Source organism: Spinacia oleracea, chromosome 3 (genome assembly GCF_020520425.1).
Source record: "Spinacia oleracea cultivar Varoflay chromosome 3, BTI_SOV_V1, whole genome shotgun sequence".
Classification (NCBI taxonomy): Eukaryota; Viridiplantae; Streptophyta; class Magnoliopsida; order Caryophyllales; family Amaranthaceae; genus Spinacia; species Spinacia oleracea.
In genome coordinates this window covers 139,444,793-139,516,881 of record NC_079489.1, presented here as the reverse complement: position 1 = coordinate 139,516,881, position 72,089 = coordinate 139,444,793, and the positions used below count along the sequence as shown (strand labels likewise).

The following is a 72,089-nucleotide window of genomic DNA, read 5'->3' as shown; positions in this document are numbered from 1 at the left end:
CTTAAATTCCTTAATTTTAGCAAACTGGATTATAGCAATGATACGGTTTTCACTTTCATGATTCTTATATTTTGACATCTGCTCAGCAAACTCCCCAAACAATGCGCAATTCAATTTGTTATTGCTATCATTGACAAAACAATTAAATTGAATTAAACATGTGAATAAAATAGTAATCCGAAGGTGTAATTTAAAAAATTTATATCTTTAGTAATGGATTGAAATATTGTACTGCAAGTCTTTAATTTCCAGCGATAACATCCAATTTGTCTTAGCATCTTGCTTTGCTATATTTTCTTTGTCCCCCATCGCGACAACCTCTCCGATGACATCTGCATTCAAATATAATAGTTATTGCAACATGTTTAAATTTCAAGATGCTATTAGTGATAGATAATAAAAATAATAAAAAAAAAAAATTAAACCATACCCATTAAGAACATGTCGTTCAACTCCTTCAATATTTTTTCAAAAGGGACAATTTGGAACCCATGCAAAGGGAGTTTATCATCATCACATACTTTAATGGTAGTTTTGTAGAAGAAATTTATTTTGTAAGTATGGGTTGCTGCTCTATGTTTAAATTTATTTTCGACGACTCCAAAATTAGCAATGACACGAGTAGAACCTTCTTTCAACTCTTTTTTAAATTTGTCAATGAGTGTGCTCCTAATACAAGTTTGAATCTTCGATCCCTGTAATCAAAATAAATTCATTTCAAAAGATAATATCAACAAAAATACCAATAAAATAAAGTACTTGAAGGTAATTAAATATACCTTTTCGTCTACCAACACGATTTCAAGGGAACCAATTTTTTCTGGCTTGTAATAATCTGGTGCGTCCCATACTCTTAATATACGCACTTTAACTTCCAATTTTCCTTTCCATGTGTGAGATCATTGAGCATGGTTATTGGAAGAGGCATGGAGAATAGAGAGATATGTTGCAAGTTGCACGACTTTAGGTTTATGTTTGTGTATTGTGTATCCGTGTTTTATAAGTTTAATTGAAGAGAGCACGTCATTGTATTGGAAAGGTGGGTAATGGGTATAATATATATGGTCTCTGCACAGATTTTCTTGTCGCTACCAGGCTTAAACTTGGTTAATTTGTTAAAATATGGTAAATAGGTATAAATTTAATAGTTTAGGTGCGGCGTGATTGTATAGTGAATATTGCATTCCTTTCTTTGGATAATTGTATGGGCAGCTCTGGTAGTTTCTACAACAAACTTATAAAATATTGACTAATTCTTTCGAATCAGTTGCATTTCGGTAAAGTATACTGCACGGGTACTATATTTAATTGAAAATCTCAATAAAATATTTAACTATTCCACTTTTAATAAGTTGAATATGGTAAGTAGATATAAATTTAATATTTTGTAATGGTCAATAGTCTGGGTGAATATTTCGTTTCTTTTTTGTATTATTTATTTTTCTCTGGATGTTTCTATAATAAATGAAATTAGTCGTAATTTTTTCAATGTCAAAGATGTAGTTATTTTTCCAATATGTGAATACGGCTGTCATTTTGTCAACATAAGAATCCAAGAGTATATCTTGTAATTTAATTTTTCTAATTAAATTAAAATAAAAAGGGTACAATAATTGTGGTAGCGACATTGGACATACGAGGAGAGAGAAACTTCTGTTTTAGTATAGGTACTAGTTTAGTACCCGTGCAACGCCCGGTTATTACTACTCCGTAAATATTTTTATGTAATACTTTTAATAATCATTTACAGAAAGTTAATAAAATATAAAATATTTCGTAAACGAGTTTATCAACACCAATTGATTTAATTTTCCCTAAATAAATAAATTTTAATAAAGTTAAGTTTTTTTCAGACATTTTAACCCACAAATAAGTTTATTTAAGTCAAAATAAGTTTTTTTTAGATAAAATAAGTTCAAATAATATAAGTCCAGACAAAATAAGTATAATAAAACAGACCCTTAAGTTAGATAAATTTATCTAAACTTTTATTCCTTATAATAGGTGAACTCATATTTACTTTCAGTTCTTTATAAAAGTTTCTCATAATTACTCTATTCGCAACTTTTTCTTTTCCCTTTTTCACCCCTATTCCAGCTTATTTCTTTACTTAAATTATTAATTTCATTATGTAATTTTTTTGAAGATACTGCACATTCATTTTCCGTGAAACAAACGGATTTTAAGTCCTTATTAAATTAATATAATACAAAGAAGTTTAAAATGTTGTTAATGAGTTTTGAAAATTATTTCTTATTTAAATTAATCGATATGGAGTACTTTCTTTCCAAATAATAATTTATATGATGTATATGACATATATTGATACAATTAACTTTCTACAATAAGAATTGATAGCTACGACAAATTATTTTTTTCTATTTTAGTAAGTTTTATTAATATGCATTTTTTAAGTTAACAAATATAAAAAAACCTAAAGACTCGATCATCAGGAGATGACACGTGTCATTTCTGGTGTGTCTTTAAGTATATAGATATTGATAAGGATGATTTTTTTGCATGAATCACTGCTATTAAAAAAAACTACTACGTAGTATTAATAAGGACATGAAAGTAAAGATATAAGTCATCCATCACATAAGATAAAACATCTTACATATTAGGATGATAAAAAGAGAACAAATTATGTTAAAGATATGATTTAAATCCATTTCTAATTAGGCATTTTCATCCTACATAATATATTATCAAGATTACAAGAGAACAAATTATGCTAAGGATATGATTTAAATCCATTTCTAATTAGGCTTTTTATTTTAGTTTGTTGGAACTAAAATATACTCTAATTAATACCTACTAATAATCGATACGAAGACCATTTACAATACAAAAATGCAAGATTAGCAGTTAGAAGGAGGTTATTACTTAAACGCACTGCAAACCATGATGATCCTATTTTCAAGCAACGCTGTTTGTTACTGGAGAGAGAAGCTCGAGAATTAAGACTATCAATGTTACGACTGCGTCGATCTAGATAACAACGTCATGTTTCTCAGATACTTGAGGCTGAACAACTTCCCAACGACGACAATGTGAATGGTGAACAAGTTCCTAACGAGAACAACGTGAATGGTACCTATAACAAACCATAAATTCTTAAAATTATAAAATTTTATCTTATATTACAAATTGAAAATTTCTAATTAAATTACAGAAAATTTGAGGCGAGGAAAGCTTTCCGAAGGAATACAAATTGATGGCATGAAAATTGAACAAAATGGCATTGAAAATGACGTTGGATTAGGTAACCTTCAATGCAACCTAATTACCCATGTTTATTGAATTAACATGGATGTTTTAGTAACTCATTCAATGAACCCTTTGCAGAAAGGAATATTCCCACTCGGCAACCTAAAGTTGATAGACGTTGGGAGTTTGGACGCAGAACGTCTGTTTGCCCGCATTGTAAGGCCCTCATGTGGGTAGAAGAAAGGGTAAAAGGTAGTAATAAGGCACACCCAAGTTTTAGTCACTGTTGTCAGAGTTGCCAAGTTAAATTTCCACTTTTACCTCCAACCCCACCGTATTTGAAGTCGGTCCTGTCAAACCAGCATTTTAGACCCAAATTAAGGATGTGTAATTCGTTGTTGGCTTTCACTTCTATGGGACGTGTTAATGATGGAAGAGGATCATATGTCTTTCGCATTAGTGGTAGTAATTACCATAGAATTGGATCCTTACTCCCAGAGCCAGGAACTGGACCAAAGTTTGCACAACTATACATATATGACACCAACAATGAAACATCCAATCGTTTGCATGTAATGGGGGATCTGAAGCAATCTTGCAAGGACTACAAGAGATTCGATGCTCAATGATATAAATCCGTATGTTGAGGTGTTTAGAAATGCTGGTAACATGTTGCGTGATCAAGGTCAATACCAAGATTTGCGAATAAAGATTATCCGTGCATTGCAAGAGAAGGTAGACAATATCTCCAACCAACAGCAAGTGAAATAGCAGCATTGATGGTAGGAGATGGAACTGAAGACCTTGGTAATCGAGACATCGTATTGCAGACATTGGATGTGAGGTTACCAAGGATTGACGAAACTCATCCAAGTTATATGCCTTTGCAATACCCACTACTCTTCCCATATGGTACCGATGGATGGACTACTGGGATACCTAAGGTGGCAAGCACAGGCAATGATCGGAATTTTCAATTTTGTGTCAATGAGACAATTTATTGCCTTTTAGGATAAATGATAGGGAACAATTGTAAGAAGGTGACACTCTGATAGATGCCAGACATTGTAGCACGCTTCTTTAAGATCAAACTCAAAGAAATGTTCCGTGATTTAAAAGATAGACAAAAGTTTGGAAAAGTCATTGCCGATAAGTTTTATGTTTTTAATGTAGTTATAATTACGTCAAATTTCATAATCACTACCGTTGTTAGTTACACAGCTTTGTAACTAATGTTGGTTGTATAATAATGACGTGTGCTATGTTCAATTTGCAGACTTACATGTCATTGAGTTTCAAAAACGAGGACTCCCACATGCTCATATCCTAGTAGCATTGTCCCCCGAATATAAACCCACATGTCCACATGATATTCATGAAATTATTTGTGCTGAAATCCCTGATAAGAATGAAGATCCTTTGGCATTTAAAATTGTCACTAAGAACATGATCCATGGACCATGTGGGCCATGTTTAGTAGATGGAAAATGTTCTAAAAAATTACCCAAAGAAATTTTCTGATGAAACCACTTTTCATGATAATGGCTTCTACATATCCGTGTTTTTGTTTAATGTTTATTTGTTGTTCTAATCAATATCCGTATTTTTTATTTGCAACATTCTATGTATCCCGTGCTTTTGCACGGGCATATTCTAGTTAGTCAAATGGACAAGTACAACGAGACGAAGGGGGAATGTGATATTCACTTCTCACATTTATGCACCCGTACACTAATATATATTACCTCCGTTTCTGAAAGTTCTTTAAGCTTTGAAAAATGTGTCCAAAGTATGAAAACTTTAACCGTAACTTTAACCGTAAAATCTCACTATTATACACATCAAAACGTTACATGTAAGATCTTGTTAGATAGGTCTCGGTATGAATTTTCAGAATATCAACTTTTTATAATTTTTTCACATACGAAATTAGATAAATTAGTAGTTAAATATTAAATTGGAATCCGTGTAAATAGTACCTGTAAAAAACTTTATGAAACGGACGTATAATTTAGTAAAAAGACAAAACTATCAACGCATTTATTTCTTATTTCACTTTCACACTTAATAAAGTGAAAAATAGAGTTTGAAGCAATCTATTGGGAATGGGGAGAGTAATCAATTTGTAATGAAAAAACCCAAAGTCTTGTATGAGACCGTCCACACCATAATTTGATGGTGCATGTGACGTGTTCACACTATATGGACTAATTTCTCATTATATCTTCAATTTAAATCCGGCAAAGCTCATTCATGCGAAGGCAAAGGCTTCATGCTCGTTTATTGAATATTATTCCAATGCCTTCCTTTGTGCTTTTTCACTTTGCCCACCTCTGTACCCCACCTCAATTTAAGTTAATAAGTTCTTTAAAAAATAAATTAGGAACCTTTAAATGTAGTGGTAGGTAACTTCTCCCACGGAATCATATGTTTATTGAATATTATATGTTGGGTAATCCGAAAAATATCATGAAAGATCTGCTATGATCTTCAAGAATTCTAGTGAGGAGTAACACTTAGGGGTCGGTTGGTACAACAAAGGGAAAGAGATATACTTTAAAAAAAGAAAGAAGTAGACATGTCACTTTTTTTATACGGAGTAGTTTTAAGGGAGGTACCTTTTTAGTTTAGGTATGTTACTTCTATAGTTTAGACATGTTACTTTTTTTATACGGAGTAGTTTTAAGGGAGGTACCTTTTTAGTTTAGGTATGTTACTTCTATAGTTTAGACAAGTTACTTTTTTATATAATTTTAGAGGAGGTACTTTTTTAGTTTAGGTATGTTACTTCTATAGTTTAGATCTGTTACTTTTTTTTATAGTAATATTAGTAGTAATTACTTTAATAGCTTTAGAAAATATTAGTAGAGTTACTAAGTGATTACTTCTTTTTATAATTTCAGTTACTTCTTTTTATAATCCGTCCATCAGACGTTCCATCCCCAAGAAATTAAAAACAGAACAAGATCGTCGTCATTCAGATGATCAAGTGTTGGAATTATTGCGTCAACACATCAACACCAATAATATGGAGTTTAAAGATGTGAGTGAAGCCAAGTTAATCCTGGAGAAGAAGCTTACACCTGCTGATATGAAATTAGCAAATCTTCAATGTGAATGTGTCACACCATCAAGTTGATGGTGTGACCGGTCACACAAGAGACGGTTGATGAAAAAAAGGGTTATTTGTAGGTGCAAAACGAGTGTATGACTTGATGAGTAATGGGTTATGGAACCGTTCCTTTCTTACGCATTCCACTCCAAACTGTTCGGCCGAAGCCCATATACGAGACCCAAAAGCGAAATCATAGAAGAAAACACACTACTGTTTATGACAAACCAACGATACATTGTGATTTGTGAACCTCTAAGTAAAAACTGTTTCATATCCTCACCCATCAAGGGTAAGATCAATGGACTAGCAAAATCCACATTACAAACCAAGATTTACAATGTTGTTTTTTTCTTCAAAAGATCGAAATTCACAAACTTTTTTTATACAATATAATAAGTGTCAAAGTGTCTAATTTACTAAGCAATAAGTGACAAATTTTAGTGACAAACTTAGTCGTCAAAAAAAAGAAAAAAATGACAAAATTTTCGCTTTTCATAGAAAAGAACTCTAATAATTGGATCTAATACTAAGAGTGTAGTATGTACTCCATAGTTTGTAAGACCGCCATGTGTTACATAAACCTTCAACACGTCAACCACATATAAGAGAATAAATAATACCAGCTATGCTCTTGCCAAAAAATAGAGGCCGGAGAAAAAAAATTAACGTGGACGCATTAAGCTATCTGGGATCACTACACATTAATACATTATAAGCATTAAAAGAAGTAGTATTAGACACATTAAAAGTACCACTTTTATATTCAATGGTGTCATTGCAAATTTGTAATGATGTCAAATTTGCTAATTAGGACCACAAATGCCAGCACCACTGGTAAATTTGAAGTACCATTGTAAGCATAAAAAATATCACTAGACATATCAAAAATATATTACTCTGTGTAATGATATTTAAAATAATAGCACCAAAATGCTAATGTGCCCTGTTATTTTGCACAAAAGACGAAAATACCCTTATTCTTACGTGCGAAAAAACGAAAAATGCTCTCGCCATGTTTTTGGCAAGGCATAGCGGCTATGGTTGTCGTGTTACTCGAAACTTTTCTCCAACTTCATACGATTGTATATTTTTTTAATTGGTAAGAAGAAAGGTCTTACAAAATCAATATATGTTACAGATTAGTCCGTCCATACACAACAAGTAAATAATGAGCACGAACTTATGACCTTAAAGTTACAAAGTGAGTTCTCATCTCAATTACGCATGTTTCCTTCTTCGCCTAAAGTAGTCTCCAAGATTTGTGTCAACGCACCCCCTAGATAAAGTAGTATTCATGCTCTACAATTTCCTTTCAAAAACTCTTCCACATCTGATATTGTGATCTAGGGTCGAGCATCTGAAATATAAGATGACGAAATCTTACAAAGAGTTACACCTGGTGACTGGTGTAGGATATAAAATTATAAATTGTAGAGGGAGACAAACGGATAAGTAACGGCAAAATGCGTACAAGATTAAAGGCGGAGTCAAAAGTTTAAAATCTTATTCCCTGCCTTCCCCTTTATTCTGCATGCTAGGAATTTTTTCAATCGTTGACAATCGTTGACAATACTCCAATACTCCGTATTACTTTTTGTTAGATGGTGACTGGATTAATCGAATAAAGGTTTATAAGTTTAATTTAAAATAGACATATTTTATGATTTAATTATTTATTTTTTTACGCAAATGAGCCACTAGCGCAATATAAATTATAGGGGATCGAATCTAAGACCTATTGTACACATGACCTCAGTCTTAACCACTAGGCTAATACCTCATTGACATAATCTGCTAAACGTTTTTACAAACATCTTTTAATATATAGTATTTAATATATAGTATAGATGCTTTATGATAAAAGGTTGATGGGATTCTATTATGATAGGCCATTGGCCTTATAAAGAATGGTTTCCTTTATAATCGAGCAAGGAGAAGCCTAAGTTGGCTTAGACATGAGCAGACTCAAATGGGAAGTCAATAGTTGCTGGAATTTATTAAAAAATGAATAATAATTGATTTATTATTTATTTTAGGAGGAAGCTTTGAACATTTTTGGTGATATTCCGTATGTACTAAAGATAAGGGTGTCAATGCGGACGAACGGATCGGTTAGGTCGAGTTCATCAATTCAGGTTGAAAAAAGTTCATTTTGATAACGGGTTGGATTGGGTCGGGTTCGAAAATTAACGGGTCAGATCAATTCAGATTGATTAAAGATGAGTTCATATCAGGTTGAGTTTATATCTGATCGAATTATAATAGGGTCAGATTGTAAACGACTTTAGTCGGGTTATAAACAGGTCTAGTCGGATTGTAACACTTTCATATCATACCGGGTAGGTTTCACCGGATAACAATCCGAAATGGCTTAGGTTGAACAAGTTAATTTAGTCGGGTTACATCGGGTTTAGGTTCATATCAGTTCGAGTTCTTATCATCTCGGTTCTTGTAGGTTTGGGTTCATATAGTATGGATAAATCAATAGCGGGATGAAATGGGTAGCGGGTTGTACTTTGGCCATGTCAACTTAGCTCCAAATTATAAAATCCCAATTCAGGTTATTACTCAAATCAAAATTTTCAATACTTTTATAAATTATAATATTGAGGCTTTAATTAGGGGATAAGAGCGATAATTAACTCTTAATATTGTTAAAGAATTTAAGATGATTATTGGGAATAAGACGGTTACCGGTTGTAATTAAACAGGTCACAGATTGAACAGTTCGGGTTGTAAACGATTCACATTAAATGGATTTTCCTCGGGTTGAAACGGTTCGGATTGAAATGCTTCTGTAGACGCCTACATTTGTCCCTAGGCCCGATACGGTGTGTTCGATGATGAAACCAAACACCGCTTGACTAAGCTTTCCTAAATATGCAACGAACGATCCATGACTGACTGATAATCCCGTAAACCATATTTTCATTTTTAGAAACTGCTATTTATAGTAACTTCTATTCCCGAATACTGTCCAACATGGTAACCATATAGGATAAAACATCCGAGTTTTTAAATCGCATTACGATTTATCATTGGATAAAGGATAAGAGTTGCATCCCAACCCGTATTCTAGAAGATAAAACTCTGAGTGAGATTCGGGTAAAACCGGATAAAGCTAGAAAAGTGAAGTTAAACACCAGCGCTAGAAAATGCTAGCGCTGGCACGTACGCGCCACAATAATTTCAGTGCACAAATCAAAGCGCCATTATCTTCTGGCGCTGCAATTTGGTTCTCATCCAATCACGCAAAATAAAGTTCTAATCCACCTGTAAAATAAACACATCTGGCGCTGACATGTGAAGCGCTAGAAAATAACAACGCTTCTGATCCAAGCGCTGGAAATTTCTAGCGCTGCACTCATCTCAAAAGAAAAGTCTCATTTTCTCAATTCTATCTCATTCTGTCCTGTTTTACTATAAATAGGGCCTCTAAATTCCGAAAAATAACACACATTCCTAACCTAAAATCCTAAGCTTGAGTATTGTCCGAAGCTTCTCTCTGTCCTGCATTCGTGTTCTCTGTCGCATTAACACTCTGTTAAGCAGACCCTGCCTGCACGTCCACTTGAATTATTCTGAATACTGTCGAAGTGCTGCTGAAGTCTTAACCCAATCCTTGAGCCTAAACATATAAAAACTCTGGAAGAATCCTGTCCCGCAGCCAGTCAGTCATCGAAAAGTTCGAAGGCCAAACGGAAAGCTAGCAAAGTCAAGTGGTTGGTGTTCCTGAGAACCGCAGTATCGCCTACGCTATATTGTAACCTGAATCTATATTTTTACAGCTTTCATCACCATATAAATTTGTTCACTTTAATCTGCTATATTACTCACGCCTAAATCAGATAATTCTTGGACAAACCGGTTTATTGCTAAGCACCTTGAATTAACCTAAATCATTATTTTAACATCTGTTTAGTAAATATCTGTGCATTAAAATCAATTCAGAGTAGTAATGTAGCATAATGCATGTCCCGTCGTCTTAACATTGAACTAGTAAGGACCGCCGCGTGGGCTAATGCTGGGCACTCCCCATATAAGTAAACGTCCCCCGAATTCTCAATCTCTGCTCCGCTGGATGTACGTTGAGGGATCTCCACATCAGGGATCACAAGGGAACCTATGGACATGATTACCCCGTCATGTTCCTGCAAAAAATTTTATTATTAATTTTTCATTTAAAAAGTATGAATTATACATGGTAAGATTATTAATATTAGTTGCATGTAACTTTGATTACCTCAACACCATTGTCAACCTCAATAAATTTGTTGATCAATTGCTCGTCATTGCTCACTCTAGTAACAGTGTATTGTTCCCAATCTTGATCAAGATTATATTTAGTAATTTTAATTCAAAATAAATATATTTTATCCAAAAGTGTATTCGATCAACTCTTTAGGAAAAGAATCACTCTTATCATCCTGCAAAATCAAAACATTTATACAAGTATATGAAAATAATTTACTAATTTCACTCCCAATTGATTTTACCTCTGTATAATCTTATAAAGCATAATATTATTAAAATTATTTACCTTGGATAACTTATCTTTTATATCAACTGCCGATACTTGAATGATTTGGAAGACCTCTCGGTCAAACATTACAAAGGTGGCACTTCCGCTATCATCTTCTACAGTTACCTTGACCTTGTACCTGTAACCCAATTCCATAATATAGAAGTTTAGTATAATACATTTATATGCATACCACGAAAATCGGCATTTTCCTTGGTGGTATAATATAGATTTGTAAGTAAAATGATACCTTGGTGGTGCATATTTAACATGTAAGTCACACTTCGAGCACCAAAATCGTCCTTTTCCTTCATACTCAACCTTCTTATTTCAAATTTTGCATGATTTATAATACCAATTGGTTTCCTTTTCGATACTGACAATAGTAGCAAGCGCCACACAAAAGCATTCCTAAACAATTAGCAATAAGAGTTGCATTTCTATCAGTATAAAACTCCATTATGTACTATGAAGTAATGCAAATTAATATTATAATGAGGATGATTTTGATCATCTTACCTTAGTCTTCTCGCATATTTCCTCCAACAGTACCTTTTCAGACTTTACCAAAAACTCATCGGATATAGAATGTGAATAGTGACTTGACAAATGAGTGAGTCTTTGTGATTGACAATCATCCTCATCAGAAATATTGCCATTAAAAATTATGCTTATGTAAAATTTTTATTAAGATTAACGGGACATGCTCATAAATTCATTATATTTAAGATCGGTTCAATAGAAAATTTGATGAATACCTGCTCATGTACTCATTAATTTCGGGGATGTCTTCATTAACGAATACCTTTGTGGAAAAAAGCGAGTTTGACAATGAAACTTCACCTACAAAAAAAGTATAACCAAACTAAAGTAGATTAAATTTGAACCTGAAGTTTTATTATTAAAAAAATAGGTTGTTAAAAAATTTATTACCCTTAAATTCCTTAATTTTAGCAAACTGGATTATAGCAATGATACGGTTTTCACTTTCATGATTCTTATATTTTGACATCTGCTCAGCAAACTCCCCAAACAATGCGCAATTCAATTTGTTATTGCTATCATTGACAAAACAATTAAATTAAATTAAACATGTGAATAAAATAGTAATCCGAAGGTGTAATTTAAAAAATTTATATCTTTAGTAATGGATTGAAATATTGTACTGCAAGTCTTTAATTTCCAGCGATAACATCCAGTTTGTCTTAGCATCTTGCTTTGCTATATTTTCTTTGTCCCCCATCGCGACAACCTCTCCGATGACATCTGTATTCAAATATAATAGTTATTGCAACATGTTTAAATTTCAAGATGCTATTAGTGATAGATAATAAAAATAAAAATAAAAAAATTAAACCATACCCATTAAGAACATGTCGTTCAACTCCTTCAATATTTTTTCAAAAGGGACAATTTGGAACCCATGCAAAGGGAGTTTATCATCATCACATACTTTAATGGTGGTTTTGTAGAAGAAATTTATTTTGTAAGTATGGGTTGCTGCTCTATGTTTAAATTTATTTTCGACGACTCCAAAATTAGCAATGACACGAGTAGAACCTTCTTTCAACTCTTTTTTAAATTTGTCAATAAGTGTGCTCCTAATACTGGTTTGAATCTTCGATCCCTGTAATCAAAATAAATTCATTTTAAAAGATAATATCAACAAAAATACCAATAAAATAAAGTACTTGAAGGTAATTAAATATACCTTTTCGTCTACCAACACGATTTCAAGGGAACCAATTTTTTCTGGCTTGTAATAATCTGGTGCGTCCCATACTCTTAATATACGCACTTTAATTTCCAATTTTCCTTTCCATGTGTGAGATCATTGAGCATGGTTATTGGAAGAGGCATGGAGAACAGAGATATGTTGCAAGTTGCACGGCTTTAGGTTTATGTTTGTGTATTGTGTATCCGTGTTTTATAAGTTTAATTGAAGAGAACACGTCATTGTATTGGAAAGGTGGGTAATGGGTATAATATATATGGTCTCTGCACAGATTTTCTTGTCGCTACCAGGCTTAAACTTGGTTAATTTGTTAAAATATGGTAAATAGGTATAAATTTAATAGTTTAGGTGCGACGTGATTGTATAGTGAATATTGCATTCCTTTCTTTGGATGATTGTATGGGCAGCTCTGGTAGTTTCTACAACAAACTTATAAAATATTGACTAATTCTTTCGAATCAGTTGCATTTCGGTAAAGTATACTGCACGGGTACTATATTTAATTGAAAATCTCAATAAAATATTTAACTATTCCACTTTTAATAAGTTGAATATGGTAAGTAGATATAAATTTAATATTTTGTAATGGTCAATAGTCTGGGTGAATATTTCGTTTCTTTTTTGTATTATTTATTTTTCTCTGGATGTTTCTATAATAAATGAAATTAGTCGTAATTTTTTCAATGTCAAAGATGTAGTTATTTTTCCAATATGTGAATACGGCTGTCATTTTGTCAACATAAGAATCCAAGAGTATATCTTGTAATTTAATTTTTCTAATTAAATTAAAATAAAAAGGGTACAATAATTGTGGTAGCGACATTGGACATACGAGGAGAGAGAAACTTCTGTTTTAGTATAGGTACTAGTTTAGTACCCGTGCAACGCCCGGTTATTACTACTCCGTAAATATTTTTATGTAATACTTTTAATAATCATTTACAGAAAGTTAATAAAATATAAAATATTTCGTAAACGAGTTTATCAACACCAATTGATTTAATTTTCCCTAAATAAATAAATTTTAATAAAGTTAAGTTTTTTTCAGACATTTTAACCCACAAATAAGTTTATTTAAGTCAAAATAAGTTTTTTTTAGATAAAATAAGTTCAAATAATATAAGTCCAGACAAAATAAGTATAATAAAACAGACCCTTAAGTTAGATAAATTTATCTAAACTTTTATTCCTTATAATAGGTGAACTCATATTTACTTTCAGTTCTTTATAAAAGTTTCTCATAATTACTCTATTCGCAACTTTTTCTTTTCCCTTTTTCACCCCTATTCCAGCTTATTTCTTTACTTAAATTATTAATTTCATTACGTAATTTTTTTGAAGATACTGCACATTCATTTTCCGTGAAATAAACGGATTTTAAGTCCTTATTAAATTAATATAATACAAAGAAGTTTAAAATGTTGTTAAAGAGTTTTGAAAATTATTTCTTATTTAAATTAATCGATATGGAGTACTTTCTCTCCAAATAATAATTTATATGATGTATATGACATATATTGATACAATTAACTTTCTACAATAAGAATTGATAGCTACGACAAATTATTTTTTCTATTTTTGTAAGTTTTATTAATATGCATTTTTTAAGTTAACAAATATAAAAAAACCTAAAGACTCGATCATCAGGAGATGACACGTGTCATTTCTGGTGTGTCTTTAAGTATATAGATATTGATAAGGATGATTTTTTTGCATGAATCACTGCTATTAAAAAAAACTACTACGTAGTATTAATAAGGACATGAAAGTAAAGATATAAGTCATCCATCACATAAGATAAAACATCTTACATATTAGCATGATAAAAAGAGAACAAATTATGTTAAAGATATGATTTAAATCCATTTCTAATTAGGCATTTTCATCCTACATAATATATTATCAAGATTACAAGAGAACAAATTATGTTAAGGATATGATTTAAATCCATTTCTAATTAGGCTTTTTATTTTAGTTTGTTGGAACTAAAATATACTCTAATTAATACCTACTAATAATCGATACGAAGACCATTTACAATACAAAAATGCAAGATTAGCAGTTAGAAGGAGGTTATTACTTAAACGCACTGCAAACCATGATGATCCTATTTTCAAGCAACGCTGTTTGTTACTGGAGAGAGAAGCTCGAGAATTAAGACTATCAATGTTACGACTGCGTCGATCAAGACAACAACGTCATGTTTCTCAGATACTTGAGGCTGAACAACTTCCCAACGACGACAATGTGAATGGTGAACAAGTTCCTAACGAGAACAACGTGAATGGTACCTATAACAAACCATAAATTCTTAAAATTAAAATTTTTTATCTTATATTGCAAATTGAAAATTTGTAATTAAATTACAGAAAATTTGAGGCGAGGAAAGCTTTCCGAAGGAATACAAATTGAACAAAATGGCATTGAAAATGACGTTGGATTAGGTAACTTCCAATGCAACCTAATTAGTAATTACCCATGTGCATTGAATTAACATGGATGTTTTATTAACTCATTCAATGAACCCTTTGCAGAAAGGAATAATCCCACTCGGCAACCTAAAGTTGATAGACGTTGGGAGTTTGGACGCAGAACGTCTGTTTGCCCGCATTGTAAGGCCCTCATGTGGGTAGAAGAAAGGGTAAAAGGTCACTGTTGTCAGAGTGGCCAAGTTAAATTTCCACTTTTACCTCCAACCCCCACCGTATTTGAAGTCGGTCCTGTCAAACCAGCATTTTAGACCCAAATTAAGGACGTGTAATTCGTTGTTGGCTTTCACTTCTATGGGACGTGTTAATGATGGAAGAGGATCATATGTCTTTCGCATTAGTGGTAGTAATTACCATAGAATTGGATCCTTACTCCCAGAGCCAGGAACTGGACCAAAGTTTGCACAACTATACATATATGACACCAACAATGAAACATCCAATCGTTTGCATGTAATGGGGGATCTGAAGCAATCTTGCAAGGACTACAAGAGATTCGATGCTCAATGATATAAATCCGTATGTTGAGGTGTTTAGAAATGCTGGTAACATGTTGCGTGATCAAGGTCAATACCAAGATTTGCGAATAAAGATTATCCGTGCATTGCAAGAGAAGGTAGACAATATCTCCAACCAACAGCAAGTGAAATAGCAGCATTGATGGTAGGAGATGGAACTGAAGACCTTGGTAATCGAGACATCGTATTGCAGACATAGGATGGGAGGTTACCAAGGATTGACGAAACTCATCCAAGTTATATGCCTTTGCAATACCCACTACTCTTCCCATATGGTACCGATGGATGGACTACTGGGATACCTAAGGTGGCAAGCACAGGCAACGATCGGAATTTTCAATTTTGTGTCAATGAGACAATTTATTGCCTTTAGGATAAATGATAGGGAACAATTGTAAGAAGGTCACACTCTGATAGATGCCAGACATTGTAGCACGTTTCTTTAAGATCAAACTCAAAGAAATGTTCCGTCCACACCATTATTTGGTGGTGCATGTGACGTGTTCACACTATATGGACTAATTTCTCATTATATCTTCAATTTAAATCCGGCAAAGCTCATTCATGCGAAGGCAAAGGCTTCATGCTCTTTTATTGAATATTATTCCAATGCCTTCCTTTGTGCCTTTTCACTTTGCCCACCTCTGTACCCCACCTCAATTTAAGTTAATAAGTTCTTTAAAAAATAAATTAGGAACCTTTAAATGTAGTGGTAGGTAACTTCTCCCACGGAATCATATGTTTATTGAATATTATATGTTGGGTAATCCGAAAAATATCATGAAAGATCTGCTATGATCTTCAAGAATTCTAGTGAGGAGTAACACTTAGGGGTCGGTTGGTACAACAAAGGGAAAGAGATATACTTTAAAAAAAGAAAGAAGTAGACATGTCACTTTTTTTATACGGAGTAGTTTTAAGGGAGGTACCTTTTTAGTTTAGGTATGTTACTTCTATAGTTTAGACATGTTACTTTTTTTATACGGAGTAGTTTTAAGGGAGGTACCTTTTTAGTTTAGGTATGTTACTTCTACAGTTTAGACAAGTTACTTTTTTATATAATTTTAGAGGAGGTACTTTTTTAGTTTAGGTATGTTACTTCTATAGTTTAGATCTGTTACTTTTTTTTATAGTAATATTAGTAGTAATTACTTTAATAGCTTTAGAAAATATTAGTAGAGTTACTAAGTGATTACTTCTTTTTATAATTTCAGTTACTTCTTTTTATAATCCGCCCATCAGACGTTCCATCCCCAAGAAATTAAAAACAGAACAAGATCGTCGTCATTCAGATGATCAAGTGTTGGAATTATTGCGTCAACACATCAACACCAATAATATGGAGTTTAAAGATGGTGTGACACATTCACATTGAAGATTTGCTAATTTCATATCAGTTGATGGTGTGACCGGTCACACAAGAGACGGTTGATGAAAAAAAAGGGTTATTTGTAGGTGCAAAACGAGTGTATGACTTGATGAGTAATGGGTTATGGAACCGTTCCTTTCTTACGCATTCCACTCCAAACTGTTGGGCCGAAGCCCATATACGAGACCCAAAAGCGAAATCATAGAAGAAAACACACTACTGTTTATGACAAACCAACGATACATTGTGAATTGTGAACCTCTAAGTAAAAACTGTTTCATATCCTCACCCATCAATGGTAAGATCAATGGACTAGCAAAATCCACATTACAAACCAAGATTTACTATGTTTTTTTTTTCAAAAGATCGAAATTCACAAACTTTTTTTATACAATATAATAAGTGTCAAAGTGTCTAATTTACTAAGCAATAAGTGACAAATTTTAGTGACAAACTTAGTCGTCAAAAAAAAGAAAAAAATGACAAAATTTTCGCTTTTCATAGAAAAGAACTCTAATAATTGGATCTAATACTAAGAGTGTAGTATGTACTTCATAGTTTGTAAGACCGCCATGTGTTACATAAACCTTCAACACGTCAACCACATATAAGAGAATAAATAATACCAGCTATGCTCTTGCCAAAAAATAGAGGCCGGAAAAATAATAATTAACGTGGACGCATTAAGCTATCTGGGATCACTACACATTAATACATTATAAGCATTAAAAGAAGTAGTATTAGACACATTAAAAGTACCACTTTTATATTCAATGGTGTCATTGCAAATTTGTAATGATGTCAAATTTGCTAATTAGGACCACAAATGCCAGCACCACTGGTAAATTTGAAGTACCATTGTAAGCATAAAAAATATCACTAGACATATCAAAAATATATTACTCTGTGTAATGATATTTAAAATAATAGCACCAAAATGCTAATGTGCCCTGTTATTTTGCACAAAAGACGAAAATACCCTTATTCTTACGTGCGAAAAAACGAAAAATGCTCTCGCCATGTTTTTGGCAAGGCATAGCGGCTATGGTTGTCGTGTTACTCGAAACTTTTCTCCAACTTCATACGATTGTATATTTTTTTAATTGGTAAGAAGAAAGGTCTTACAAAATCAATATATGTTACAGATTAGTCCGTCCATACACAACAAGTAAATAATGAGCACGAACTTATGACCTTAAAGTTACAAAGTGAGTTCTCATCTCAATTACGCATGTTTCCTTCTTCGCCTAAAGTAGTCTCCAAGATTTGTGTCAACGCACCCCCTAGATAAAGTAGTATTCATGCTCTAAAATTTCCTTTCAAAAACTCTTCCACATCTGATATTGTGATCTAGGGTCGAGCATCTGAAATATAAGATGACGAAATCTTACAAAGAGTTACACCTGGTGACTGGTGTAGGATATAAAATTATAAATTGTAGAGGGAGACAAACGGATAAGTAACGGCAAAATGCGTACAAGATTAAAGGCGGAGTCAAAAGTTTAAAATCTTATACCCTGCCTTCCCCTTTATTCTGCATGCTAGGAATTTTTTCAATCGTTGACAATCGTTGACAATACTCCAATACTCCGTATTACTTTTTGTTAGATGGTGACTGGATTAATCGAATAAAGGTTTATAAGTTTAATTTAAAATAGACATATTTTATGATTTAATTATTTATTTTTTTACGCAAATGAGCCACTAGCGCAATATAAATTATAGGGGATCGAATCTAAGACCTATTGTACACATGACCTCAGTCTTAACCACTAGGCTAAGACCTCATTGACATAATCTGCTAAACGTTTTTACAAACACCTTTTAATATATAGTATTTAATATATAGTATAGATGCTTTATGATAAAAGGTTGATGGGATTCTATTATGATAGGCCATTGGCCTTATAAAGAATGGTTTCCTTTATAATCGAGCAAGGAGAAGCCTAAGTTGGCTTAGACATGAGCAGACTCAAATGGGAAGTCAATAGTTGCTGGAATTTATTAAAAAATGAATAATAATTGATTTATTATTTATTTTAGGAGGAAGCTTTGAACATTTTTGGTGATATTCCGTATGTACTAAAGATAAGGGTGTCAATGCGGACGAACGGATCGGTTAGGTCGAGTTCATCAATTCAGGTTGAAAAAAGTTCATTTTGATAACGGGTTGGATTGGGTCGGGTTCGAAGATTAACGGGTCAGATCAATTCAGATTGATTAAAGATGAGTTCATATCAGGTTGAGTTTATATCTGATCGAATTATAATAGGGTCAGATTGTAAACGACTTTAGTCGGGTTATAAACAGGTCTAGTCGGATTGTAACACTTTCATATCATACCGGGTAGGTTTCACCGGATAACAATCCGAAATGGCTTAGGTTGAACAAGTTAATTTAGTCGGGTTACATCGGGTTTAGGTTCATATCAGTTCGAGTTCTTATCATCTCGGTTCTTGTAGATTTGGGTTCATATAGTATGGATAAATCAATAGCGGGATGAAATGGGTAGCGGGTTGTACTTTGGCCATGTCAACTTAGCTCCAAATTATAAAATCCCAATTCAGGTTATTACTCAAATCAAAATTTTCAATACTTTTATAAATTATAATATTGAGGCTTTAATTAGGGGATAAGAGCGATAATTAACTCTTAATATTGTTAAAGAATTTAAGATGATTATTGGGAATAAGACGGTTACCGGTTGTAATTAAACAGGTCACAGATTGAACAGTTCGGGTTGTAAACGATTCACATTAAATGGATTTTCCTCGGGTTGAAACGGTTCGGATTGAAATGCTTCTGTAGACGCCTACATTTGTCCCTAGGCCCGATACGGTGTGTTCGATGATGAAACCAAACACAGCTTGACTAAGCTTTCCTAAATATGCAACGAACGATCCATGACTGACTGATAATCCCGTAAACCATATTTTCATTTTTAGAAACTGCTATTTATAGTAACTTCTATTTCCGAATACTGTCCAACATGGTAACCATATAGGATAAAACATCCGAGTTTTTAAATCGCATTACGATTTATCATTGGATAAAGGATAAGAGTTGCATCCCAACCCGTATTCTAGAAGATAAAACTCTGAGTGAGATTCGGGTAAAACCGGATAAAGCTAGAAAAGTGAAGTTAAACACCAGCGCTAGAAAATGCTAGCGCTGGCACGTACGCGCCACAATAATTTCAGTGCACAAATCAAAGCGCCATTATCTTCTGGCGCTGCAATTTGGTTCTCATCCAATCACGCAAAATAAAGTTCTAATCCACCTGTAAAATAAACACATCTGGCGCTGACATGTGAAGCGCTAGAAAATAACAACGCTTCTGATCCAAGCGCTGGAAATTTCTAGCGCTGCACTCATCTCAAAAGAAAAGTCTCATTTTCTCAATTCAATCTCATTCTGTCCTGTTTTACTATAAATAGGGCCTCTAAATTCCGAAAAATAACACACATTCCTAACCTAAAATCCTAAGCTTGAGTATTGTCCGAAGCTTCTCTCTGTCCTGCATTCGTGTTCTCTGTCGCATTAACACTCTGTTAAGCAGACCCTGCCTGCACGTCCACTTGAATTATTCTGAATACTGTCGAAGTGCTGCTGAAGTCTTAACCCAATCCTTGAGCCTAAACATATAAAAACTCTGGAAGAATCCTGTCCCGCAGCCAGTCAGTCATCGAAAAGTTCGAAGGCCAAACGGAAAGCTAGCAAAGTCAAGTGGTTGGTGTTCCTGAGAACCGCAGTATCGCCTACGCTATATTGTAACCTGAATCTATATTTTTACAGCTTTCATCACCATATAAATTTGTTCACTTTAATCTGCTATATTACTCACGCCTAAATCAGATAATTCTTGGACAAACCGGTTTATTGCTAAGCACCTTGAATTAACCTAAATCATTATTTTAACATCTGTTTAGTAAATATCTGTGCATTAAAATCAATTCAGAGTAGTAATGTAGCATAATGCACGTCCCGTCGTCTTAACATTGAACTAGTAAGGACCGCCGCGTGGGCTAATGCTGGGCACTCCCCATATAAGTAAACGTCCCCCGAATTCTCAATCTCTGCTCCGCTGGATGTACGTTGAGGGATCTCCACATCAGGGATCACAAGGGAACCTATGGCCGTTTTGAGTCAAATATGTTTGCACTCCAGGCATATCACGATAACTGGGTTTTGTCAGTTTTCTTAAACTGAATGGCGACTCCTATAGACTAGTAAAAAGAGGGTAACGCCCACAGTTAGTTTCTATTTACTTAATATGCTTGCCACATCCAGAGGGGAAAAGTAGTGCGGGCCGTATACTCCTTTAGAGGCGTCATGTCGTGTTTTTCCGAGTCTGCCACCACAATTGCTAGTCCAATTGCAGAAATAGTAACTCCTGTCTCCACCCGTCATTCTCCTTTTCTATGATCTCCAGTCATCCGACCCCAGTTCTCTCCTACACCAACTAGCAACATGTCGCTCGAAGATTTGGCCGTACAAGTCAATTTGATGGCCAGTGCTATAGAACAACCCCGTATGGAAAATCAAAAGCTAACGGCTACTCAGGCCCTAAATGAGCAAGATAATGCAAGGAAAATCGAGAAAATGGTCCTTCAACAGACCATGGGAAGAAAATTCTTCTCGATTGACCTTAAACCCCTTGTTGGCAGATAATCCCAAAAATCACCTATTGAGTTTCGTAGGCGCGATGAACCTGAAAGGCGTGGACAAATCCATGTACTTGTCGGGCTTTCCCCTGTCCTTGGAATCAACTGCACTCTAGTGGTTCTATGAGCTGGATCCCAAGACTTTCTCCACTTGGGAAGACTTTACCAATATCTTCAGGGAAACAATGTTCTTTATACTACTACGCAACAAGTCTAGACTATTGGTAACAAGGGAATAGGTTTGGTTTGTTAACTAAAACTAAGGCAATAATTAAATCGGAAAATATCAATATTAAGGGAATCTAGGGCAACGGTTCACCACAAATGTAGACCGGGATTGGATAACGGACAACAACAATCAATCAACAATCATAACTAGGAAAACATGCATCTCTTGAATCTTATGAATTCCTTAGGAAAATATAACTGGCAGGCTCTCGCTATGTACTAGAAGCAATTCCTATCTAATAGCCACAGACCATAAACATCAGATTTATACTTCTCGGCGCATAATCTAAGCTTAATCAAACTCAATAAAATAGTCCGGCCGAACAGAATTGACGTACAATTAAAATAAGCTATAGAAATCACAATCAATTAATCAATAATAAAGTCCACATTCAATCCCAATCATGCATTCATGGATCTCCTAAACCCTAGAAATTAGACTTATCACTCATATTAATAATAAACAAGGCAATTAATACTATTGAAAACATAATTAAAACAAAATAATAAAGCAAGGTAAGAATTAATACCTAAATGAAGAACGGAAGAATGAATGAAAAATTGAAGCTTTAATTGAAAATAAAACTAAGTGTTTAACAGTTTGAGAGAATAAAACTAAGAATGAAATAAACTAAGTATTCAATACTAGGAAATAAGATGCTGAAAATAAGATGTCCAACTAAATAATAAGGGCTTGGTATATTTATATTTTCCCCAAAAAAAAAAGCGAAAACCGGAAATAAACTAAAATCCGCGCTCCAGGTGTTGTCGTCGCCCGATCGGGCAAAGGGTCGCACGATCGGGCGATCTGCTCGTCAAACTGCACGACCCCGTATCTTAAAAATATCATATCTCCTTCGTTATAAGTTGGAATTAGGCGAATTACCACTCGTTGGAAATCTCTTGAAGTCTTGAATCCAACTCAATTTGAATCGCTACATTTGGAGTTGTATAACTTGAGTTATAATCAAAAGAGTAGACGAGTGTCGGTTTTCTACTTCTTTCACTTTTCGCTTTGCTCGAAAGCTCTTCCAACTCAATGTTTGTGCTCTCGGAAGTACATAATCTCTTTTATTGGTTCAAATGAGTAGGAAATGCACAAAAATATGCTAATTCCTACAATGATGAACCTGAAACTACAAACACACTACAAGGAGCACCTTAGTACTAAAAATCGCTCCGAAGAGCTCATTTGAGATCAAAAAGTACTAAGGAACAGGGGTAAAAACACTATAAAATATGAGCATATCAAACTACCCTTCTCTAGCAGAAACTGAGGTCAATAACTTAATCTGGTCTGGAAGAGTATATCAACCGGATATTAGCCCACCACCCGTGAGCGATATCCTGGTTCGGAAAAGCACCGAACACACTCGGCCCAACATCATTCAAGGAGTACAAGTTTTCTGGCAAGATTCCCCTCATTGTTCATACTCAAGGTATATACGTTTCAAGAGCTTTTAAACTCGTTCTGGTTGTACTTTACGTTAATTAGTATTTTATGCACAAGGTGAACTCAAGACACAACAACAAGACATAAAATAAAAGCAACCAAACAATGACACTTCATTTTAATCCTTTAGGACATGTGATCAAGCATAGGACTCAAGTGATATTACCCCCATTGTTCCTTCTCAATATACTATTGACATAACCCGACATTTCCAGTTAACAAGCGGGGTGTGCGCAAGGCACGAATAGTCCTTAGTTCAATTCACATACACTTCCCAAACATATTCTACATGGCGGTAGAATAAATAGTTCACTGAGGCACAACTACTGTGCTTAAAGTATGCTAGACATCCCGTACAATAGCATAAACATAACCCTTGCATGTGAAACACTCATACATGCATATAAACTCGAACAACATGCTTGACATAATTCATCGATTATAAATGATCACAACATGACTGTTCACATAGGTTTCATAATTCAACAATAAAACATAGCATGCTTGTTCACCACATCAAACATGAATTCCATAATACTTCAAATCATATGATTCACAAATAATAATCGTCACATAATCCTCATGTAAACGGTGGTCACCCTAGGCATGTACGTACCTCAGTATCTAAGTACGGGGGCCACTTTGCGAATCACAATCAAAGCTAGAAATCACCTCCTATAATGAAAAGAATAGAACTTAGTTATTAACCATGCTTACTAAATTTCCAACAACTTTTAAGAATTCTAAAACCTTTGATTTAATTAGAAATTAGTTACTCATAATTAAAATATTAGGCTTGAACGATTAAAGTCCTAGTACGAAAATATTAATATCATGCCTTTAAAATCATTAAAATCAACACTTTAAAGCTTTGAATTAAATCTGAAAATTAGATTTGATTTCCATAATTAAAATGACTTTAAATTATGTTAATCAATTATCCATTATACCAAGATTAAAACCCTAATCTTAATTAACCATAAAAATCACGTTTAATCATTAAAAATCTAAGCTTTAATAAATAATCAACTCTGAAAATAATAACTCTTTTAATTAAAATCATCCTCATGAATTCAAACACGTACAACATCACAATACGGTGTTCATAACCGTTCCCAACAGTTTGATTAATCAAAATCAATAATAATAATATTATTTTAAATACGGAATTGAAATAGAATAGACAAGGAAGAAGAGAATTATATCAATCCGGCCTATAGCACGGTACAATCACGAATTGTATGTGATTGGGCGAAAAGGGATAAAATATACGGAGTATACAGAACACAGCAATACACGCAACACACACGAGGGACGTGTGTGCGTTACAGGTGCGTGTGGGCAGCGAAGGCAGCAAGCAGCAGGGTAGGGCTTGGCACAGCGCACGAGCGAGAGGAAAGAGAGACGAGTGAGGGCGAGTGTGTTGGCGAGCGTGTGGCTGGGCGAGGGATCAACAACAACGACAACAACACACAACAACAACAGCAAAACCAACACCAACATGCAGCAACACCGTGCGTGTTGGGGGAGAGGGACGTGAAGGGAGTGAGAGGTGTGAGGGTTGTGTGCGAGAGCCACGAGAAGCATGCACGAAGAGGGGAAAGGCGAGTGCTTGAGGCACGGCACAAGGCATCATCGAGTAGTGTGCTCGGCTGCGTGCGTGCGGGTGAGGGGCGAGCAAAGAGTCGGACGAAAGAGAGAGGAGAGCAAAGGAGATGAGAGAGAAATATCTGAAGTTTTTAAGTGAGGATAATTAATGAGAGGGGTTATATTTATAGGTTCCTAATCCCTAGTGGGCTTAGGGTTAGGGTTTTGCATTGGGCTTTGCATTTGGGTTTAAATTAGAATTGAAAGCTTTAAAACTTTGTTCGGTTTACCAACTGAATTGGATTGAGCTCGGAATTGAATTTAAATTGTTTTGAAATACGACCCAATAAATTTCCCGACTTAAATAATAAAATAATAAACATTTAATTTTATTTCGGAATTAAATAGAAATAATAAATATTTTATTTAAGTAAAAATACATTTAATTCCATATTAAATGCAATTTAAATTCCAATATTGGTAAAAATACTTTATAAGTACATTAAATATATTTATAAATTCAGAAAAACACGAGGTATTACATCATCGGACGAGAAGGGATCAACCCTGCTACATCATGTAATCCGAAGCCTCCCCCTTATAGGAGGACGAAGTATCACCTGACATACTACATTTCACAAGAAGTACGAAAAACGTAAGGCATCACACATTGAGCCTAGTAATGCAAGGAATTACACTCTGAAATTCCGAACACGACAAGCTAGTGGAAGCAAACAATTTTGTTCCCTAAGTGTGGACATGTTACTAAGTTCATAATTAGTAATAAAAGTTCATTCATGCGAAATTGACCACGAACTACTCCGAGCATCAAAATCATGCGTTTTCTATCATCCATTGACTATGTAAACCGCAAGCAATGCACCAAGAACACCTGCATTGTGTCCCCGATACCAATTTGTAGGCGTTCAAAATTGCCCTAAATCAACATACTTGCATAAATTAACATGCCTAGACACTTGTACATGTTATAAACATCACATACAAGCAAACAATTGCAAGAAATTGGGGGAAAAAAAATCAAAAATCCCAATTCAATTTGGGCATGAAATTTCATACGAATTTCTAATCAAAATCGAGCCAAAAGTCAAGTTAAACTCGAAATAACTTCCATATACGTGATCTAGAGTGACTTTGGAACAAATTTGGTGAAGAAAGTGAGCAAATTCGAGCAGAATGTCGAGATAAAGAATGTCGAGATCTGATGAAGAATGTCGAGATAAAACTCGAAAAAACTCGAACAATCAGCAGCAGAAATGGCGAATTGCCACTGCGCTGCTCGAATTTAAAGAAGATGTGCGCTGAAATTTTCTAGCGCTCAAAAGCAAGCGCTGGAAAATTTCAGCGCTCACATGCACGCGCTGGAACTTTTCAGCGCACAATTATTCCATTTTAGATAAAATGACGGGCCACTTCGCCCCATTTTTTTCCTAGTAACCGCTTAACTTTGTTCCATTTTCCTTCCCGCGAAAAAGTAATGGTATTTCAAATACTGGTATTATAATAAGTTATTCTGGTGGCCCACTAACAGGAAACTGCATTCTGGGAAATCACCGTAACCCATTTAGGTAACGGTCGTTTAAAAATTCATTTTTAAAAACAAAGAAAAGTTTGTATCCTGTATTCTGAAAATTCTGTATTCTGTATTCTGAAAATTCTGTATTTTGTATTCCGTATTCCGAATTCCGTCATTTTGTATTCTGTTTCGAGGTTTATTCATTCCTCGTTAATAAAAATGTCAATATTTCATATTTTGTATTTTGTATTCTGTATTCTGTATTCCATATTCCGTCATTCTGTATTCTGTTTCGAGGTTTATTTGTTCCTCATAATAAATATGTCATTATTCTGTATTCTGTATTTCGTATTCCGTTTTCTGTATTCTGTTTTGAGGTTTGTTCATTCATCGTTAATAAAAATGTCAATGCTCTGTATTCCTTATTCCGTATTCTGTATTCCACATTCTATATCCCGTATTCTGTATTCTGTATTTTATATCCCGTATTCCATATTCCGTATTATGTGATCCGTTTTCCGTTGTCATTCCATATTCCGTATTCTGTTATCATCCCATATTCTGTCATCATTCCATTTCCTGTATTCCGTTCTCGAAAAAATCAAGTTACGCATCTGTTTTCGAAAAACTCTGTTCCACCATTTGAACGTCTTCAATGACTCTGCGAGAAGTCGATTCAAGTCAATGGATTCTCGATGACACGTGAGGGAACTATTGGCGTTCCCAGTGATGACCCTTCAGTCAAATGTCATCACTCGGGGGCTCGTGACACCCTCTTTCGGACTTGGTCTAATCCAGGCTAGGTTTTAGACGCACTCCGTCTACCAATACTTTGATTATCGTCTTGCTCAGACTCAATCAAAGTGGGGGCTAACTATAGACGCCTACATTTGTCCCTAGGCCCGATACGGTGTGTTCGATGATGAAACCAAACACCGCTGGACTAAGCTTTCCTAAATACGCAACAAACGATCCATGACTGACTGATAATCGCGTAAACCATATTTCCATTTTTAGAAAATGCTATTTATAGTAACTGTTATGCCTGAATGTTGCCCAGATAGGTAACCATATAGGATAAAACATCCGAGTGTTTAAGTCGCATTACGGTTTATCATTGGATAAAGGATAAGAGTTGCATCCCAACCTGTATTCTAAAAGATAAAGCCGTGAGTGAGATTCGCGTAAAACCGGATAAAGCTGGAAAAGTGAAGTAAAACACCAGCGCTAGAAAATTCTAGCGCTGGCACGTACGCGCCACAATAATTCCAACGCACAAATCAAAGCGCCATTATTTTATGGCGCTGCAATTTGGTTCTCACCCAATCACGCAAAATAAAGTGTTACTCCAGCTGTAAAATACCACATCTGGCGCTGACATGTGAAGCGCTAGAAAATAACAACTCTTCTGATCCAAGCGCTGGAAATTTCTAGCGATGCACACATCTCAGCAGAAAACTCTCATTTTCTAAATTCTATCTCATTCTGGCCTGTTTTACTATAAATAGGGCCTCTAAATTCCTGAAAATAACACACATTCATAACCTAAAACCCTAAGCTTGAGTATTGACCGAAGTTTCTCTCTGTCCAGCATACGTGTTGTCTGCCGCATTAACACTTTGTTAAGCACACCCTTCCTGCATGACCACCTGAATTAGTCTGAATACTTCTGAAGTGTTGTTGAAGTCTTAACCCAATCCTTAAGCCCAAACATATAAAAACTCTGGAAGAATCCTGTCCCGCAGTCAGTCAGTCATCGGAAAATTCGAAGGCCAAACGGAAAGCTAGCAAATTAAAGTGATAGGTGTTCCTGAGAATCGCAGTATAGCCTACACTATACTGTAACATGCATATATATATTTTTACAGCTTTCATCACCATATAAATCTGTTCACTTTAATCTGCTATATTAGTCACGCCTAAATCAGATAATTCTTGGACAAACCGGTTTATTGCCAAGCACCTTGAATTAACCTAAATCATTATTTTGACATCTATTTAGTGAATATCTGTGCATTAAAATAAATTCAGAGCAGTAATGTAGCATAACGCATGTCCCGTTGTCGTCACATTGGACTAGTAAGGACCCCCGCGTGGGCTAATGCTGGGCACTCCTCGTATTAGTAAACGTCCCCCAAATTCTCAATCTCTGCTCCGTTGGATGTACGTTGAGGGATGTCCACATCAGGGATCACAAGGGAACCTATGGCCGTTGTGAGTCAAATATGTTTGCACTTTAGGCATATCACGATAACCGGGTTTTGTCAGTTTTCTTAAACTGTATGGCGACTTCTATAGAATAGTAAAAAGAGGCTAACGCCCACAGTTAGTTCCTATTTACTTAATATGCTTGCCACATCCAGAGGGGAAAAGTCGTATGGGTCGTATACTCCTTTAGAGGCACCACATCGTGTAATTCGACCCCCTCATAGGATCAGATCATTAACGGGTTTCAGATACATTAGGTTCAGGTGGAAATGGACCGGGTTGCAGTGGAACAATTTGTTATAGGGTTTCAGATCTAAATCGGGTTAATATTTTCTGGTCAGTTCGGGTTCAAGTTTAATATTGTAACAGCTCTGATTTTCAGCAGCTTTCAATTGGTGTCAAAGTATGTTTATTAGCCTAATTTCTCTCCTAAATCACTCTTGAAATAAATTCGAAAATTTGGATTTTGAGTTTATTATTTTAAAATAATTTACTGATTATTGACGAGTAATTATGAAATTAAGATTTCTATGTTAAATCGAAATAGCAACTTCATTTTGATAATTTATTTTCCGAAACGAGTAAAAATTTATAATTAAAATTTGTACGAAATTTTATTTTTATTTGAGTTATTAAGTATATTTATATTTTAGCTTAAAAATAAAAACAAAACTAAATCATATTGTTAACTTAATTATGCCAATTCATTCCTTTTATTTTATGTGATTTTATATGATTTTATTCCCCATGTGTCAACTCTAGAAAAATCTAGAGACCCTTCCATTTTATTTTATTTTTGTCTCTTGGGCCTCTCTAAACTCTCCCTCACCCTCTCTCTCTCTCTCTCACCCGACACCCTCTCTCACCTCACCCTTCGCCTTCCCCTCTCTGTTCGGGCCGCCGGCCACCACCCCTTCGTCTTCTCCATGCATGTTGTCGCGGTTGTTGTTGTTGTTATTGATGAGCATTGTCGTTGTTGGTGTTGCTCCCTTTTCCGATCCTCTGCCTCTCAATTTTCTCTCCTCCTTGCTCCACCCAGTGCCTCGTCGTTGTCCTCGACGGTGACTACAAATCCACCGTAGTCGGTGCTCCAATTTAGATTGGTAAATCACCTTAACTCTTCTATCATTTGATTGAATTGATTTTGATTTATGGAACTCAAACCCTAACTAATTCATTTTCTCTCTCCCTTTTCGTGCGTGCGCCACCCTTTTGGGCTGTCGGTGCAACGGAGTTCCGCGGTTTCGCTGCCATTGTTGTTGTGATGTTGGTTGCTGTTTTTTATGCCCTATTCTCCCTCCTCTTCCTCCTCTTTCCTCCTCTACTCTGCTCGTCGGGCCATGGGGCCCGACGGGTCACTGTTGTTGCTGCTCCTTGTTGTGTTGTTGGTCTCGTTGTTATTGCTACACCTTGACTCCCTAATCTCTATGGGTATAATTCAATCTATAATTCTATATCATTTAGTTCAACTAATTAGTTTAATCATTATATTTTTCTTTTCTTTAGTTTAATTATCATGGTTTAGATGTAAAAGCTTTATATAATTGAGTTTTAATTGGTTTATTAGTTTGATACTAAAGGAATAATTTCAAATTATTGAATTCAAACATATTTCATTATGTTGACAAACAATATAGATCCATTATTTCATTTCCAAAAAGGTTTATGTTAAAAGAAAGTATAATTTATGTTTTATAGTTTGAGCATATTAATTTTGGTATGCTTATAAGTCACACCTTATATAAATAATGGTTATTGAGATATATAATTTTCAATTAAAAATGCTTTGTTTATTAAGTTGATTCATTTTTTCTTAAAAGAAGTACGTGCCATGTCAATTTCTAAAAGAAGTTTTCGAACATCATTTAATTTCTAAAAGAGTTTATCAAGTTTATGTTTATTTTAGAATGAAATTGAAAGGTTTATTAGACAAAATTCGAAGAGAGTTCGTTTTAGTTCTAATTCGATTAAAGTGAATGGTTTATTGATTAGAGATTTTGTTTGTTGGGGTGTATTATTGGGGGTCGTTGAATTATGGATTTTAGTGGAGGTTGATGATCGAAATGTATAGTTTTTGGAGCTTATATCGAAGGTACACATTGTCCAACCAACTTCAATTCAATGTTTGAAAGTATATTTTGTGTTTAAGTACTATGAATATATGTAAATATATGTATGTATGGATTCTAAATGGTGTTTGCAAATTAAACTGTGCTTTGGAAATTAAATTGTGCTTCGCAAATTGAATTGAGTTTTGCAAATTGAATTGTGTATTCCAAATTAATTTATGCTTTGTTTATTGGATTGAATGTTTTAAGAATCTTTATTCTTTTGAATGATTAGTTGTGCCGATTGGGAATTCAAGTGAGGGATGGTTTTGATTGAAAGGTTGTGTGATTAGATAATTGAGTTGATCAAGGGTTCTTGAGGATTGAAATTGGGATTAAACTAGTGTCATGGTGAATTGTGAGATGAATGATTCAAAAGGGTCTTAAACAAGAGTTAATCATAAATTGAGGGCGTTATTGATTAGGAAAAGGTCAAGTGCATAATGGGAGTAATCTAACTCGAGTCCCTAAGGTATTGAGGGTTGAATGATAAACTTTATACTAAAATTTAGAATAATCTAAGGGGCGATTGAAAATAATCTTGAAAGAACTGATTTTCAAGGAAGAAATATATTTTTAATTTTATTAAATTATATTCTCTTTGAATTTCTCGAAATCAAACTTTTTTTTTTCTCTTCTTGAAATTGTTTTTTTTTTGGTGTACTACCCGGTTTACCCTTAGGGCTAATCCGGTTTTGGGGCGAGTTCTGAGTGGATAGGTTCCAGTCCCCTCCCAATTGTTGATGCGGGGAATCGAACACGGGGTTCTCCCTACCAAGTTCAGCCTCAATTACCACTGAACCAACAGTCAATTGGTTCTCTTCTTAAAATTGTGAATTATGAGTTAAAATAATTTTTGAATAACTATAAAGATCTTAACTTAACATTGCAATAATTAAGATATAATATATTATGAGCGTATTTTCTTAAAGAAAATGATTTTTACAAATGAGGATAGTGCTTTCAATTAAGTTTCACAAAATGAATTTTTAATATAAATGATGTTAGAACACTTTCTAAGAACGATTTTGTTATAAAGAACATTGAAATGATTTGGATTTCCAACTAAACTAAGATGTTTATGAAAATAGTAAATACAAAAAAGAACTAATAGTTATTTCCTTATTCGTTAAGATTGTTTTACCATAAAGATTCTATTAAATGTTTTATAAATACATTTCAGGCACACTAAGCCCGCCTAAACTTAATATTCACTACTACAAAATAGAGAATAGAAAATGCTGAATAGAGGACGGTTAGGTTTGTTAAGCGTTGTCTAGGAGTATAGAGTACGCGTTTCTCTCAAAACAGTTGTGTGAAAAAAGAATAGAGTACAGTTACCTTACCTAACCGTCTTATATTTTTTACCATAATAAAAAAATATATAAAATATAAAAATACTTAATAAAATATAAAACTGTTTTCAAGATAACTGTTTCATATTCTTTTACAAAACTATTTTTACAATAAAAAATAAACCTTAATTAAACAAAGTCAACCATTTATTTTAAAATAAAAAAGAAAATAACAAAGCAATTAAAATTTTAAGCAGTACTCCCAAAAGTTAGGCGGCAGATCGAAAATGAATTCCCAAAAGTTATGAGTTAGGCGCGCGAATTTAGAAAATTAACCCTAACACGTGCTCCAACCTCTACTCGCAAGAAAAACCGAAAACCTCTACACCGCCGCTTCTCACTCTGCCGTCGCTCCTCACTCTGCACCGTCGCTCTCTTGCACCCCTTTCCGGCCCCTCCCAACCGCTGGTAAAACCCTCAGAAAAACACTCCAACCTCTGCTCGGAAGAAAACCCGCAACTCCTCTGCACCGCCCCTCCTCACGCTGCACCGCCTCTCCCTTTCACTGCTTTCCGTCCTCCTCCCAACCTCCGGTAAAACCCGGCTGCCCCACTGCTGCCTTCAATTTCTAGGGTTAGTATGTGCTTAATTATGTTTCTCTTTAATTTTATTTAACCTATAACCTAAGGATTATGAATATTTGTTTGTTTGTAATATATGATTAAAGAATTCAGTTTGATAATTTCCAAAATAAAAAAGAATAAGAAATTGTTTAGTTCAGTTTGATAAGCGTTGAATATGTTTATTGGCCTAATTGGTGTTTTCTTTGACCTAAATTTAATTTGGAACCGTGTCTTGAATTTTACAATTGAATTTTGATGACTAGCTATTTTCTCGTATCAATAGGATATGTTGGTGTTAATATTAATGCTCTTCTAAGGGATGATCCAGAGAAAGAATTTGTGCCTGAAACTGAGTTTGTACTTTCTACTGAGCAAGTCAATGATCAACCATTTCCCCATGTAACATTATTTTTTCAGTTAAATTGATCTAGTTATCATGTCAGGTTATTCTACAAGCTTTAAAACCAGTTAATCTACAAGTTTGTTGTTGCTCACAACTATCTATACCCGCAAAATAAACAGGTAGAAACTGAAATCCTAAAGAATAAATGAACTCATAAGAACTAACCAGAACTGATGCAAATCAACTAACATATCAAGTTATTAACTGAAATCCTAAAGACATAACTGATATGAACAAACAGGTCAGAACTGATTGAGAATGAACTGATAAGAACTGATTATCGAGTTTGTATTAAAGAAGATGTCAACTCAAGTGCAGAATTGCCATGTCCCGAGGGGGAAATAAAATTTGTTTGTCAAAGCTCGGGTAGATTTTTAATATGGCCTTCTCATTTGGTTTTTCCGTTAAAGAAGGTACGTTATGTAAATTTTATGCATTACATATGACGATACTTATTTATTTCATTCAGCCTATAGTTTTTACATACTTTTTATTTATCTTCTTTTTCGTGTTAATGTATAACAAGGCTGCTGATAAACAAATAACAAAGGAATTCACCGCGCCATCTCCACGCTCGCCATCATCACAATCATCATGCACTCGAAAGTATACGATCACTCCAACTGATAGGTTAAAGTTGACTTCTAATTTGGTTAAAGTTTTCAAGGATGTAGCTATTGGAATGAAAAAGAGCGGAAAAACCAAATCCTTCACGATCCCGGCTAGAGTGTTCCTAAATGAGCAATGTGTTAGCCTTGATTATGAAGACATGCTTGATTGGTGCTTTCAAAGAGAGATAAGATCATCTCACATGTTGATTTTAATGATGTAAGTGTGTTGTACCCTTTCTGATTCCAAGTAAATGTATATATTGGTTTCTAAAAAATGATTTAATTGTTTTTTGATGTGCAAGGCATCTGAGTGAGATGGTTCTCAAAGATGGCATCTCTGGGCTATATAGATTTTGTGATTGCACCTATCTATCCCCGCTAAGACGTGTGGAAAAAGAAGACGATCGATGTGACTATTTATATAGGGTATTTGCGTGCAATGATGGCAAAAATAAATATCAACTATTCTTCTTGCCCTATATAGAAGAGTAAGTGAATTTTTCAGCTAATATTTTAATTAGTACTTTGCAACAGAAACAATAGTATCTATAATCACAGTACCTGACCCTACATCCCCGGACAATATGATATTTGTTTTTGTTTTTGTGTGTGTAGTCGGGATTGGATGTTGGTTGTTATTTGTCCATGGATTGCATTGGTTCAGTGGTTAGATCCACTTGGAGCACAAAATGAACCTCCCGAATTTGCTCAAACAATAATCAACAGGTATGTACTAAATTACTTATTTTTTCATATATTTTTCCTATTGTAATATATTAAAATTACATAACTAAACTATTAACAATTACTTAAGGCAATCATCAAATTTAGCGCGGATTACCGAAAGGATATCCCAAAAACAAAGAAGAACCCTTTCATTAAGTGGCAAAAAATTGAGGTATGTGATATTTATTACAATTTCGTAACAATATTAGTTTGTTAATACGTTGTATTCTTAGGTGCTTAATTATGTTGTAAACTTTCTTGTGTAATAGTGCCCTCGCCAACCTCCAGGCTTCAAGGAAAGTGGATATTATGTTGGTCGCTACATGATTGAAACAATAGAGTTGAGACAAATGTTCATTCCTGAAAAGGTATTGCTTGCTTCTGATGCATTGCTTATTTTTTATTCTAGAATCTATTGCATCGAAACTCTCTTCCTATTTCTACTACATTTGCTGTATTTGAAGTATTTCTGGGGTCTTTGGATTGTTTGCTGGATTTTGTTTTATTCTGGAATAAAGCACTGTGTATATATTTGTTAGTCTTGAACTTGGGCTACGGGTTACTGTTGTTTGGTTGTGGACAATGTGCTTGGCTTTTAATGTCTGACATCTTTTATGAAATAGAAAATTGATCTTCTGATAATATAGTAGGGGCCATTCTTTTCAGCTCATGTGAAATCAGTTCCAGTAAAATTAGTTGATCATGTGATAAAAGCATTAGTGAATTAACAATATTAAGGTGGGAATTTTCCGAAATTGAGGAAATGAAGAACTCTAGATGGTACAAATTTTAATTAGTAATTCGGATTTGATAAGTTAATCGTCTGGTGTAGTTGCATTTGTCCACAAGGTAGTTTGGCTACTGTCACTAGTGGTCTTTGCTGCTGGTGGTTCTGTTAGATCATCCTCTGAGTTCCTGTTCCTGGCCCTGGTGTCATATCTTCTCAACACTTTTCATCTCCGACCTGTAGTCTCTCTCAATTTGTTCCAGGATGGTTTTTGCATTGCATTTTTTGTTAATGAAGGTGATATCATTTCTCATACACCATATTGCCCAAAGAGTAGCTGTAAAGTAGGCAGTTTCGTTATCGTCACTCTCTTGTTTTTTCCTGAGCATCCGAAGCCAATTCCATATCCAGTCTGCTATAGGGATGGTGTTTTGGTTCTCAGTAACAATTATCTCGAGAACGAATGGTGTGAGTTTAACCCAAATATGCTAGGGATCTGAGCAAGCTGGGAGATAACATTAATTTTGCATGCACTTATGCTGATTATACTCCTCTAGGGTATGGATCCTCTTGTCATGGATTAGATGCTAATGAGAATATCTCCTATGCCTTTAATGTCTACTATCAGACCCAGTATCAAAAACTTGAGGCCTGCCACTTTAGAGGTTTGGCTAAGCTAACGACTCAGAATATCTCCACAGGAAATTGCAATTTGACCATCCAGATAGCTTCCTCTGGTCTGAGGACTGCTGCACCTGCGGCTTTCCTTTTGAATGTTGTGCTTATATATTTGTTCTTTTAGGTTTCATCTTATAGATATTTTGGTTATACTTCTTTACATTATCGTTGTCTCTATATTCAGAGATTTTTTTGCCACAACTCGGCATATTCTTTTTCGATGATTCATGTATAGAATGTTGGCTGCAGAGTTGTTCATCGTTCTAGGGTTATGAAATACAGTAGCTTCTATCTTTACTCGGATCTTAGATACCTTTGTTATGCTAGGCTTACAGTTTGCTACGCAAATCAGAATATCTTGTTACAGCTCAAAGAATACTATTTCTGCTTGCTATCATGTTCTTTCTTACTCTTATATTTTAACTTAGTCTTGTAGTATTTTTCCAAAACTCCCACGTATTCTCAAACTACGATCGACGAGCTAAGGGAGAGGTGGATCTCATATGTTACCGAGTATCCCCAACCAAATAACGATGAAGATGAAGATGATGATGACGATGATCTAGTGTGACTTAAGCTAGCTCATCAAGGACATGGTTGTTGTTGTTCCTGCTCTAGAAGCTGCTGTTGCTGCAGTCTGTTCCTGCTGCAGACGCTGCTGTTGCTGCAGAATTGTTCGTGCTGTTGCGCGCTGTTGAGTTCGTGCTGTTGCTGTTGAGTTCCTGCTGTTGCTGTTGATTTTTTTTTTTTTTTACAGTGATATTGGATTTTTTTTTACAGTGATTTATTTATTTATTTTATGAATGAATAATAGGATTTTGTTATAGAATGAACAATATTATTTTGTTATTTAATAAAATGATTTTTGGAAAGATCGTGTCGATATCATTTTTATTTTATCGTTTTAGATTTGGTTTACATACTGGAATTGTAATATCCTATTTTTAAATAAAAAATATTAATAAAAAATGCGTAGGCTGTTTTTAAATAATATTAAAAAAAAGGGTAGAATATAGAACGGTTGTGTAAGGAAACAACTTTCTATTTTAATATTAAACATGAAGTATATAGTACGCCTATGTACGGAAGATGTTCTAATCTCAATATTTAATAGGAAGAATAGAGGACGGTTATGTGCGGAAGGCGCGCTTTATTATAGAGTATAGGAGACGGTTATATACGTTAACCGTTCTATATTCCTTCTTTATTTCCTGATTTTAGGAAGGGAATAGAGGACGCTTATCTCTTATCGCTGTACTTTATAACTAGGTATATAAAACGCTTCTTTTACCCGTTTTATAAACTTTATAGCGCGTTGAGTTGGAGAACGCCTCTAAGGCGTCCTATAAAGTATATTTCAACAGTACTCTATCCCCATTTTTGTAGTAGTGATTTATAACCAAATCATACTTCGAGTCTATTCAATTATTCATTAGAGTCTCAAATAGATTTATGTTAAGGATGTTACCCTTTTGAGGTCAAATTATGAGTTTGTTGGTTAAGAAGTTTAATCAGAGGAACAAATCAATAAGAGTGAACTCATGTGTTAACTAGATCTTTACAGTGTGAGTAGTGTAAGTTCAAAGAGTCAACGAGTCTTGAGTTTGATAGTGAAATCGGGTTAAAGATTTATATAAGATAGAAGCTGAGTTGAAATATAATGAGGAAAAAGCTAATTCACGATTTAGGAATTGTACCTTAAGTTTGAGAGCGAACCTCAAAATTTGTAATAAATGCTTAAGTAGGGGAAAGTAGCCGTGTATGTGTGGCATAATGCTCACATGCATCGGTGATGAAAAACATTGGAAGCGAGTGCTACATCAGTAAACTCGTGGTAAATGAGCTTGACCCATATTTGGAAGCGAGTGCTATATCATTAGACTCGTGGTAAATGGGCTTGACCCATATTTGGAAGCGAGTGCTATATCAATAGACTCGTGGTAAATGGGCTTGACCCATATTTGGAAGCGAGTATTACTCGTGGCAAGCAGGCTTGACCCGTAGTTAGGGACATGTCCTAGTTAAGTCTTGCAAGCGTATGTTTATCAGGAGGGTGACGACCTCCACCGTATAGAGACAGCTGGTCGTGCTGACCCCTCTATATTCGTGTTCACTTTCCCCAACTGCAAACTAATATATTGAAATAAATTATCTCTTTCGCATTGAATTATGAAATTATATCGAATATGCATTGTGAGTTTGAATTTTGTTTGTGAGAATGTTATGTAGCAAAGCTATAAGACTTTGGTAATATTGTGGCAATGGGTTTCGTATTAAGATATGAATAAATAAATATTATGAGTAAATGACTTATAGAGTTATGATTGGAAATGAATAAGAGTACGACAATAACTAGAGTAAATTATTGAGGTGATTGTGAATTTGGGAATCATGTGGAATATTAAGGAAAGTCTGTAATTATTGTGAGTAAAAACTATTGTATTGTTTTCATATATTTTGTTTGAACAATAAGGATTTCTTGAAATATATTTTAAAGAAATTATAACGTTTTTATTAAGTAATTGTTTCCCAAGTGCGTTTAAAAATCGAAGTTGCAGTCCTAATTACTTTTGCGGGTTCGAAGAGGATTCTCTCCTCCTTCGTCGCCATGGCAAACACGCGAAAGCAATCCAAGAAAAACAACAATGGTGGAAGAAAATCCAAAACAAAAACACCACAAGCACAATCGAGAATGACACATAAGACTAAAACCCAGGAAAAGCTTGCCAAGAACCCTTCAATGGAGGAATGCGATGATATTTCCATAAACTCAGAGGAAAACCCAAAAGATCAAGCTTTCAATCTGAATGAGATTTTGACACCAAAATCAAGCCTACAACATTTACAGCAACAATCGCAAGTCCGAGGAGAATTCAATGCCTGGCTAAATGGACTCCATAGTGGTAAGGATGCTCGAACCCACTTTCAATCGAATTCGAAATTTGGCGCGAATGCTAATAGGTTGAGCATTCCTGTGATTGAAAATAAATCCCTGACTATGAATACACCCATTAATCTCACTAATAATGCAAACCTGAGTAGTAATGACTGTGACCCAATCCCATCCCCTGTTTTACCCTCTGTGGTGACAATTGATTTTGATGACATTAAAGAGGAACTGGAATTCTGGGAATCAGCTATTGTTTGTTATGTGTTGGGTGCAAACCCTCCACAAAATGTGATGGAAGGATATGTGAGACGAATTTGGGGGAAATTTGGGGTAGACAAAGTTTCTCTGGTTGGGAAAGGCATATACCTGGTTCGATTTACAACTATGGAGAATTGTGAGAAAGTTCTCCAGAGTGGTTTCCAGTTCTTTGATTCCAAACCATTAATTGTGAAACCATGGTCACTTGACATCAATTTCAGTAAGGACCCTATCAAGAAAATCCCAATTTGGATCCAATTGCAAGGCTTGGATGTCAAATGCTGGGGGGATAAAAGTCTCACCAAGATTGTTAGTCAACTTGGTACCATGCTCAAAGTTGATCAGGCTACAAAAAATAGGGATAAATTGTTGTATGCAAGAGTCCTTGTGGAGGTCAGTGTGGACCAACCATTCCCAGAGATGATTCACTTCATCAATGAAAAAGGAATCCAGGTTGATCAACAGGTCAAATATGACTGGTTGCCTATATCTTGTACAATTTGTGGGGGTATGGGGCATGACAAGGTCAAATGCACTAGGAAACCTGCTGGATCGGACATACTAGAAAGGTATGGGTTCCAAAACCTATTCAGCAGGACACAACTACTACTCAACCTATACAACCTGTGGAACCAACCAATGTGTTTGTTCAAGCAACCAAGTTCAGTAGGATAGTGGGACAGCAGTTGAAACCAGTGGTCACCTCAAACACATACCAAGCCTTGTCTGAATCTGATAATGAAGTGGAAAGTGATGTTGAGGTGTCTATGAAGAATCATGCTGGTAGTGTGCACTCATTAGGCAGGGGGGTGGCATCCCCTAGTCCTAATGGATAAAGTGCTATGTTGGAATGTAAGGGGGATCAACAGAAAAGATAAACAAGCAGATGTGAGATCAATGATTCATTCTCACACAATAAAACTCTGTTGCCTCCTGGAAACAAGAGTAAAGTCAACCAAAATGGGTGATCTGTATCTTAACATTTTCCCAAATTGGTGCTTTACTTCTAATCTAAGTCATCACAGAAATGGTAGAATTGTCCTAGCTTGGGACCCTGATGTGTTTCAGATGAATATTATCCATATGGACAGTCAAATGATTCATGGTTTTGTGATCCCTAGATACTCTGGAGTGGGATTCTTTGTCTCTTTCATTTATGGTTTTAACCTTGCAACTGAGAGAGAACCATTATGGGCCACTCTATGCACTCTAGCTGGCATGATCCACTCTGCTTGGGTGATCATGGGTGATTTCAATGATGTAAAAGAAATAGAAGACAGGATTGGCTCTCCTGTGAGACTGTCAGATATCCGGCCAATGAGAAACTGCATGGCTAAGTGCCAGCTTACAGAAGTAAAAACCATAGGCAGACTTTACACTTGGAACAACAAACAAGATGGTGGTAATAGGGTGTTCTCTAGAATTGACAGAGTTCTCTCCAACTCCGCATGGGATGTTATGTTTCCCAATGCAGAAGCATTATACCTCCCTGAAGGCACCTATGACCATTGCCCCATGGTTCTGAGTTCATACCCTACCATACACCAGAAGAAGCCATTCAGATTTTATAACATGTGGACATCATCAGATGAGTTCATTCCCATTGTGGAGAGGAACTGGTCAAAATATGTTTATGGTTGTGTGATGTTCAAAATCATTCAGAAGCTGAAATGGATCAAGCATGATCTGAAACTCCTAAACAAAACTGGTTACAACAATGTTGAGGCAACCAAAGTGCAGATGCAAGTCCATCTGGCTGAGATTCAGGATAAACTTCACTCTGATCCCACCAACATTGATTTATCTACAGCAGAGAAGAATGATGCAGCTGCCTATAGGAAAGCACAAGACAACCTGTTGTCTTTCCTACACCAAACAACCAAAGTGCATTGGCTTGAAAAGGGAGATGAAAACTCCAAAGCTTTTTATCAGAGCATTAAACAAAGAAGAAAATACAATACCATCCATTCCATTCAAAATGCTGCAGGGGTGTGGGTGAATTCACCTAAGGAGGTCCAAGTTGCTTTCTTGGACTTTTACAGGAACCTTTTTTGCTACAAAAAAGACAACAGGATTCCCATTCAGAAAAGCATCATGGATAGAGGGCCAAGGCTCACTGAGACCCACAGGAATCTCCTCACTTGTAAATTCTCTTTGAATGATGTCAAGAGAGTTTTGGATAGCATACCAAGAAATAAAGCTCCTGGTTTAGATGGGTTCAATAACCATTTCTACAAAAGTTCCTGGGATATCATCAAGAATGATCTCCTTGCTGCAATTAATGACTTCTTTGAAACTGGGAAAATACTAAGAGAGATTAATGTCACTTCAATCACCTTGATCCCAAAAACAAATGTCTCTTCTTCAGTCAATGATTTCAGACCAATAGCCTGTTGCTCAGTTCTGTACAAATGCATATCCAAGCTTTTGTGTGAAAAGTTGGGTTCAGTTCTGCCAGATATCATTTCTCCTAACCAGGGAGCTTTTGTGAAAGGGAGATCCATTCTCCACAATGTCCTGGTGTGCCAGGATATAATCAAGATGTACAGGAAAGGTCAACTTCAAGCTAACTGTATGATGAAACTGGACCTCAAAAAAGCATATGATACAGTTGAGTGGGACTTTATTGAGGAAGTTCTACTGGACCTAGGTTTTCCTTCTCATTTTATTCAATTGATCATGACTTGCCTGACAACAACTCAATATTCAATTCTGATCAATGGAACACCTACAGAACTGATTCACCCAAGAAGAGGGTTGAGACAAGGTGACCCTTTGTCACCATTGCTTTTTACTCTTTGCATGGAGTATCTCACAAGAGCAATGACATACATTGGTGATCAAACTGAATTCAGATTCCACTCTAGATGTAGAATATTAAAGCTTAACCACCTTTTCTTTGCAGATGACCTTCTTCTTTTCTGTAAAGGTGATGCTCAGTCTGTGAATTTAGCTCTGCAAGGTTTCAAATGGTTTTCTGACAGCACTGGGCTAGAGGTTAATGCTCATAAATCCTCTCTTTATTGCTGTGGCATGTCTGTTTCTCAGTCACAGGAAATGACAACTCTTACTGGTTTCAAACTGGTGTCTCTTCCTTTTTCTTATCTTGGTGTTCCAGTCAGTCCATGGAAAATGAAAGCTAAGGATTGTGATTGCCTCATAGATAAAATGACCTCCAAAATTAAATTTTGGAGCTCTTAGAATCTCTCCTTTGCTGGTAGGGCTCAACTGGTGAATTCTGTTCTGATGAGCATCTGTGTTTACTGGTCTCAAATGTTCTTGCTTCCTAGTGCTATCCTTAAAAAAATCAATGCTGTATGCAGATCTTTCCTCTGGTTTGGCACCTATGATGATAGCAGACCAAGAGCAGTTGCCTGGGATAACTTATGTCAACCAAAAGCATAGGGTGGTCTTGGGTTTAGGAACATCTTAATTTGGAACCAAGCAGCTGTTGGGAAACAGGTATGGGCTATTGCTCAAAAGCAAGACAATCTATGGGTCAAGTGGATCCATACTGTCTATGTGAAAGACAAAGAAAGGAGCCAGTTCACTGCCCCCACTGCTGCTAGCTGGGTAGTGAAAGTACTATGCAAAATCAAAAGTCACTGCAATCACCATTTTAACTCTACTCAATGGATGTCTAAGCCCAAGTACTCCATCAGGGGAACTTATAGTGAGATTTGTACTCAAGGAGCCAAAGTTCAATGGCAATCTTATGTCTGGAACAGGTTGAGTGTTCCTAAACATAGATTCATTCTATGGCTTGCTCTATTGGACAGATTAAAGACTAAAGATAGATTGTATAAGTTAAACATCAGCACTGATGATTTGTGTCCTGTGTGTGGGACTGGCACTGAATCCACAATGCACCTCTTCTTTGAGTGCTCTTTTGGCACTGCTTGCAGACAGCAGGTCTTGGCCTGGTTGGGCTTCCAACAAGGCAGAAACTCCATGTTACCTCTCTTGAAGTGGATCCACAGATATGGTAGAAGCAAAGTTCATAAAACCATCCTATACACTGCTGTTGCATGTCTGGTGTACCACATATGGAAGGCAAGGAACTCTGCAGTGTGGAACTTAAAGGTTCCTAGTATCAAGTGTATTGTTCAGTCTGTACAAACTGAAGTAAAGGGTAGAGTCACTAATCTCCTAAGTAGTAAAGCAAGTACAAGGGATAGGGACTGGTTTTTCAACCTGTAAAGGGTGGGTCTGGTTAGCTAAGGTTTCTTAGCTTTTTTGTTTGCTCCTGTTTCCTTGTGATAGCAGGTTAGCCTGTGTGTAAACTGTTTTGGGTGATCAATAAAATTTATTACTTGCTTGCCAAAAAAAAAAAAAAAAATCGAAGTTGCTGCACAATTATTATAATTAATTTTTTATCTCAAGTAAAACTCAAAACTAAAAATGAGAATCTAAAATCATCAAAGCTCTTGAGAGGTTTCGAAGAGGCGACTCTCTCGACCCCCATGGGAAGACCTCGCAAGCAAGCTAGCCAACCCAGAAATGGGAAGAAGAACAAGGAAACTACTGCAATGGCGCGTCCGGTGACTCGCGCGCAAGCTTTGAACACTCCTGCACCATCAATGGAGGTTTTGGATCATAACTCTGTTTCGAGAATTTCGCACCCAGACATTGAACAAATGCTCGAGGATTAAATTCTCTCACCAGAATCAGGCCTTCGTGACTTACAACAACAATCTCAGGTGAAATCGAACTTCAATGCTTGGTTATCTGGCCTTAATAGTGGCAAGAACATTTGTACCCATTTTTCTGGCGGGAATGGACCCATTTTTGAATCCTTAACTCCCCATTTAAATACCGATGATAATCAACCTAATCTGGATAATTTTGCGATTCCGAATAATAACCTAGTCCAGATTGAATTAGAGGATGTGGAAGATGAAATTGCATATTGGAAATCCTCTGTTGTGTGTTATATTTTGGGTGCAAACCCTCCTCAGAATGTTATGTCAGGTTTTGTGCATCGCATTTGGGGAAAGTATGGCATTGACAAGGTGTCACTGGTTGGGAGGGGGGTTTACCTCATTCGATTTAAGACCATGGAGAATTGTTAGAAGGTGTTGCAGGGGAGCACACAATTCTTTGATTCTAAACCAGTTGTGGTTAAGCCATGGTCACCTGATCAGAATTTTGCTAAAGATCCTGTTAAAATGCTGCCTATATGGATCAAACTGATTGGCCTTGATGTGAAATTTTGGGGAGAAAAGAGTCTAAATAAGATTGCTGGCCTAATTGGTCGAGTGGTTAAAGTTGATCAAGCTACATTGCATAGAGATAAATTGTTGTTTGCTAAAGTGCTTGTGGAGGTATGTGTTGACCAGGAGTTCCCCACTGAAATTCAGTTTAAGGATGAGAAAAGGGTGATCATTCACCAAACTGTGGAGTATGAGTGGATTCCTATTACATGTGGTCTGTGTAAGGGGCTGGGACATAAACAGGAGGTCTGTTCTAGGAGAATCACTCAGAAAAAGTGGATACCTAAAGCAATTCAGCCTACTAGACCTGTGGTAGTCCATACAACTACCAATAATCCCACTCCCACCTCTCCTGGGCAGGATGGATTTGTGTTGGCTAATGGTTTTAGCAGACAGAGATGCAGTCAACTAAAACCAGTGTGCACTGGTAACAAATTTCAGGTTCTTGAAGATATGGAGTCTTTACATGACAACAATGATTTCCAATCTGTAAACAACTCAGTTGGGGCATCAGGGCAGGGGGTGAGATCCCCTGAACCTGATGGATAGTATCCTCTGTTGGAATGTAAGAGGACTGAACAAGAAAGACAAGCAAAAGGTGGTGAAAAGCATGATCATGTCTCACCACATCAAGTTGTTCAGCTTCTTAGAAACAAGGGTGAAAGCTCCAAAGATGGGGGACCTTTATCTGAATGTTTTCCCATCTTGGTGTTTCACATCTAACCTCAGTTGTCACCATAATGGTAGAATTGTAGTTGGTTGGGATCCTAACTCATTTACTTTGATCATTATACACATGGACCCTCAAATGATACATTGTCATGTTACCCCTAGAAGAAGTGACAAAGGGTTCTTTTGCACCTTCATTTATGGGATGAATGATAAGAAGGGGAGAGAGCCTATGTGGGATCAGTTACAGCAACTAGCTGCTCTCTGCAATGGATCTTGGCTAGTCTTGGGTGATTTCAACTCTATCTTACACCTGGAGGACAGAATTGGGTCCACAGTGAGAATTTCAGAGGTCCAACCAATGAAAAGTTGTATGAGTATGTGCAAGTTATCTGAAGTGAAAACTGTTGGGAGACACTACACTTGTAATAACAAACAAAAGGGTGAGGATAGGGTGTTTTCAAGAATAGACAGAGTGCTAGCTAATGGTGCATGGGATGCACTGCATGACAATATGGAAGCTGCCTTTCTCCCAGAAGGAGAATTTGATCATTGTCCAATGGTTCTTTCTTGCTATGCAGTTAGAGCTCAGAGGAAGCCTTTCAGATTTTTTAACATGTGGACTACTTCCCCATCTTACAATGAGATCATTGAAAACAACTGGAATAGATATGTTTATGGTTGTCCAATGTACAGGGTTCTGCAAAAGATGAAGTGGATAAAAGCAGACCTTAAACTTCTGAACAAGGAAGCTTTTAGTAATGTGGAAGCTGAAAAACACAAATACTACAAGATTCTCTTGGATACTCAGCAACAGATGCATGCTGCCCCCCCTCAATGCTCACCTAATCAATGAAGAGAAAATGGCTGCTCAGAATTACAGAATTGCTAATGACAGATTCATTTCTTATTTACAACAGACTGCAAAATGTCACTGGTTACAACATGGGGATGAAAACTCTAAAGTTTTTTACCAAAGTATAAAACAAAGAAGGAAGCAAAATTGTATTCATTATATCCAGAATGAAATGGGTGAGTGGATCAGAACTGAGAATGGGGTGCAGGCTGCCTTTGTGCAGTTCTATAAAACTATTTTCTGCTCCAAGAAAGATAATAGACTTCATGTTTTACCAGAGATCATGGATAGGGGGGCTAGACTCACTGACTCCCACAGGGATTTGCTTCTTTGCCAATTCTCTGCTGATGATATCAAAAACGTTCTTGATGACATCCCAAGTAACAAAGCACCTGGCATGGATGGTTTTGGCAGTCTCTTCTTCAAGCACTCCTGGAATACTATGAAAGATGAAATTTATGATGCTGTGAAGGATTTTTTTGTTACAGGGAAAATCCTAAAAGAGATAAATGTTACCTCAATTACATTGGTGCCAAAGGTCAGTGTTCCTGCTACTGTGGGAGACTTCAGACCTATAGCTTGCTGCTCTGTGTTATACAAGTGCATATCAAAATTGCTTTGTAGCAAACTTAATTCAGTTCTCCCTGACATCATTTCTCAGAATCAAGGGGCATTTGTGGCTGGCAGATCCATTCTGCATAATGTTCTTGTATGCCAAGATCTGGTGAAAATGTATAGGAAAGGTCAAAAGGCTAAATGTTGCTTAATGAAGTTGGACCTCAGGAAAGCTTATGATACAGTTGAGTGGGGGTTTATCAAGGAGATCATGATTGATTTGGGGTTCCCTACTCATTTTATCAACCTGATTATGACTTGCCTTACCACCACTCAATACTCCATTTTGATCAATGGGGTGCCTACTGACTTAATTCAGCCCCAAAGGGGTTTAAGACAGGGTGATCCCCTTTCTCCCCTCCTTTTTACCCTCTGCATGGAATATTTTACTAGGGCTATGGTTACAGTGAGTGAACACCCTAATTTTAGCTTCCACCCTAGATGCAGAAGGCTTGGCCTCAATCACCTTTGTTTTGCAGATGATTTACTCATGTTCTGCAAGGGTGAAAAACAGGTGATCCAATTGATGATGGAAGGATTTCAGGTGTATGCTGACACTACTGGTCTGGGAGTCAATGCTGCTAAATCCTCCATTTACAGTTGTGGAATTAATTCTGCTGTTATGGATGACATTGTGCTACTACTGGGTTCAAGATTGGAAATCTTCCATTCAGATACCTAGGGGTTCCTATGAGTACCTGTAAACTGAAACCTAGTGACTGTGGGGCCATAGTGGATAAAATGGTTCTTAGAATCAAAATTTGGAGTTCAAGGAACATCTCCTTTGCTGGTAGGATGCAGCTGATCAACTCAGTTTTAATGAGCATCTGTGTCTATTGGGCACAAATCTTTGTTTTCCCCAAGGCTGTGTTGAAGAAGATTAATGCCATATGCAGATCCTTTCTATGGTAAGGTAACTATGAAGACAGCAGACCTGGTGCTGTGGCATGGGATAAGTTATGTAAAGCTAAAAATCAGGGGGGATTGGGTTTTAGAAATCTGCTAATCAGGAACCAAACTGCTATTGGCAAGCTAGCTTGGGCTATTGCACAGAAAAAAGATAACCTGTGGGTTAAATGGGTGCATGCTTTATATGTTAAAGATCATGATTGGGCTCAGTTCACCCCCTCTGCTGCTGCTAGCTGGGTGGTGAAGTACATTTGTCAAGTTAAAAATCACTTTATACAGCAAGGACATACTCAATGGCTTCTGGGAACTAGATACTCCATTAAGGAGATGTATCTGAACAATTTGTCTCAAGGGGAGAAAGTTCAGTGGCACAAATATATTTGGAATAGACTGTCTATTCCTAAACATAGATTCATTCTATGGTTGGCTACTCTTGATAAATTAAAAACCAGATTCAGACTTCACAGAATGGGGATTGCTACTGATTGTAGTTGCCCTATTTGTGGTATTCAGCCAGAAACTGTGGCACACTTGTTCTTTGAGTGCACCTACAGTGTGGAGTGTGGTACTGCTGTGTTGAAATGGCTTTCCTTTTCTCATTGCAAGTCTGGCCTCAATGCTTTACTTAGATGGGTTCAGAGAACTATTTCTAGTGAATTCAGAAGGAGGGTGGCTTATACTGCTATTGCTGCTATTGTGTATCATGTGTGGAAAGCTAGGAACACCTGCATCTGGCAGCTGTAAGTCCCTAGCATTCAGAAACTTGTCAAAGACATTCAAGGTGATGTCAAATATCGAGTACAACATCTGATCAGCAAGAAAGTCTCTAGTAGTGATCTTTTGTGGTTCCACAGTTTGTAGTTTCTGTGTAACTAGGTGTTTTAGGCTAGGTGCTCTTAGCCTCCTGTTTGTTTGAGCCTGTTGGAGTTCTCTCCTCTCCCTTCTCTTGTTGTAAATTGTTGATGTTGGATCAATAAAAATCTTAACTTGCTTGCCAAAAAAAAAAAAAAAATTGAAGTTGCTTTTCAAAGAAAAATATAAAACTAGAAAAAAAAATTATTTTGAGCCACCTAACCAATGCAGTTCAGGTTGGACGTGTGTACTCAGATTTTCGCTGACTTTGTTCTATGAACCTGTCCTGGTGGGGGCAGTGTTAGAACGTTTTGCAGGCAGCAAAGATCGAATCTAGTTCAAGGTTCAAGGTGCCTAAAGTTCTCCAAAAGTCTCATTTGGCTCAAGGCGGGGTTATGAATTCACTAAGGTGTAATTAAGTCATTGCAGAACTTATTGTGGCTTGTATTATTCCTTATAAGAGGTTTTAGTTCATAATTTTTGGATTCTTAATCCTTGTCGAGTTCGAAATTAAGTTAGATAATATTTTGAGTTAAGTTGTTCAATTCAAGGTTAAGTGTGCTAGCTTATTAAGTGTGGGTTGTTGCAGTGACACCCTGGTGTTGTTTTGAGAAATGTTATATTTTGGAATGTGTTATTTGATGCAGGTGAAAGAAAATCTGACGTAATGTCCTAAGCAATGTTTTAGGTTGTCGACATTTAGGGGAAGTGCTGCCTAAATGTTAATAATTAATTAAGTTTAAGAGTTTTAATTAGTGTCTTTGAGATAGGCTAAGCCGAGATTAAAATCTTTGAAGTTGTTTGAAGAGTTAAAGTTTGTTTAGCAGGTTTTAATTGTAACTTGCAAGCAACTCGCTAAGGGTGGGCTGTTACAAATATAATCATATCATATCAGTTTTCAGTTCCAACTCGCGGATTATCAACGGTTCGGGTTCTCAACGATCGAATAACCCAACAGGTTCAACTGTTAATTAGGGTTGAGAATTGATAGCTCTAACTAAATACTTCCTCCATTCCTTAAATATCGCACCATGGTTGACTTTTACCCCTCTAACACAGTACCTTGACTCTTAATATCTCAAATTGTGTATATGTAAAGATTATAAAAATTTGATATTTAGAAAATATATATCGATAAGAATCTAACATGACCCCACATGATTACAATTTTCTTACGTATGAATCACAAAAAATTGTCAAAATCATAGTGGGAATAGTGAGAACAACAAAATGGTGCGATAGGAACGGGGGAAGTATATAAATTGTCAATTTTCCATTAGAATGAGAAAAAATAATATTTCCTCTATTTCATAAAAATTGCAACATTTTTAGTTTTATCACTATTCATATACTAACTTTGACCATGTATTTTTTTTACTAATTTACAAAAACTAAATGTTACGAGTATAATGTAGATGGACATATTTCATTGTATATTTTCATAGTATTAAATTGTAAGATCTAAAAAAAATAGAGATATTTACGGTCAAGTTGTGTTTTGGAAAAGGTGCTAAGTGTTTTAATTTTGCATAAAAAGTAGCAAATAGAATAGTGCATACTACTATATATGCCTAACCCTTAAAAGGCAAATATTTCCCTCAAATACCTTATCAATAGTGGTTTGAGTCACAAGTCCATGAAAAACATTGTTTATGTTGACTTCATATTTGGTTTTCGGGTGGTATGAGGTTCGAATCCTCTTGGCAGCAACATCCTTTGTTTTCCTTTTCTTGACAATTTTAATATCGAATCTCTAGTTCTCCTCCATACTCTGGCCAACTTTTTCCAATTACTCTCAATGAATCCGAGACTGGGAAAAAACATTCTTCGAATTCTTGTTCGATGAAGATCAAGAAGAACAAGCAATCTAAAAAGATGAATATTCCACATAAGGGAACTCGAAGGAGTATGCGTCTTGCTGCTAAGGGGTAAAAAGACATCCGCCTATCTTTGTGGACCTTTCTGATGATGATGATGATGATGATGATGATGATGATGATGATGATGATGATGATGATGCGAATGAGGAGCAATCAATTATTGTCATTGGAAAAGAGGAATTCATGAGAGGAACTTCTCACAACTCATGTTTCTAGAAAATACACACGTCTTCAATATTTTTATTTTCGGTTTTTTCATGAAATGCCCCTGAGGTTTGCAATAATGCACCAAATACACCTGCGCGTTTTAAAATTCATAAAATACCCCTATTTACTCAAAACTGTTCACCAAATACCCCTATTATGACTTTCCGTTAGTCCTCCGTTAAGTCATGTTTAAAATTCATAAAATGCACCTAAATATAAAGGTTTTGCATAGTATACACCTATTTGTAAAGTTCTTTGCACCAAATACCCAAACTTCATAATTTGAATCCAACGGCTAGTTTTAATACAATATAGCCGTTATGTTCATGCTTCCTATAAGTAAGGCTGTTGTTCACTTGACTTGCTCCATGTTTAGCCCTCTATTTCCTAAATAGCCATGAGTTCTAGTCAAAAACCGGATCCTCTTCCATCCCAAATTTGTCATACCTAAGAGTTCCAAATAAAAACTGCAATTGTGGGAGAAGATTTGCAATTAGGAGCTCGGAAACGGCTAAAAATCCGCAAAAGCTTTACTACAAGTGTGATCCTTGTGATAATTTCAAGTGGTGCAAAGGTTTTGTTGAGCAGACATTTGATGAAGCTCAAAGCAAGGGAAACAGAGCTGATGAAAACAGGAGAATGCAAGAAGAAAACAGGGGAATGCAAGAAGGAAGCAGGGGAATGCATGAAGAGTTGAAGCTATTGAAGAAGAAACTGAAACAACAGAAACAACAATTCAAGTTTGCAATAAAAATTGGTGTAATAATGTTTGCATTTCTAATTTGGATAGCAATGAAGTAGAGTTGTAACAAATTTCAAGCAATAACATCACTTGTTTAAGCATATGAGCTTTACAAAAACTGATTTCTAAGTGGACAAATGCCACTGAAACTGCACAAAAACATCTTGTCTAAGCACTTGTGTTCTTTCCAAAAAGTAATACTAACTGTAAATTTCCTAAGCTATTTTAACTTTGTGCACCTACAATTCACCAAAAACTGACTAACTTTTAACTTTGTGCATGGTTAAGTTGCTGTGTTTGCTCTTTTCCTCCCCCTTGGACCCCCTTGTGATGTACTTGCTCCTGCTGCTGCTGAAGTGCTTGGTCCAATGCTTGGTCCTCCATTCTTACATGTCCTTGAGTTATGACCAAACTCCCTGCACTTTCCACATTTCACATTGCTGTTCCTTTTCCCCTTCCTGGGTTCATTTGGTCCTCTCTTTCTCTTCTTAGCAGGTCTGCCAGCTTGTCTTTTGATGACTAGAGGCTGAATGGTAGGGAGAGAAAAGTTAGGCCACTATGTTGGGTCTGACATGGGGTGAGTGTGGTCTGCATATGTAAGCTTGTATGCAGCAGACTTGAAGAATGGGGAGACAAAATCAATGGGGTTCAGCCTTTGGTCATAAATCACCCTGAGTGCATGCTTGCAGGGGATTCCAGAAATTTGCCACTTCCCACACCCACATCTTCTAGTTGATAACCTGATGGGGAAGTTCACATGTGCATCTCTGACCTCAAATTCCCCCCCACCACAGGCTATAGCATAGCAGAACCTAGACTCTCCTGTTCTTTCATCCACCTCTTTCTTGGCATACTCAGTCAACTAACCATCCTCCATATCAATTGCCATGTCAAATCTTGCCCCAACCCTCTCCATACACCACTTTCTGATTGCTGTACAACAACACAACAACATACAACATTATACACAGAACATCACAAACATCAGAAAATAAAGGAACAGAACATGAAGTGGTGAGCTATACCTTCCAACAATGAGAATACATGCATGTCTCTGTATGGTTTTGTGCATGCATTGAATGACTCCACAAAGTTTGTTGTGTTGTGATCACAACAAACAGCAGGGTCAAACATATGCCTGGACCACTGCTCCTGGCATGTGTCCAAGTATGCAGCAGCATTTGGATCATGAGCAGTGATCTTCTCTAATGCTTTACCATACACATACTCATTGTGTGCATTTGCAGCTATCCAAAACAGTTTGAAGAAAGCAGATCCACTAAATCCATTGTTTTTGCAATTCATGTACAAGTGTTGGCAGCAAACTCTCCTAGTAGCTCTAGGAAAAGTATCTCTCACTGCCAAGTCAACTCCCTACACAGAATATGTTCATTTTAGGCCAATCATATCTGTTGCAATATTATAAAATTGAAACAAAAAAGGAGCAAAATGAACATATACCTTCATCCTGTCACTGATGAAGGTCCAATCATCTTTGTTGCAACCCTCTTGCTCAAACATCTGCCTCAAGCATGTCATGAAATGTGTCCAACTATCACAGCTCTCAGTGTCCACTATCCCATAAGCCAGAACAAATATTTCATTGTTCCCATCAATGCCAACAGCTGTGAGTAGGATTCCCTTGTAAAACCCACTTAGATGAGCCCCATCTATTCCAATTATAGGCCTGCACCCCCTCAAAAACCCCTTGACTTGAGCAGCAAAGGAGAAGAAACAAGCTCTGAACTTGGGGTTCACATCCCCACTTGTAGCACCCCATGAAATCAGTGCATAACTTCCTGGGTTTGTCTGTTTCATCATCTCAGCATACCTAGGAAGCAACTCATAAGCCTCAGCCCAACCACCATGTATCTTCTCTATTGCCATACTCCTTACTTTGTACAACAATCTCTTTTTAACCCTCAATTGAAATGTCTCCTGTGCATACCTTCTCAATGTCTCAACAGGAATTTCAGTGTTGGCCTCAATTAGACTCATCATGTTCTTACATAGCCACTCAGAGGTCACCACAGGGTTCTCCTCCAATATCCCACAAGTTTTGTGGCACCCACTGATCCCCTTAATAGCCCAACTGACACTGTCAAACATCTTACTTGCATGTATCCTCCAGTCACAAGTTTCTATTGCACACACTGCAGTGTACCTCTTACTGTCAGCCCTCTCAACACTAAGTCCAAACCCCTCTTGTATGCAAAAACTCCTCAAAACATCTAGGAAAGTGGACTTGTCTGGAAAGATCAACCAAGGTTCTAATTTGATGGACCCATATGGTTGATGAGTCCATATCTTTCCATTCTTGTAGGCCTTATCCATCTTACTAGAACCATCCAAACATTCCTCAAACAATAAGTCAGGCACATCATCTGTTATCACCTCAGCCTCCACATCAGAGTCAACCTAATCATCAAGTTTATCCTCCTCTAGTTCAGAGTCTGGTTCTGATTCCTCCCAATCTGAATCCTCACTCTCCTCTTCTGAACCTATATCCTCAACATCAGTGAACACCCTTGCACTCTTTGACCTCCCTGTACCCTTCCTACCTATGCCCTTCCCTTTGGATACCCAAGTTCCAGCTTTCTTGGCAGTCACTTTGTTCACCCTGAACCCTGTAGGTCTAGTTCTGCCCCCCTTCCTTTTAACAGCTTCAGACTGATTCTGTGTTGGTGTTGAATGGGGTGGCTGATCATTTTGGGTGTTCTGTGGTGGTGGGGAATGGGGTGGTTGATCATTTTGGGTGTTCTGTGGTAGTGGGGAATGGGTGGGGTGTGTTTGTGGTGATGGGTTGGGTTGCTGTGGTGGTGGGATGGGCTGCTGTGTTGTTGGGGTGGGTTGCTGTGCTGGTGGGATTGATTGTTCTGGAGTTGGGGTGGGTTGCTGTGGTGTTGAGGTGGGCTTTTTTGTTGTTGGGGTGGGTTTTTTTGCCTTTGGTGTGGCCTGTTTTTGAGTTGGGGTGGGTCTCCTCTTAGGGATCAGTTTCTTGGCTTTAGGAACCTTAGGAGCTTTTGGAGTAGTTGGCTTGACTTTGGCCTTTTGTTTTGGTTTAGGAGAAGTAGGTTTTTTGGAGGGTGAAGATTCTTGTGTGGGTTGTGGTTGAGAGGCTCCTGGAAACACCTCATCAGCACCATCCTTGCTTATAATCCTCACATACTCAGTGCTTAAGTCCTCACAATCAACCACAGGCACCTCCACAGCTACTGCGTACTCCATTTGTTCCTGAAGTTCCCTTAAAATGTCCTCTCTCTCCTGTTTTTTCCTCATTTCCTCTTCCTCCTTTCTTTGAGCCCTAAGAAGTTCATCTTGTCTCTCTTTGAGCTTTCTCTCACTCTCCTTCCTATGATGCTCAATTGTGGCAACAACATTTCTAAACACCACTCCTGGTTTGTCTGTACCCTCAACCCATATTTCAGCAGTGTCCTTACCCCAATTCCATCCCCACATTAGCTTCATTGTCTTATCATCTACCAACTCAACTCTACCACAGGGAGACTCAATAAACAGGGCAAATGTACTAGGTAAAAACACATCCTGCCTAACAGATTCCTCAAAAATATCCAAAAACAACCTCAAAAGACGATACTTTTCCATGTCTGTAACTCTCACATCAAAGCTATGTGATCCATGATGCAATAACAACCACATTGCAGTCATCCTAAAGGGAAAATTTAAGAAAAAAAAACATGAATTTCGATTCAACCAACAACAATTCATCAATAAACAACCACAATCATGATCACAATGAAATTCAACAGGTCACAATCACAACTTACAACTAACCAAACAATTATTCACAACAAATCCAAGGAATAACTAACTTCTAACCAATCAATTAATCTCAACTGACCATTTCAAAAAATCACTGACAATTTCGCAAAACCCTAACCCTAATCAATTTCGCGAAAAAAATTGTACTTTACAAGCAAAATAAATCAGCGAAGAAGGGATTATTACCTTGAAGTAGATAATCCAACTAGGAAAAGGGCCCTTGTTCGTCCACTGCACCCGAAGCTCTAAATCGCCTCCAAGTTGCCCCCTTTTTGTCGCGAATTCACCAAACAAACACCCACGAACTCGCCAAAAGAGAACGCAACAAATTTCACTAAATTCTTGAAGATCTACCCAGAATTTTGTCAGTTACAGTAGAATTGATGAGGGTTGAAGAACAGGGGAAAGGAGAGAGAAAGAAGAGAAGTTGAGGAGTTTTTTTTTTTTGGAATTTCAGTCACAGTTGTTACCTAAATCGCGCCAAACAACAATTAAGGGCAAATTGGTAAAACATCACTAACGGCAAGCTAACTTCCATTAAATCCAGGAGCATTTAATGAACAGTACGGAACTTTAGGGGTATTTTATGAATTTTGAAACGCGCAGGTGTATTTGGTGCATTATTGCAAACCTCAGGGGCATTTCATGAAAAAACCGTTTTATTTTTTCCCAAATGATTTATACGCTTTTGTATGCGTGAATAATACAATCACTACTATTGAATAATTCTCCGCTTAACATTTTTTTTTTCCCTTTTCTACAATTAACTACATATATGACATGCTTTTTATGTAATTCAGCATTTTTCACTATATTTGTATACATTTTTTTGGGTAATGTCCTTTTGTGGTTATTCGGCTTATTTTTCCCATGCACTTATAATTGTCGTAGTCTTGTTTTGTGTCGGACCACCCCGATCTGGACGGTAAAGGCATTCACCCCGTCTTGTAGTGTCGACCCACCCTGACTTTGACAGGTAAAGGTACTTAGGGTTTCATGTTGTTGGGTTTGATTTTTCCGATTGTGTTGCCCGTATACCTCATGTGCTTTGTCTTGCGTTGATCTCTTGATTAATTGTTCCCAGATTAGTTGTTACACTTTTCTTTTTTCGTCCGTCCCAGATTAGTCGTTACACTTCTAAATTCGGAAAGACCCCACAATTATTATATTGTCTCTCTCTTCCCACTAAATTATTTTTTGTCCCCATACCCTCTCTCATTCAATTAAAAAAAATACACCACTAACTCTTATCACATCTACTTTTTCAATAAAATAACAATTGATAACCAAACAACCACTTATCACCTAAAACTTTGTGCAAAGGTAAGTGTAACAACTAATCTGGGACGGAGGGAGTAGTATGTTTCGATTTTTTACTTTGGTTTAGGTCAGTGGCGGGCCCAGGATTATTGGTTAGGGGTAGCACGAAAAGTCATAGAGGAGATTGCCAGTGTATAATTATTATAATTAGATAAAAATGGGTAAATTGTAGTTTTTTTTTTTTTACATGATATCATATTAGTGTACTTCGTTGTTGATTGTGGGCACCACAAAAGCTCAAATTTATTGAGAATTTTATTTAAAAAAAATAATATGATAAAATAATAGTTGAAGGAAATTATTTTTATTAAAAAAGCGTAGTCCAATTAAATATGTACAAACTAGTAAGAACTATAAAAAATATGGAGGTTAAAAAAGGAAAAAAAATGCAACTATGTATATATGGAGGTGAAAAAAACAAAAAAGTTGCTTTTATTTACATAAAAAAACAATAAAAAAAGGTCAATTTGTTATAACCAGTTGTCGAATCCCAGACCATCTGACAAAGCGCTTGAAAATTTACCTACATACCACTGCGCCATTTTGCAACTTCTGTTCATATTGTGCACGGTTTAGTATGTAACTCGTATTAGATAATTTTATTGCTAAGATTTTTGGGTTTTTTTTTTCTTTTTTATGAGGGTGGCACATGCTCCTCTGGCCTTAGCTGAGTCTACCAGTGGTTTGGGTAGTAATGTGTTGGTTTCTTCTTGATTTTGTTAGTTGTTGCTCGTATGAGGTTGTTGATTGTGGTGTTTAATTGGGTTTTCTGGTTTAAATTGGATGTATCTTTTTAAATTTGGAGGTGGTTTCCCCTTGGTAGTAGTTCAAAAATGGGGGTTTATTTGTTGTACGTGGGGAGTTAAATTGTTGATGTGAATGCTAAGAGGAATTCTTCTGAAGAGCCTATCACGTTGTTACTTAACCCGATGGGGTTTCACTTTGATAAAAGACAGGCTTGGGTAACAAAGATTAATTGGACGACAAGCAAGGATGGTGTGGACGATACTCCTACCTAAGTTGCTTGGGCAGCAAGCAACAACAAGACCTAGGTCCGAACCTAGGCTAGGAAACGCCTGCTTTGGTCTTTCCTAATCTATCTTAAATTCACTTTCTATAATTTTTGCCCCAAGGTTTTTGGAACCTAATTGGGTTCGGTTTTACTTCTTTGGGCTTAGGATTTATTTTTCCTTCTTAAATTCTAATCCTTCTAGAATTAGTTTCCATATCTAAGTCTTAGAACTATCTCTATATAAACAACCTTAGTAATATTTTTTTTTTTCACAATCAATACAACTTCATAATTTTATTCTACAGCTTTATGCTTATTATGTGAGTATTATCTCTCGTTTCTTGGTGAGTGCTTACTGGATTGTTTGCATTCTTCAAGGCCCCAATTTATCTTATTTTTGGATTGATCTAAGAGGATTGGAATTCAAAGAGTGTTTCTGGATTGATTCGCTTATTTGAAATATCGTTTCTTCGCTATTGGTTTATTGGTACGGTTATTTTAATCCTCAAGTTTTAACCCAGATCAGACCTTTATTCAAGATTACTGGATTTTTTTTACAACCCTTATGAACAAGAGCGTAGGATCCACATCAAATTGGTATCATATTCCAGAGATTTACATGTTTTATTGTTCTTATACAAGCACGCTTCGAGGATAAGTATTCTGGTTTCTTGAAACTCCCTCTGATTTTCTTTAAGTTGCGTGAACCTGCTAGGATTTTACTGAGATTTAATTGTTATAAGGTGTACGTCAATTCTTTGTTTAGAGTTGTTTGATTCGTAAAATTGGTAGTTGCTTCCGTTTCTTTTGCGCGTTATTTTGGTGTATTGTTCATTTTGGTTGTAATTCTGCTGCTGGAAATTGTTATACTATTGATTTGGGAGTCGGTGGAGTTACTTTAGCGGCACGTTTTTGTTCGACAACATGGTTACGAACGACAAGATGCTCGCTCAAATGTTGGGCAAGCTGCAGAAACTTGATACGATGGAATCCAAGATTGAATTAGTGGAATCAGAATTGGAAAAATCTCACACATGTATGGATGCCATAAACAAAAAGTTTGATAAAAAATTAGATCCCACCTCTGTCCATTTTTTTCTTAAGAAAGAGAGCGACAATGATAGCTTTGATTACGGGGATTTTGTGTCAGATTCAAGCAAGAACATTGATCGAATTGAGGACATGGGAATCAAGTTAGATGATTTCAAAGGGTTAGGAACCCCCGAGAACTTTCTTGAATGGGAAAGGCAGGTTGAGAAGATTTTTGAATACAAGGGTTTCAATGACGAAAAGATTTTAAAATTGCTAATATCCGACTAACAAAGAATGTAGGTACGTGGTATGAATGCTTGAAAGCACGGAGGTCTAGAGCAGCAAAGGAAAAGATCAATACTTGGTCTGTTTTGAAAAAGAAGTTGCGATCTAAATATGTGCCAGATGATTTTGAGCAAGAACAATATGTGAAACTCGCAAATTTGTCTCAAGATATTATGTCCGTAGCTGCTTATATTGCTGAATTTGATAGGTTGTCCTCTATTTGTGACTTGACGGAGAAGGATTCAATGTGAATTGCTCGATTTATCAAGGGCTTAATTCCGCCTATTTCAAAGAAAATTGAACTGAGTAAATATAGCTCGATGAATGAAGTTATGAAACTGGCGTTGAAAATTGAGATTCAGTTCAGTGAAGATAAGGCTAAATTTGGCGCGTCGTATTCTGGTGGTTTTAAGGGTACGTCGTCAAAGACAAATTTCAGCACTCATCTTCTTCTAGTACGTTCAAAAACCCGTTTGCCACCCCAAAGAAGGATGTTGTGTCGAAAGAAGGGGATAAGAAGTTTGGGGAGAAACCAAAAATATTTGTTTCCAAGGAAGAATTTGAGAATAGAAGGAAGTGTTTCAAGTGTCAAGGCAAGGGACACATGGCTAGTGAATTCCCTTCCCGTAAAACTCTTATAATGAAGCAATACATTGAGTGGGATGAAGAAGAGAAGAATTATGAAATTTGTTGACAAATGATCGAATTGAAATAGAAACGGATGAGGAGGATGACGAGGAGATAGCTTATGCCGAGGCTGACTCTAATCTACTTATTATTAGAAGAATGTTGCACGCAGAAAGTTCTTCTACTTCTGACCAAAGAGAAAACTTATTTCACACTAGATGCAAGGTTGAAAGTCGTACTTGTAACATGATCATTGATAGTGGTTCATGCACTAATGTTGCTTCGGTGGAGATGGCGAATAAACTAAAATTACCATTGCGTAATCATTCAAAACCTTACAAATTGAGTTGGTTAGATAATTCTAAGGGTTTGAACGTGAAGAAACAAGCTTTGGTCAGTTTTTCTATTGGAAGTTACAAGGATGAGTTATGGTGTGATGTGATTCCTATGAGTGTGTGCCATCTTTTACTTGGTAGACCGTGGAAATTTGATAGAAAGGTGAGACATGAGGGCGAAACGAATGTGTATTATGTCCTAGTCGTAAACAAGAGAATTCGGCTTCAACCTTTGTCACCAAAATGAGTATTATGCTTCATCGAAAGATGCCGAAAAGAAAACTAGTCTATTTTTTAGTGCAAAGGAGTTTGAGAGTGAAGTAGAGGAGAATGGAGGTACGGTTTTTGCATTGGTGGTAAAGGAAACAGAAAAAAAATCAGACTGTAGTTGATCCTTTGCTTACGGATTTACTTGGTGAATTCCAAGACGTTTTTCCAGATGATTTGCCTAGGGGGTTGCCTCTCTTGAGAGGAATTGAGCGTGTTGTTGATCTCATTCCAGGTGCCCCGTTACCTAATAAACCTGTTTATAGGTGTGATCCCGAGGCTTCAAAAGAGTTACAAAGGCAGATTGAAGATTTGATTGAAAAAGGCTATGTTCGTGAAAGTATGAGTCCTTGTGCAGTTCCGGCGTTATTAGTCCCAAAGAAGGATGGTACATGGAGGATGTGCGTTGATTCGAGGGTCGTGAATAATATCACAATCAAATACAGATTTCCTATGCCTAGATTGGAGGATATGCTTGATGAACTACATGGTGCTACGATTTTCTCTAAATTTGATCTTAGAAGTGGTTATCATCAAATGCGGATTCGGGAAGGTGATGAGTGAATAACAGCCTTCAAGACCAAGCAAGGCTTGTACGAGTGGATGGTTATGCCTTTTGGTCTATGCAATGCTCCTAGTTCGTTCATGAGGCTCATGAATGAGGTATTACATCCTTTCTTAAACAAATATATCGTTGTTTATCTTGATGATATTCTGATTTATAGTAGAGACAAAATTGAGCATATTTTTCATTTGAGGTGATTGTTCGAGCGTTTGGGTGAACAAAAGCTTTACGGTAAGCTTGAAAAGTGTTCTTTCATGGTTCCAAGTATTTCTTTTCTTGGATACATTATTTCTGATCGTGGAGTTGAGCCGATCCAAGTAAGGTGGAAGCGATTTCATCTTGGGTAGTACCTAAAAATGTGCGCGAAGTGAGAAGTTTTCATGGTTTGGCTTCATTTTATAGGTGATTTATTAAGAATTTTTCATCAATTGTGGCTCCTATTACTGAATTAATAAGAATTCCAAATCTGATTTTGTGTGGACTACATCATCCCAATTATCATTTGAAGAGATTAAAGAGAAACTTTGCAACGCTCCTGTTTTGGCTTTGCCCGACTTCACTGAGTTGTTTGAAGTTGAATGTGATGCTAGTGAGGCTGGTATAGGTGCTATGTTGTTGCAAAGAAAGAGACTGATTTCATTCTTTAGCGAAAAGCTAAGTGGCGTAGAACTAAATTATTCAAATTATAATAGAGAGTTTTATGCAAGTGTTCGGTCATTGGATCATTGGTCACATTACTTACGACCTAAACCATTTGTTTTGCACTCGGATCATGAAGCTTTAAAGTTCACACATGGCCAACAAAAGTTGAATTATCGTCATGCAAAATGGGTTGAATTTCTCCTATCTTTTACTTTTTCATCCAAGTATAAAGAAGGGAAATCCAATAGTGTGGCAGATGCATTATCAAGACGTTCTTATTTATTGGCTATGGTCGATGCCCGTGTGATTTGTTTGAGCATATCAAGGAATTATACGCAATATGCCCTGATTTTAAGCAGGAATATGTGAATCCTTCACGTACATATGTTTTGCAAGATGGGTTTTTATTTCGTGGAAATAGACTATGTATCCCGCAAAGTGGTGTTCGAGAGTTACTTATTCGTGAAATCCACAGTGGTGCAATTGCAGATCATTTTGGTGTTCATAAAACAGTTGATATGTTGAATGAAAGTTTCTTTTGGCCTAAGATGATCAAAGACGTTCAGAGCATTGTTTCCCGATGTGCTACTTGTCAAAAGGCGAAAAGCTCATTTTCAAAGGGTTTGTACACACCTTTACCGGTTGCAGATTGCCCATGGGATAGTGTATGTATGGACTTCGTTGTCGGTTTACCTCGTACTGAAAGAGGTAAGGATTTAATCATGGTGTTTGTGGATAGGTTTTCCAAGATGGCACATTTTCTTCCTATGCACAAGACGGATGGCGCACAACATGTGGCTTATTTGTACTTCAAGGAAATAGTACGTTTACATGGTGTTCCGAGGAGTATAGTTTCCGATCGTGATTCTAAGTTCCTTAGTCATTTTTGGATGGTCAAACCGAGGTGACTAATAGAACTAGGATTGGGATATCAAGTTGTGTCATCCCGAATTTGCATACAACCGTTCTCATTCATCTACTACTCAAAGGTCTCCATTTGAGGTCGTTTATGGTATTAATCCTTTCTTACCTATTGACTCCATTTACATAAAGATGATATCCATGTGGATGCAAAGAAGCGTTTGGAGGTTTACCAGAAAACTTGTGAACAAGTTAAGGCAAAGATTGAAAAGATTGAAAAGATCAATGCAATGTACAAAATTAGAGCTGATAAGAAGCGTAAGCAAACCGTTTTCAAGCCGGGAGATCTTGTTTGGCTTCATTTGCGAAAAGAAAGATTTCCAAGTAAGAGGAAAAACAAGCTTATGCCAAGGGTAGATGGTCCTTTTGAGGGTATTGAGGCATATGGAGATATCGCTTATAAGATTGACTTGCCTAGTGAATATGGAGGTGTCAGTGCTACTTTTACTATGGGTGACCTTTCTACTTATTTAGATGATGTGAATTTGAGGGAAAATTCTTTTGAAGCAGGGGATAATGATGTGAATGCTAAGAGAAATTCTTTTGAAGAGCCTATCACGTTGTTACTTAACCCGATGGGGTTTGACTTTGATAAAAGATAGGCTTGGGTAACAAAGATTACTTGGACGACAAGCAAGGATGGGGTGGACAATACTCCTACCTAAGTTGGTTAGGCAGCAAGCAACAACAAGAACTAAGTCCGAACCTAGGCTAGGAAACAACTGCTTTAGTCTTTCCTAATCTATCTTAAATTCACTTTCTATAATTTTTGCCCAAAGGTTTTTGGAACCTAATTGGGTTCGGTTTTACTTGTTTGGGCATAGGATTTATTTTTCCTTCTTAAATTCCAATCCTTCTAGAATTAGTTACCATATCTAAGTCTTAGAACTATCTCTATATAAACAACCTTAGTAATATATTTTATTTTTTTTCACAATCAATACAACTTCATAATTTTATTCTACAACTTTATGCTTATTACGTGAGTATTATCTCTCGTTTCTTGGTGAGTGCTTACTTGATTGTTTGCATTCTTCAAGGCCCCAATTTATCTTATTTTTGGATTGATCTAAGAGGCAAAGAGTGTTTCTGGGCTATTGGTTTATTGGTACGGTTACTTTAATCTTCAATTTTTGACCAAGATCAGACCTTTATTCAAGATTACTGGATTTTTTTTACAAACCTTATTAACAAGGGCGTAGGATCCACATCATTGTACAGGTCAGACTCCCAACTAATGGAGCTGATGTTGTAAAAATGGAGTGTATCTTCGTTGGGTTTGAGTATGGGCTTAGGGTTTGTTGTCTTAGGTGTGTGGTTGGGGAAGGAGAAATGAGTAATGGGAAGGTTCAATGTCCTCAGGTATGGGTTGTCCTTTGGTCGTGGTCTACTGGAGGGTAACTTTTGGTATCCCTCCTTTTAGGTTAGCATTAAGAGTTCTTTTTAGCACTTTCAAAAACCTTTATCTGAACGATGTTTCCGATTTTATGGGGGTTTATTAACCTACCCCGTAAGATTGTTTCTCTTTTGCTCATTTCCTTGTTTCCCACGTTCTACAGGTAAAGGACCCTTACTTTCTCTCCAAGTTTTCTCTCAGTGCACGATAGCTTATCGTACGCCGTAGACATGGCAAGGAAATCTGGCGCCAAATCTCATAGAAGCAAGCATGGACATGGAAATGGGAAGCCTCGAGGTCTTACTTCTGATTCTCAAGCACTTAAAACACACTCGATTGATGAAGTTATTGGTGTGCAGGCTCTGGATTTTAGGATTGAAAATGAAATTTTCAAGGCAAAACCGTCGATGTCGCAACTTTAATTTCGTTCAGATATGAGGCACTCCTTCAATGAATTTATGGAGGTGATTCATAATTCAACTATTATGATGAAATGAACTACTTCTTGCCCTATTCTAGATATATGTACGATCTTAGTACCCATTTTACAGAAATTTGATGAAGTAGCTTTAGGTAGTAATGATAATGAACCTGATTCTTATTCAATCCCTGAGAGTGTGAACCCAATTCAGATTGATTTAGATGATATACAGGTTGAAGTTGATTTATGGAACTCTTCTTTTGTTTGTTATATTATTGGTGCAAATCCCCGAATTCATGTAATGAAGGGTTTTATTAGGAGAATTTGGAGGAATCTGAAGGTGGACAAGGTGGTTATGGTGAAAAAGGGGTGTATCTTGTGAGGTTTATGACAATGGAGTCGAGGATAAGGTTCTTGCTGGTCATTACTTCTTTGACAACAAGCCATTGATCTTGAAACCTTGGATTGTGGATATGGATATGGAGAAGGAGGAGGTGAGGGTTGTCCCTATTTGGATTCAAGAAGTTGAACTTCAAGTATTGGGGTGAGAAGTCTTTGTTTAAGATAATCAGCCAAGTGGGGGACCCACTAAGAGAGATTCTGCCACAACTTGTAGAGACAAACTGCAATATGCTAGGGTTATGGTAGAAGATCCAATGTCTCAAAGTCTTCCTGATCAAACATCCTTCACGAATAAGCATGGAGAATTGATTCAGGTTGAGTTGAGGTATGAATGGAGGCACCCTGTGTGAGGGAAGTGTAGCTTGGTGAGGCATTTGGAGTCAGAATGTAGACCAGGTCAGCCTAGAAGGGTATGGTTTCAGAAATAGATAAGCACATAACAACAACAGGGTGGCTGCATCAGTTCCTGAAGTGGATCATGAGGGATTTCAGAGAGCTCTCAGGCCAATTAGAGTTAGAGTGTCTTATTTGGAGCCAACTCAAATTGCCAATTATTTTCAGTTATTACATGATGAGGCACAACATGAACCTGATACTCAGTTGGAGAAGGGAATGTGGGTGATCACATGGGAGGTGGAAGTGGAAGGGAGGACCCTTCACCACCTCATGGATAAAGTGTTATGTTGGAATGTCAGGGGTCTCAATTCAGTTGAAACAGGAAGAAATGAGAAGGTTCATCCAGAAGTATGAAGTTGGATTGGTGGATCTCCTAGAACATAAGGTAAAGCTTGCTAATCTAGGTAAGCTTTATCAAAAATTGTTTTCTAATTGGTCATTTACTAGTAATGCTAGCTTCCATAATGGAGGATGAATTGTAGTGGCTTGGAAGCCTGGTAGCTATACTGTCAATATAATAGTTGCATTGTCATGTCACACCAATTAGTGGTATGACTGGTTTTTATTGTACTTTTGTGTATGCTTTCAATGATTGTCAGCAAAGAACTAAATTATAGAGAGATTTGAGGACTCTCTGTGGTGATTTTAACTATGTCATGGCTGTTGAGTAGAGCCGGCTGTCAAGCATTCTGAAATTATGGAGATCAATAACTGCATGCATAGCTGTAGTATGGAGGACATCAAGAGTATTGGTAATTTCTTTACTTGGATAGAGTTTTGGCTAATGCAGCTTGGCAAGGTGTTATTCTTCTACTGAAGTTTGTTTTCTGAGTTAGGAAGCTTTTGATCACTCTCCTGGTATGATCATTGTGTACCCTAGAAATGTTTGAGGGAAAAAACCATTTAAGTACTTCACAATGTGGAAAACCTCTCCTAGTATCATTCAAGCTCACTGGAATTCTCAAATTTCTGGGTTTAAAATGTTTGTTTTGGTTACTAAGATGAAGAAAATTAAGGTTTCACTAAAGGAGCTTAATAGAATTAGCTTTACAGATATCCAGGGAGCATATTTAAAATCTTATCATGATATGATATCAGCTCAAGAAGCTATGCATCTACACCCTTCAGATCAGGGGCTAGCTGACTTTGAATTGAATGCTATTCAGAACTATAAAGTTCAAAATCAAGCATATCTGGAATTTTTTTGAAGCAGAAAGCTACACTTGATTGGATTATGGCTGGTGATGGGAATACATCCTTATTTCATCAAAGTATTAAGAGCGGAAATACTCAAAATCAAGTGTATAGTATTCATGACATGGGTGGGGTTTGGAAGGATAATCCTGCAGATATGTCATATGCTTTTCTAACTTATTATACCTCTTTAATAGGGGTTTCTCAGCCTTCTAAAGGAGCTGTTTTAAAGCACATTGTTCATAATGGTCTTCTTGTTAATGATCAACATAGACCAATCTTGAATACTCCTTATATTAAGGATGAAGTGAAGCAAGCTCTCCTCTCCAAGACCTGATGGGTTTGGATCTTTTTTCTATAAGGATGTATGGCATATAGTGGGGGAGGAGGTCATTGATGATGTATTAGATATTCTGCAACAAGGCAAGCTGTTGAAGGAACTTAATCACACGGTCATTACCTTGATCCCTAAAACTAATGACCAAAGTTCAGGCCCATTTCATGTTGTAATACATTATACAAATGTATTACTAAAGTGATATGTGGGAGATTAAGGCAAATTCTCCCTGATTTGATCCCGAAGACTCAGAGTGGGTTTGTCCATGGTAGATATATTGTGCATAACATTATGGTTGTGCAGGATTTAGTGTAGCACTATGGCAGAAAAAATGTTAAACCTAGTTGCCTGCTGAAGATAGATCTCCAGAAGGCTTATGATATAGTTGACCGGTTGTTTCTGCAAGAAATGCTTGAGCATTTAGGGTTCCTTATTCAGTTTGTAAAAGGTTATGGAGCGTGTCACCACTCCTATGTTTTCACTGATGATTAATGGCACTATGCATAGATTCTTTAAGTTCCGGAGAGGCTTGAGGCAGGGGGATCCCATGTCTCATCTCTTGTTTATGATCTGGATGGAATATTTGTCAAGAAGTTATCTCATTCAATTCAGTTTCATCCAAGGTGTAAAGATATTAAGCCTGGCTGAGATGAAAATATGGTTGGGAATTCAGAGTCCTACTTCTACACTTTAGAGGATTATCATGAGTATTGCTCATAGTAGGTGTTCAAGGTTCAAAAGGAATGTTCTGCATGCAGGAGTAGCAACACTGTCTACTTGGTTTGGAGGAGCAGAAACTATAAATCATTTCCAACAATTCAACATGTGATGACTGCATTGAAACAAGTTGTAAGAAGTAGAGTAATGGTAGTTATGCCTAAAAATATAAGTAGATAAGATGGTGTGTGGTTTATGGCTCTATAAGCTATTTTCGGAGTTTAATTGTTGCTAGCTCTTGGTCGAAATGGTCCAACCTAGTTGGTTTGTTTCTCCCTGAGTTGGTGTAGGTTGTAATTGATTGGAGTTTTAATATTATTCTTACTTTCCTAGCAAAAAAAAGTTCTAAAAGTACTTCAAGGAGACTCCTACTGGTATCTGGCCCCATATCAGTGCCACCTTCTACAAAGAAAACTCATCCACACAAATTACCTTGGTAAGATATCATCGTATAGAGGGTGTACGGAAGATCTTTCCACCAACCATGACCACAACGAGAAGAGCGCACTACCTTTCGTTATCTACTCTTGAGTATTTAGTTACTTTAGTATATGAAATGGTTTATTAGGCCTTAGTGTAGTTTTACATTGTAGTATGTAGTTGTGTAATACTACTTCCGTTTCAAAATGATCTTTACACTTTACGTTTTACGCCGTTTCATAATGTTCTTTACACATTTTTTATTCTAGTTTTTAACATGAAAATTTACAACGTTACCTTTCTTATCCAACAATATTTACAATTTTCCACTTACTTTCTCTTACTTTATTCATATTTTCTTACCCCTGCCCACATTTTTACACATTTCTCTTATTTTATCTATATTTTTTTTATATTCAACAAAAATTTCCATTTTTGTCTTAATATTTGTGCAAATAGTAACCGTAAAGATCTTTATGAAACGGAGATAGTAACTCTTTATTTTATGCAAAATTCACCTTATGTCAAAAAAAATAAAAAAGAAGTCCCATGTGACATGTCATTACATTAGCTTACCTGACCCTACTTATAAACGAACTCAAACAAAATCTTTTAGGACATGACATGACAGTATTCACCTTATCCGAACTTATTTTAACACCATAATCCGAAAGGATCCTCACCATCGCTTTTCTATCATTTGGTCGACGATAGAGCAAAATACGAGGTAATGAACACAAGTGTTAGGAACAGGAAACAAAAAGAATTAACCACAATGTCTTTTTACTTTATTTATTTTTTATTTTTTATTTTTCTTTTGGTAAATAAGATTTATTACCAAAAGGAAGGATAGTTAGGCAACAGCCTATTACAAGCTCACAGCTAAACAACCAATTACACCTCTACTGCTCTAACTGCTCAAAGCAACTAAAGCATTACTAAGTACATCAGATGCTCTACTAGCTACATGAAACTGAATTTCCCTAAACAAGGCATCATGATTTTTGCAATGTTGAGAATAAACTACATTGTTCCTATGCAGCCAAATTGAGTAGACACTTTCTGCAAAAAACATCATCAGCAGCTTATGTTTGCTGCCACTCCTTTTACTGCTTTTCATAACCAACTGCAGCTCCTCATGAAACAGATCAGGTCTTCTATGGAAACACAGCAAGTTAAGAACTTTCTGCCATACTTGACAAGAAAAGGGACAAGCAAAAAATAGGTGATCTATGGACTCAGGGTAACTGGTACACAAAGAACAAGCATCAGATTGAACAATCCCCCAGTGTAATAATCTATCAAGTGTGGGCAATCTCCTCCAAATAGCAACCCACAAAATAAAGAGGCTCTTGGGTGTAGAAGAGTTGTTACATAGAACTCTTCTCCAGGGCATCTTAGGATAATTACCACAGAGTTTGGAGTACATCAATTTAATAGAGAAGCAACCTTTCTTCATGACAGCACTCCACCCACCAACTCTTTCCACCAGTTCCATACAACCAAAGATCTTCTTCAATGCCCAAGACATAGTGGAAGGGCATTGAAAGCTAGTTAGGGGCCTGCCTTTCATATAATAACCATCAACCCATCTACTCCACAGTTTGTCTTTCTTGTGTGTGATGGCCCACCGAAGTTTACAGATTGCTGCTTTGTTCCAAAGCTCCATATTCTTGACCGTTTCACCCTCCAGCAGTTCTAGGAAGACACATATTGGACCAAGATACCAGAGCTTTTTTAGACACCTCAGTACCACCTGTCCATAAGAAGATTCTGCAATAGCTTTGAATTTCTTTGATAGCTTTCTTAGGGAGAACAAAAATTTGACACCAAAAGGACTGCAGACTAAGTAGAATAGTTCGAACAAGTTGCAATCTTCCAGCATAAGATAAGTATCTAACTGTCCAACTCTTTGCTCTAGCTAGCACTTTATCAATCAGAGGTTTGCACTGAATGTAAGAAAGCTTCTTAGTAGATAAGGGAACACCCAATTATCTAAAAGGAAACTCACCATGAGGGATATTCAGGGTAAGCATTATCTGATTCTGGATTTCCACACTCACACCACATATATAAGCATTGCTCTTGTCCAGGTTGGCCTCCAGCCCTGATGCTTTAGAGAAGAGCAAGAATTTCTGGAAGATCATAGCAGTTGAAATAGGGTCAGCTTTGGCAAACATGAGCAAGTCATCAGCAAACATCATGTGAGTGATGTTTAATCTCTCACATCTGGGGTGAAAATTGAAATCTGGGTCCTCTTTGAGTTGCCCCAAACTCCTGGATAAGTATTCCATGCCTATAGCAAAAAGAAATGGAGAAAGTGGGTCTCCTTGCCTTAATCCTTTCTTAGCAGGAAATGGAGGGCAAGGGGAGCCATTAATAAGTATACTATAAGAAACAGATGAGATACAGCACAGAATCCAGTCAAGAAAAACCTCGGGAAATCCCTACTCTCTCATTACATCCAAGAGAAAACTCCACTCCACTGAGTCATAAGCCTTCTTCATATCAACCTTGATCATGCACCTAGGAGACATATTCCTCCTAGTGTATCCCTTAACTAACTCAGTGGATAAAAGGATATTATCAAAGATGTGTCTCCCTGGTATAAACCCTGCTTGGCATTCATTAACAACTGAACCCACCACTTTCTGGAGCCTAGCAGTCAAGATTTTTGAGATAATCTTGTAAATAGTGGTGCAATATGCTATTGGTCTAAAGTCTTTGACTCTAGTGGGGTTGGGAACTTTGGGAACCAGAGTGACAGTGGTGCAGTTGACCTGTTTCAACAATTTCTTGTGATTAAAGAAATCAAATATAGCAGCATACACATCAGATTTAATCACATTCCATGTTTTCTTGAAGAAAACAGCATTGAAACCATCAATTCCTGGAGCTTTAGTATCATCAATCCCTTTTAGAGCAAGATCAATTTCAGTTTCTGTTACAGGTTGACATAAGAGAGCTCTTTCAGAGTTACTGAGAGTGGCACCAGATCTCATTGTGGGCACATCAATCATTGGCAAAGAATGAGCTCTAGTACCCAAAAGTTGCCCATAAAATTTTAACACTTCAGCCTGTATCTCATCAGGTTTTACCAACCTGTTGTTGTTATCATCTACCAGCTCTGAGATCCTGTTAGTTCTGTGCCTCTCTTTTACTGCAGCAAAGAAGAAGCCATTATTTGAATCCCCTACCTTTAACCAGTGCAGCCTGGATTTCTGTTTCAATACAAGTTCTTCAATCCTCAACCACTTTCTAAGCTGAACAACACACTCTTGTTCCTGTCTCAACAAGGATGTATTAGAATGATCTTGCTGCAGTTGAGTTTGAGTGGCATCCAGTTGTTGCCTAGCTTGATCAATTCTGCATTTATTCCCCTGAAATTCCTGTTGATGAAGAGTTTTCAACTTGCCTTTAATCATCTTCAACCTTTCCCAGACTGAGTACATGGTTGTTCCTGTAACAGTGGTATTCCAACAATGTTCAACCAAAGAGATGAAGTCAGCATGATCTGCTAAGTAATTAAGAAATCGAAAAGGTCTACCACCCCCCTATGCCTCTGGAACACACTTGATTAAGATTGGACAGTGATCAGAGAGAGAGGAATTAAGGTATTCAGAGTAAATTCCACCATTAACACTCATCCAATCTCCATTCCCCAAGCACCTGTCAATCCTGCTTGCAGTCTTGTTAACATCTTCACCTTTATGCCATGAATAGAAATGCCCTCTACTCTGAAGTTCATATACTTGATTAGTATCCACAAACTCAACAAAGTCCTTGATTTCAGCCCAAGTAACTGGGGCACCATTAATTCTATCTTGAGTACTCATAATTGCATTAAAATCACCAGCAAGCAGCCAGGGAAGCTTACCAACTAAGCCATTGATAGCCCCCCAGACTACTCCAAAGACTCCTCATATCATCTATAGTGTGTAAACCATAAACTGCAGTGAAAAAGAAGCAAAAATCCCCTTTCTGGTCAATAATCTCACAATGCATGAATTGAGTGTGAGACCTCACCATTCTGACTGTCACTAAGTTTGACTGCCAACCCAACCATATTCTTCCCCTATCATAGTGAATGTAATTGTGATCCCATGTCCAGAATCTACCAAACTTACTAGTAATAGAATTAACTTTACTATTTTTAACCCTAGTTTCAAAAAGAGCAATTACTTTAATATTGTGAGTATTAATCAACCTTTTAACCTCAGTCACCTTAGAGGGATCATTTAACCCCCTAACATTCCAAGTACACATATTCATCATGAGAGATCATTAGGAAGAATAATATCCCCCTCTCCTTCTTGCAACTCCACATCATCCTCCACTGATTCCCCATCAGAATCATCTTCAACTAAGGGGCAGAATGTGTTACTAGTGGGAACTCCTCTACTTCTAGCACCCTTAGTTGCAACTCTCCATCCTGCATCAGCTCCAGACTGATTCAAATGCACAATTTGGTTCAAAGGTGTAGCAGAAGGAGTGACAGTAGTTGGAGGAACCACCACCTGAGTTTTCTTAGGGACCCAAACTTTCTTCACCTGTGGAACCTTATTAACATTCTGGGCATGAGTCTTGGTTACAATGGCACAGTTGTGGCCAGGCATTTGGCACTTAGCACAGCAGGTAGGCTTCCAGTCATACTGCACCTGCTGTTTAAATGTTGTGCCATTAATATCTTCAATCCATATGTGATCAGGAAGAACAGCAGTCACATCCATTTCCACCAAGATTCTAGCAAATGAGACTCTCTGTTGCCTAGAGGTACAGTCATCAGCACAAATTGGAACACCTAGCAAGCTAGCTATTCTCTTAATGAATCACTACTCCAGCAATTCAATGGCAAATTAGGCAATCTGACCCACAGAGGAATGACCCTCAGAACTTCTTCATAGAAATTAAACTCAGATGACCAAGGTTTAATAATCATAGGCTTATTAAAGAAAGTGTAAGGACCCCCACTCATAATTGTGTTCCTATCATCAACAGAGTCAAACTGAATGATGAAGTAACCATCATCATGTAAGAAAACATTAGGGGTCCCAACATATGTCCAATTAGCAGTAATATATCGTTTGATAGAAGCAATAGTTGGTGTATCACCCACCACATAA

General features: G+C 36.6%; 4 protein-coding genes across 4 annotated transcripts; 1 reads left to right on the top strand and 3 right to left on the bottom strand.

The window, feature by feature from the left end:
* Positions 1 to 10,698: 10,698 nt before the first annotated feature.
* LOC130470121 (uncharacterized) lies at positions 10,699 to 12,213 on the bottom strand. The gene is made up of 8 exons (XM_056839716.1): positions 12,210 to 12,213; positions 12,014 to 12,113; positions 11,781 to 11,905; positions 11,606 to 11,690; positions 11,367 to 11,517; positions 11,203 to 11,258; positions 10,866 to 10,986; positions 10,699 to 10,752 (listed from the first exon to the last, which is right to left on the bottom strand). Exons 1-8 carry the CDS (start codon positions 12,211 to 12,213, stop codon positions 10,699 to 10,701), a joined length of 696 nt encoding a protein of 231 aa, XP_056695694.1.
* Positions 12,214 to 33,299: 21,086 nt separating this feature from the next.
* LOC110778849 (uncharacterized) lies at positions 33,300 to 34,761 on the top strand. The gene is made up of 6 exons (XM_021983392.2): positions 33,300 to 33,474; positions 33,588 to 33,889; positions 33,975 to 34,160; positions 34,288 to 34,398; positions 34,487 to 34,570; positions 34,668 to 34,761. Exons 2-6 carry the CDS (start codon positions 33,744 to 33,746, stop codon positions 34,723 to 34,725), a joined length of 585 nt encoding a protein of 194 aa, XP_021839084.2. The 5' UTR covers positions 33,300 to 33,474; positions 33,588 to 33,743; the 3' UTR covers positions 34,726 to 34,761.
* A 16,416-nt stretch (positions 34,762 to 51,177) lies between these two features.
* Positions 51,178 to 53,228, bottom strand: LOC110777331 (uncharacterized). Its single transcript, XM_056839715.1, has 5 exons — positions 52,356 to 53,228; positions 51,920 to 52,268; positions 51,762 to 51,827; positions 51,565 to 51,689; positions 51,178 to 51,420 (listed from the first exon to the last, which is right to left on the bottom strand). The coding sequence occupies exons 1-5, from the start codon at positions 53,226 to 53,228 to the stop codon at positions 51,178 to 51,180; spliced, it is 1,656 nt and encodes a 551-aa protein (XP_056695693.1).
* An 84-nt stretch (positions 53,229 to 53,312) lies between these two features.
* LOC130470120 (uncharacterized) lies at positions 53,313 to 54,969 on the bottom strand. The gene is made up of 2 exons (XM_056839714.1): positions 54,864 to 54,969; positions 53,313 to 54,564 (listed from the first exon to the last, which is right to left on the bottom strand). Exon 2 carries the CDS (start codon positions 54,561 to 54,563, stop codon positions 53,313 to 53,315), a length of 1,251 nt encoding a protein of 416 aa, XP_056695692.1. The 5' UTR covers position 54,564; positions 54,864 to 54,969.
* Positions 54,970 to 72,089: the final 17,120 nt, after the last annotated feature.

Excerpts from the sequence above, each read along its gene's own strand:
- LOC110778849 (XM_021983392.2), top strand. The coding sequence starts at position 33,744 with ATGAAAAAGAGCGGAAAAACCAAATCCTTCACGATCCCGGCTAGAGTG. Across the intron at positions 34,399-34,486 it reads GCTCAAACAATAATCAACAG|GCAATCATCAAATTTAGCGC; the intron begins GTATGTACTAAA and ends CAATTACTTAAG. Across the intron at positions 34,571-34,667 it reads TTAAGTGGCAAAAAATTGAG|TGCCCTCGCCAACCTCCAGG; the intron begins GTATGTGATATT and ends CTTGTGTAATAG.
- LOC130470121 (XM_056839716.1), bottom strand. Across the intron at positions 11,691-11,780 it reads TAAAATTAAGGAATTTAAGG|GTGAAGTTTCATTGTCAAAC; the intron begins GTAATAAATTTT and ends CTTTTTTTGTAG. Across the intron at positions 11,518-11,605 it reads ATTAATGAGTACATGAGCAG|CATAATTTTTAATGGCAATA; the intron begins GTATTCATCAAA and ends ATTTTACATAAG.
- LOC130470120 (XM_056839714.1), bottom strand. The coding sequence starts at position 54,563 with ATGACTGCAATGTGGTTGTTATTGCATCATGGATCACATAGCTTTGAT.
- LOC110777331 (XM_056839715.1), bottom strand. The coding sequence starts at position 53,228 with ATGGATAAGGCCTACAAGAATGGAAAGATATGGACTCATCAACCATAT. Across the intron at positions 51,828-51,919 it reads TGTATTCTCATTGTTGGAAG|CAATCAGAAAGTGGTGTATG; the intron begins GTATAGCTCACC and ends GTTGTTGTACAG. Across the intron at positions 51,421-51,564 it reads CCTGCAAGCATGCACTCAGG|CCTCTAGTCATCAAAAGACA; the intron begins GTGATTTATGAC and ends CCTACCATTCAG.